This window comes from Salvia miltiorrhiza, chromosome 8 (genome assembly GCF_028751815.1).
Source record: "Salvia miltiorrhiza cultivar Shanhuang (shh) chromosome 8, IMPLAD_Smil_shh, whole genome shotgun sequence".
NCBI classification, from domain to species: Eukaryota; Viridiplantae; Streptophyta; class Magnoliopsida; order Lamiales; family Lamiaceae; genus Salvia; species Salvia miltiorrhiza.
Window position 1 is genome coordinate 27,454,822 of NC_080394.1, and position 70,921 is coordinate 27,525,742.

The following is a 70,921-nucleotide window of genomic DNA, read 5'->3' on the forward strand; positions in this document are numbered from 1 at the left end:
AAGCTAATTAAAGCTACAGATTTAATTTAGAATTATTTAGCACGCAAGAAATCAGATATTGAAGTACGAGATTTATTAGAGTAATTAGTATTCGACTATGAATGCGCAATATTACAGATACTAATAATTAGTTACAAAATGATCGAATTAGAGGGATTTTTGTATCATCACGTCAAAGCTTTTACACTTACAATCACCATATTTCCTACTCCTACAATAAGACTACCCTATTCCATCAAAAGGAGGAAAAAGGGGACGTGCGGAGGAGTGCAGAATAGCTGCAAATTTTGACCATGTCACTCAACCACCTACAGCCCATCACATCAGCCGCAACTCTACCTATTCTCTCTCAAGGCTTTCACATGGCATAGAGGATTAGATACTCAAGTATAACTACCAAACTCACGCCTTTAACAATTCAGCAGCAAACTTCTTTCTTGAATTTTCAACCTGCATTCAGAATGAAAGCAATCCACAGTTTATTTCAGTTCCTATCCTCTGGATTCAACAACAGCAGTAGCCAACCATGCACCAAACATTCACAAAGCATTCAAGGTATTCATTGAGCTCCATATACTACTTTTCCATCATACATACTCTACACTTAAGCATGATAAACAAACTACTATGGCTAGTTTTACCCACTGCATAATCGAATTATAGAAATGCTAGAACTCAATAGAAATATGAACTAGGTTTACAACAAACTTTGAGTTTCGTTCACAATAGAGAATTAAGAATGAACTTAGCTTTCATTAAGGAGGGAAGGCTGCCCTGTTTCGCTGAATCGAGGAGCAACGGCGGAGGAGACCCCGGCCACAGTGGCAGAGCTCTGTTGCTCGCCAGACGAGATCGGGAAAGAACCCTGTGACGACGGGAATTTGGGAGACCTTTGGGCGAAGAGCGGCGTCAACTTTGACCAAAGTTACGGAGGCGACTTGCCTGAACCAAGAAGAAGGGACAGAATGAGGTTGAGCCCGGTTCTTGAGCAGAGGACAGATTTCAGCGGCGCGGCGATCTCCGGCCAAGGAGGACGCGACGGCGTCGAACAAGGGCGGAGACCCGCGATTCGGACGGAGAAACCGGGGCTCGACTTTCCTCCCCAATTGTGTGTCTTCGTTGAGACTGAGAAAGCGAGGAGATTTTGGCCCTGATTTGAGTTCCACTTGATGTTACTAGAGGAAAGAGGGCAGAGCCGTTGAAGGCGGCGGCGTCGCCGGAATTTCAGAGCAGCGGCGGCGACGGTTTCACTCAATAGAGAGGAAGCTAAGGTCGACCGCGAATCTGTGCGTGAGGAAGATCGAGATAAGGGAATAGAGGCATCAACCTCGCCGGGGCCGTTCGCGGCGGAGCTGCGGAGGCGGCGGACGTCCAGACGCAGGGAGATCCGAAATTGTGAGGGAGAGAGAGAGGGAGATGAACGACGACCGGCGCCGATCAAGCCGCCGGATTCCAGACGGAGGTGCGACCGCGGCGATGATTTCCAGAGCTAGGGCTCGACCGAGCTCTGCACGAGGAGAGAGAGGACGTCGCCGGGATTAGACGCGTCGACTGTAGACGCCGCCGGAGCAGGCAGCAACTGAATGGCCGGAGAAGAAGACGTCGAGCGAGTTTGGGAAGGCCGATCGGCGTCGGATGTCGACTGAATCAAGAGAGATTTTGACTGATTTTTGAGGGATGATTCGAATGATTGCTGAGAAAAAGTGAGAGTCGAGCAACTGCTAAGAAAGAGAGAGAACCGAGAATTTGGAGAAAGAGAGATTGGGCCTTTATTTTTAATTCTTTGGGCTTTATTATTTTAGTGTTTGGGCTATGATTTGGGCCTTTTATTAATTCATTTGGGTCTTGTATTTTATTTTCTTTGGGCCAATTCATTTTAATTATGTGGGCTACATATCTAAATTGATAATGGGCTGTATTTAATTAGTTTGGGCTAGAATTTATTTTTATTTGGACTGCCATTATTATTTTTGGCTTAAAATCAGGCCCAATTTAAGGGTAGTCTAGATTAATCTATTAATTAAATTGAGCTAATTTTAATTATTGATTAATTTAGAATGAGGCTATTAATTAGTAAGTGAGTTAAAATACTCTAAGATGAGCGGATTAATTATTTATCCATCCTCATGAGACGATCCTCAATTAGTTAATTTATTTATTTAATCCGACAAGTATGATTTATAATAGAATCTTCCAAATTATTATCTCAGAATAATAATTATCGGAATACGAGTCATGCATAGTTAAATTACGCATTCTCATTAATTGAGGATTTTATTCGAGCAAATATCTTACTTTATATCATCGCAATAAAGGTCGAGCGCAAGAATAAGAGCTCGTCAAGGAGTCACTAATCTGTAGCAAAGCTTTGCTATCAGGTGGGTTTATTTTCATATATATCAAATGAGTTTAATGTTATGTTTGAACAGTTATTTCATTGCAAAATCATTGAACTGAAAATTATTTCAACTGTTGTCTTGCCATAAATGTTTCAATGTTTGGTATGATATCTATCTGATGTGGCTTTGCCAGTTATCATGTAATCGAATTCGGGTCCTGAGCAGTTGATAGCTATCCTGCTAGGACTAGTGTACACCAGTGACCGTGAGTCATCTAGCGGGTTGGCCGGTCAAGTGACCGTGAGAGGTGGCCACCTCTCCGGCACACAGTTCCAGATATGATAGATTACAAGAGAACTTAGACTGCAGTCGAACTTTAAGAATCACAACTGAATTTAGTAAGCTTGGGCCTTTTTAGCGAAAAACCCCTTGTTGTACTGTTTATGATGGCATGACAATTTAAATCTTTACGAAGCATGTTATATTTCATAATAGGCATATGTGCCCACTGAGTACCTTTGTACTCAGCCCTGCATGTATTTCTAAATGTGCAGGTTGAGCAGTAGACGATGGTGATGAAGTGACGAGTGGAATCCTCTTTTGTCGCAATATTATATGCTATGAAAAACTCTAGGGTTACATGTCTTCATACATGTAATCAGAACCTTATTCCGCTGCGTACTCAGAAGTTTTATGTTATTTTGGCTAAGACAGAGTTATCTGAACTTATTAGTTATTTGAGTCTATACGACTAAACCTCTGTTATATTATAAATATCCCTTTTGTTAAATGATGAAATGTGATCCTTCCTTGTTTGATTATCCCCTTTCTACCCCGCTTCTAATCTCCCTCCATTAGTCACGGTTTCCCTGGCTTAATTATCCTTAATTAGGGCCGGTCGTGACAGAGTGGTATCAGAGCAAGTTTATTTGCTCTGAACCCTAGAGTTAACCAATTTTTCTTGTATGATCACTAGTATATATGAGTCAGTCAACCAAAGCTCATCTCTTCATCACATCGTCATGCTCAGCAAGAAAGAAGGTGGTAATGATTTTAAAACATTGAGAAGTTCATGTTCTATATGAATGTACTGATGCTTACATTCAAGTTTTATGCTTTATTGATTGATTAGATATCTCAATGAACTTAGATGCGTTAAGAATGCATGATCACTGTTACGAGAAGAACAATAGAAACTAGAAACTCAGTTATATTTCACTATAGCCATGGTAAAGAGCTAAGAAAGAGGAAGAGAATCCAATGAAAACAGTGCAAGCGGAGTGCCACGCACGAATCACTGACGCAGACATAGTTCTTCATTCAGGTTGTTCACGCGAGACGGAGCACCTAATCGACTATTGCCTTATTCGATGATAGTTTAAGTATGATATTGCTTATAGCGATGAGTGTGACTTATGTAATCAGTTAGCTAATCCCTAATAAGTTGAGACTCACTTTTAGCCTCGATTATCACTAGCTATGGCTTGAGGATAACCTTCATGATTCATGTATGAACTTCAGAGTTAGACTTACGAGGGGTCAAAATGCTTTGTATATAATGTTATAATATTACGATTAAAGCTATCAGCTTATAGTTTCAGATATTCGGAACCATTCTACTTACAGTACCTATCGCAATAGATGAGGACATGACCGAGAATCCCTATTGATTACGATCACCTACCACGAATTGGAAAGAAGAGATGTGATATGGGAACTAACAATTACCAACCATTATGATTGATCATAAAAGTTTACGCAAGTGTGTAAGACGAGAGAAGTTCTCGAAGATGGTTTAGAGTTTAATAATAGCTAGAAGCGCCGACAGTGGATCAATGCTGAAACAAATGAATTAAGATTCTAATGAGACCCTAAGGATATACTCAAGATAAGTATACATACCTTAACCTATCGAGGACATCGCCTCAGTTAGAACGTCTTGGATTAGGTATTTAGTCTGGTAGCCGGAATGAGAGCATTGACTAAGGTCATTCCATGACTTAGCATTACATATGGTGACACATACCCTATAAAGGTGCTCAGATGAGCAAAAGCTATTTCCTTATTGAATGTGTGATGATTCAGAAGGTCTTTTGCAATAACACGGAAGAGTACTTCAAATTAGGAGGCAGACTCCAAGTTTGAGAAGCTATAGAATATTGTCAAGGACATGTTCAAGATGTTAAGAAGAAAGTGGTGATTTTAGACCAAGTATACCTTTTGCAGCCAATGAACAAGAGTTACCAAGTTCGGAAAAGTATTTCCGAGTGACTGAGAAGTAGTTGTGTCGGACCTGGCCAGTCCACATGGCCAAAATCTCAGTAGTCGTCATATATGGGTCTTTAAACCTATATATTTTAAACCTTCATCTGAAAAGCCAAACGGGTTCAGACTATTAGGTCATTTTGCTTCGACCTTTCAGTCAATTCATTTATACCCTATGGTTATTCATTTTCAATTGTTTGGCAAATTATTGAAACACTTTGCCTAATTGCCATTTGTGATTTGAATCATTGCGATCTACTAATTGTTGGTAGATTTTCTGTGACCCAAGGATAAATAGATACTCATCAGATTAAATCAGTCAAACACGTATGCTTCAACCCAATGGTCAAGCACGTAATGCATACAGACAATCTCTTGTGCATTTAGTAGGACGTTATTTGTGTATTTCGAAAATGACGATCATTTCGATGCTTTTGTATGCCCTATGTTGGCTTAGTTATTTTGACTAGTATTAGTACGGAAACGCTGGTTCATAGGGCATTTCGGAACTGAGCCTTTTCATGATGACCTTGCAAGATAGCCAGTTCATCATGTATAATGCTTGGATAGATCACCATATCTATATTCAAATGTTGATGAAATAGTCCTCATTGATACTAATTTTCCCATGTCTATATGGCGACCTTATCAGTCTTTTGCGGCAAGTCAATTCTGCCATGTTAATTATATGTTTGCGTGATAAAGAGTATGAGCAAGATTGAGGATCAAGAATCGCTGTGCAGAATTGATGACATGCATTAATACATTTTGTAATGCACTGATGACTATATGTCAACTCATCGGAATTCCACCAAAATAAGGGCGTCCGAGACGAGGAGGAAGAATTCCCTGAGATGGTAGAAGAGGCCCAGTACTAGGGCTAGAACAAAACATGACCCTACCACCCATACAACCAGAACGTAGAATAGAGGAACTATCTCTACGACAAAACCACTTGTCTTCAGTAGGATAAGAAATCCATCAGAAGTTGAGACTTGGGTACGAGCTATTGAGCGCATTTAAATTTCTTGCGTTGCACATATCAGGAACGTCTTACTTGCGTATCCTCTCAGTTGCCTGGGTCAGTTGAGTTCTGGTTGAAAGCAAGGAGGAAGACGATGACAACCAAGCAGTTAGGGAATTTAACGTGGGATCAGCTTAAGACCGAAATATATGACAAGTATATATACCTAAGAGCTATCACAAAAAGAAAGAAATTGAATTTTATAATCTGAAGCAAGAAGGAATGACACTTACTCAGTATGACAGAATATTTTGTGATATGTCGAGATACATGCTAAAACAAGTAGACACGGAAGAAGAGATGGCTGAAAAATTTGTGTGTCGGTCTATGGCACGAGATCAAGATGACTTTGGCAAGCCATTGGGAGTCAGCTTACACAGAATCGCATAGCAGAGCGATAGATATTGAGGCAACATTGTCGAGAGAAAAGACCAGTAACAACGCTTATACCAGCACCTCCACATGACTAAGATCTCAGTGATTGTCAATCAGGATTTTAATCTTGAAGAAGAGCGTCATCCCAATAAATAGACTTGTACTATATAGTTGTCACAATAAGATCTTCCCTTATCACGATGAGTATAGTGACGATTATAACGACTTAGTTTGTCATTAGCTTTTAACCACTAGAAAGTGGTGTTTTCACAATTAGAATGATGCATTAAGCATCAAACTGTCTTTTGACCTTCAAATCGGTAGTAATAAAGCTACTTCTGGAATCTCGAGCGGAGAGCTGGAACAATTACCAAGTATGATGAACTTTTCAATCGAATGTCAAGGCATGCTCCATGATGGTGGACACCAGTAAGAAACACGTAAAGAAATTTGGAAATGAATTGTGCCATGAGATATTGAATTTCCCTAGCAAGCCAGACAAATTTTACGCACAAGTAAGAAATGAGTGAGACTCTCATATTTAGTCATTACTACCAATGGGTAAAGGGAAGCTCACGCATAGTCAAGGTATACACTACCTTAAGTTGGTGAAAAAAAAAAAAAAATGTGATAGCAGTAACAATTGCCAAGCGAAAAAGAAGCCATGACAGGAGCAATCATCCCATCAACAGGGCTAAGAAAGCCAATGTACTCGTAAACAGATAGAGGATAACCAGTAGAGGGTCCTGCCCTGTCCAAAATGTAACAAGAACCATGAGAGGTTCTACAAGACTGGCAATGATAGCTGTTACATAGTAGCCAGAAGGGGCATTATGCAAAACTGTTGCCCGAATAAACAAACAGGGAACGGGCACCAGGCTGAACCCGCCTGCTCAAGCTTCGCATTTGTGACCAATCCAAGATTTTCCCCAACCACACTAAGAGCAGTAACCACGCCAGCAGCAACAACAACAACAACAACATCATGAACAGCCCCGTCATGCTAGGGCTTATGCTAAAACAGAAACAACCCGAGAATACTAAAAAAAAAAAAAAAAAAAAAAAAAAAACTAGCACTACTCTTGTGGTACTTCTGTTTGACGTGGGTGCTTCACATACTTTCATAGCAAGTATAGGTGTTGACACCCTAGGACTTAAAACGGAAAGAGCTAATCAAGATTTGAGTAAATCTTCATAAATATATGGGTGACGAGTTGGCTTCGAAGGCACCATACAGAAGGGCTCCAAAAGAATTGGAAGAACTCGAGATCCAACTTCAAGAACTTTAGAACTTGGATTTATCAGACCCAGTGTATCGCCTTGGGATACACCTGCACTTTTCATGAAGAAGAAAGGTGGCACACTGAGAACGTGTATAGACTACAAAGAATTGAACAAGGTGGCACTCAAGAACAAATATTCATTATCTAAGATAGTTGATTTTTTTTTATCAGCTCAGATGAGCGATTGTATTCTCATATATAAATTTGAAAATCTAGATACCATCAACTAAAGATTCGACCTAAAGATATATCTAAGACGACCTTTCGAACCGGATGTGGCCAATACGAGTTCGTGGTGCTGCCATTCGAATTGATCAACGCACCAGTCATGTTCATGAACCGAGCATTTCACCATTACTAAGACCAATTTGCCTTAGTTTTTATAGACAATGTATCGATCTACTCGAATAACGAGATCTTAATTTGAGATAAAAGAGATCACTCGAACTATGGAAGGATTATGGATGTAATATTAACTACCATCCCGAAAACGCTAATGTGGTAGCTGATGCCTTGAGTCGTAAGATTCAATCTATGTTGGGATCCTTCCTCACTTATCAGGGGGAAACTCATGAAAGATTTTTGTAGAATGAGTTTAATAGTGGTTAAACCACCAGAATTAGTAGGAGGAATTAATACCACGATGGTAGTAATACCCAATTCTAAAGGAAAGGTGCTAGATGCACAAAGAAATGGTGAGATCTTGGAGAGAATACGTTTAGCAACAAGAATAGGCAAGCTTGCACATTACCACGAGACGTCGGATGATGCGTTAATGTTTGAAGAAAGATAATGTATCCCACATGATGAGAAACGCAAAAATGAGGTAATGAGCGAGGCTCATTCCACGTTATATACTGCCCACCAGGGAAGCACAAAAAAGTACTAGGACTAGGAAGGAAAATTTTAGTGGATAGATATAAAGAAAGATATAGCTTCATTTGTTGAGAGATGCCTAACATGTTAACGAGTGAAGGCTTAACACCAAAGACCATATGATGAGTTACACCATTGGAATTTCCAGATTGGAAGTGGGAGCACATTACAATGGATTTCGTGGCTAGTTTACAAAGTCGAAAAGAGGAAACACCGCCATTTGCGTAATAGTGTAGTGACTCACGAAATGCGCTCATTGTATAACAATACCAATTAGATACTAATCGAACAAGCTAGCCTAGTTGTATACCGAGAAATTGTGCGTTACACGGTGTGCCCGTGACGATCACTTATGGATGTTTAAGAGAACAATTCAGGCTATCGGAGATTCGAAGTTTACATCCAGGTTTTGGATGAACTTGTAGAAGGAATTAGGCACGAAGTCAAATTTTAGTGTTGTCTTCCACTTACAAACGGATGGACAGTTTGAGAGAACGATTCAAACTCTCGAAGAAGTGTTAAGAGTAATAGTACTAGACAGAGGTTGAAGTGAGGAATCAGTGCTGTCATTGATTTAGTTTGCATATGATAATAATTATCAGGCAACCATCGATATGACGCCTTATGAGGCAGTATATGAAAGAAAATGCAGATCGTTACTTTACTGGGCAAAGTAGGTGAAGGAGAATCTTAGGACCAAACATGCTCAGCGAGATGATCGAGATAGTTCGATTGTCAGAGAAAGAATAAAAGAGGCGATAGACAAATTTTTTTTATACGCACCGACCTGAGTTACATCTTTAGTAGGAGACAAGGTCTTCCTAAAAGCCATCTCCCTCCAAATAAATAATTAGGTTTGGTGTCAGAGGTAAGCTTATGTCATGATTTCTGGAACCTTAGGAGATTCTAGATAAAATAGGCCTAGTGGCTTAGGATTGGCGTTACCGCCAATTTATGGGAATGCCCAATGTTTCCACATATCCCAACTCAGGAAGTCTCTTTTAAATCCAAAACACGTGTTTAGTCCAGATTTGTATAAAAAAAAAAAAAAAAAAACATCTTGGATTGATAAGTGCAACTGATTAGGAACTAGTCCATCACTCAGTGAAAATCTCATGGAGACACCATAAATAAGGGAAAACTACGTGGGAGCTTGAAAGCAAGATGAGAGAGAAATAGTGAAACTTTTGCAACGATATGCAAATTTCGGGACGAAATTTTTGTTAAGAGGGGTAGTATGTAATAGCCCACTCTTTTATTTTATGATTAAGATCACTAAAGTCATGTTATTATTTTACAAGTGATAGAAATATTATTCTATTATCTTCTTGAAGTCGTGGATTAATTTTGACTTATTAAGCTAATTAAAGCTACAGATTTAATTTAGAATTATTTAGCACGCAAGAAATCAGATATTGAAGTACGAGATTTATTAGAGTAATTAGTATTCGACTATGAATGCGCAATATTACAGATACTAATAATTAGTTACAAAATGATCGAATTAGAGGGATTTTTGTATCATCACGTCAAAGCTTTTACACTTACAATCACCATATTTCCTACTCCTACAATAAGACTACCCTATTCCATCAAAAGGAGGAAAAAGGGGACGTGCGGAGGAGTGCAGAATAGCTGCAAATTTTGACCATGTCACTCAACCACCTACAGCCCATCACATCAGCCGCAACTCTACCTATTCTCTCTCAAGGCTTTCACATGGCATAGAGGATTAGATACTCAAGTATAACTACCAAACTCACGCCTTTAACAATTCAGCAGCAAACTTCTTTCTTGAATTTTCAACCTGCATTCAGAATGAAAGCAATCCACAGTTTATTTCAGTTCCTATCCTCTGGATTCAACAACAGCAGTAGCCAACCATGCACCAAACATTCACAAAGCATTCAAGGTATTCATTGAGCTCCATATACTACTTTTCCATCATACATACTCTACACTTAAGCATGATAAACAAACTACTATGGCTAGTTTTACCCACTGCATAATCGAATTATAGAAATGCTAGAACTCAATAGAAATATGAACTAGGTTTACAACAAACTTTGAGTTTCGTTCACAATAGAGAATTAAGAATGAACTTAGCTTTCATTAAGGAGGGAAGGCTGCCCTGTTTCGCTGAATCGAGGAGCAACGGCGGAGGAGACCCCGGCCACAGTGGCAGAGCTCTGTTGCTCGCCAGACGAGATCGGGAAAGAACCCTGTGACGACGGGAATTTGGGAGACCTTTGGGCGAAGAGCGGCGTCAACTTTGACCAAAGTTACGGAGGCGACTTGCCTGAACCAAGAAGAAGGGACAGAATGAGGTTGAGCCCGGTTCTTGAGCAGAGGACAGATTTCAGCGGCGCGGCGATCTCCGGCCAAGGAGGACGCGACGGCGTCGAACAAGGGCGGAGACCCGCGATTCGGACGGAGAAACCGGGGCTCGACTTTCCTCCCCAATTGTGTGTCTTCGTTGAGACTGAGAAAGCGAGGAGATTTTGGCCCTGATTTGAGTTCCACTTGATGTTACTAGAGGAAAGAGGGCAGAGCCGTTGAAGGCGGCGGCGTCGCCGGAATTTCAGAGCAGCGGCGGCGACGGTTTCACTCAATAGAGAGGAAGCTAAGGTCGACCGCGAATCTGTGCGTGAGGAAGATCGAGATAAGGGAATAGAGGCATCAACCTCGCCGGGGCCGTTCGCGGCGGAGCTGCGGAGGCGGCGGACGTCCAGACGCAGGGAGATCCGAAATTGTGAGGGAGAGAGAGAGGGAGATGAACGACGACCGGCGCTGATCAAGCCGCCGGATTCCAGACGGAGGTGCGACCGCGGCGATGATTTCCAGAGCTAGGGCTCGACCGAGCTCTGCACGAGGAGAGAGAGGACGTCGCCGGGATTAGACGCGTCGACTGTAGACGCCGCCGGAGCAGGCAGCAACTGAATGGCCGGAGAAGAAGACGTCGAGCGAGTTTGGGAAGGCCGATCGGCGTCGGATGTCGACTGAATCAAGAGAGATTTTGACTGATTTTTGAGGGATGATTCGAATGATTGCTGAGAAAAAGTGAGAGTCGAGCAACTGCTAAGAAAGAGAGAGAACCGAGAATTTGGAGAAAGAGAGATTGGGCCTTTATTTTTAATTCTTTGGGCTTTATTATTTTAGTGTTTGGGCTATGATTTGGGCCTTTTATTAATTCATTTGGGTCTTGTATTTTATTTTCTTTGGGCCAATTCATTTTAATTATGTGGGCTACATATCTAAATTGATAATGGGCTGTATTTAATTAGTTTGGGCTAGAATTTATTTTTATTTGGACTGCCATTATTATTTTTGGCTTAAAATCAGGCCCAATTTAAGGGTAGTCTAGATTAATCTATTAATTAAATTGAGCTAATTTTAATTATTGATTAATTTAGAATGAGGCTATTAATTAGTAAGTGAGTTAAAATACTCTAAGATGAGCGGATTAATTATTTATCCATCCTCATGAGACGATCCTCAATTAGTTAATTTATTTATTTAATCCGACAAGTATGATTTATAATAGAATCTTCCAAATTATTATCTCAGAATAATAATTATCGGAATACGAGTCATGCATAGTTAAATTACGCATTCTCATTAATTGAGGATTTTATTCGAGCAAATATCTTACTTTATATCATCGCAATAAAGGTCGAGCGCAAGAATAAGAGCTCGTCAAGGAGTCACTAATCTGTAGCAAAGCTTTGCTATCAGGTGGGTTTATTTTCATATATATCAAATGAGTTTAATGTTATGTTTGAACAGTTATTTCATTGCAAAATCATTGAACTGAAAATTATTTCAACTGTTGTCTTGCCATAAATGTTTCAATGTTTGGTATGATATCTATCTGATGTGGCTTTGCCAGTTATCATGTAATCGAATTCGGGTCCTGAGCAGTTGATAGCTATCCTGCTAGGACTAGTGTACACCAGTGACCGTGAGTCATCTAGCGGGTTGGCCGGTCAAGTGACCGTGAGAGGTGGCCACCTCTCCGGCACACAGTTCCAGATATGATAGATTACAAGAGAACTTAGACTGCAGTCGAACTTTAAGAATCACAACTGAATTTAGTAAGCTTGGGCCTTTTTAGCGAAAAACCCCTTGTTGTACTGTTTATGATGGCATGACAATTTAAATCTTTACGAAGCATGTTATATTTCATAATAGGCATATGTGCCCACTGAGTACCTTTGTACTCAGCCCTGCATGTATTTCTAAATGTGCAGGTTGAGCAGTAGACGATGGTGATGAAGTGACGAGTGGAATCCTCTTTTGTCGCAATATTATATGCTATGAAAAACTCTAGGGTTACATGTCTTCATACATGTAATCAGAACCTTATTCCGCTGCGTACTCAGAAGTTTTATGTTATTTTGGCTAAGACAGAGTTATCTGAACTTATTAGTTATTTGAGTCTATACGACTAAACCTCTGTTATATTATAAATATCCCTTTTGTTAAATGATGAAATGTGATCCTTCCTTGTTTGATTATCCCCTTTCTACCCCGCTTCTAATCTCCCTCCATTAGTCACGGTTTCCCTGGCTTAATTATCCTTAATTAGGGCCGGTCGTGACAAATGTGGCCAAATACCAGAATCAATCCTATCAGGATCCTTAATTTTCTTTTAACTAATACTCCATTAAACAATAATTAAAGGGACTAATGCAACTGGATTCCTCTCAAACTCCAACTTTGAGGAATTATTAGAAGCTTTCTGATGATTGGCGCTTGTCTTTTTCAACAGCAGACATCACCTCGAGCTTTGCTCCCATTATGGTTATATCATCAACAAATTTGAAAGCGAGAAAGTGGTGCTCATATAAATTAACGCACATAATTGATACTCTTTTCATCCCTAAATTATCCAATATTCCAGTTTCATTATACAGATCTTTCGACTAAACTATAAAAACTTGAACCTTAACTTAATGATTAATCATAGTTTTTTCTTCGAACTTTGGAGTAAACCATATCTATAAGATCACCATCTAAGATATACTCTTTTTTCTTTGATTAATCATAGTTTTTTTTTCTTTGGTGTGACTCAAAACTTTAACTTAATGATTAAAGGAAAACGTTTTATTAAATAAATAACTTAAAACATGTTGAATTTGTTGGGAAATCAGTTCCCCATCCAAACTTGGTAGAAGCAAGAAATAAGAATAAAAATAGACACAATTTAACAACACAAGAATTTAACGTGGAAACTCCAAATCCGGAGAAAAAACCACGACACACTGAAAAATTACTATATGATAAATTTCTACAATCACACAGTATTTCTCACCCTCTCGACTCACAACCACTACACTCTTACAAGCCTTTGAAAACTTCTCACCCCTCTAATACAAAGAGTAAGGAATTTCAAACTAGAAGTAATCACAAGACTAAAGGTAGTGATTGGTGCTATTGTATCAAAGACCTTGGAACTCCTTAAATAGCCTAAGGGTCTCCACCTACTTTGATAGCAAAACCAATGTGGGACAAAAATCCCCACTTTCATTTTTAACACAATTCCAACAATCTCCACCTTGTTAAAAATGAAAGAAAAAACACCATTGTCTTCACCGACAATTATGATTCTTATCACAAAGAACCATCATCCTCAAAAGAGAATAAACCTACTCCACCAAATGAGTAGAACACTTAGAATAAACCATTCTAAGAATTTTACTTCGGCACATGTCGAAAAACCTTGCTGAAATTTTTGGTGCAACCTTCTAGCTTTTGGCCCTCCTAGAAGTCATCAGCCATCGACATACTTTTCACCACACACCTGCATCCATGCCAAAAACCATGCACATGTGGTCCAACTAACATCGTCACATCCTCTATCATGGCCATTGGACATGCCATAAGGATATTCATGTCCTCAAAGGACATCATCAAACACGATGTTAGCTGCTTGTTCGGAGCTTTCTGCCGAATCCGCTCCACCTCGACAAGCTCCACCTGGACAGTTTCGCTTCGTATGGCCGGGTTTTCCACACCTCCAACAAACAACGCCCTTGGAGTCTTTCTTTCTCCCTCTGCTAAAGGCCACCATTGCTGAATTTTCCGATGAAGTACGTCCTTCACTCATCAGCCTTCTTTCTTCCAAAAGAAGTTTGCCTGTGACTTCAGCAAAGACCAGAGTTTCCTTCCCATAAACTAATATTGGCTTCATGTGTTCATAGGAACGTGGAAGAGACAAGATGAGTCTCAACGCCTTATCCTCATCTTCAATTTTTGCTCCAATACTCTCCAGTTCAGAGATAATGCCATTGAGAATACTCAAGTGATCTGAAATCTTCACACCTTCATCCATCCGTAAGGTATGAAATTGTTCCTTCAAATACAACCGATTCGAGATGCCTTTCGCTTGGTACAAAGCTTCCAGCTTTTCCCAAAGCTCCTTCGCACTCGAAATCCCATGTACATTTGCAAGTACATTCTTGGCCAAGCAGAGACGAATTGTGCTTGCCGCCTTCAGATCCAGATCCTCCCAATCTTCATCACTCATACCGGACTTGTTGTTTGCGTCATCATCTGCACCAGGCTTTTTGACTGCACCCGGACGTCCTTTCAGGGCCTTGTGTAACCCAGATTGTATCAGCACATCCTTGACTTGCACTTGCCACAAGCCAAAATTTATTATTCCATCGAATTTCTCCACGTCGAACTTCATTTGGACTTGAAGTTGACTTGACGTACTGCTTCTCCACCAAAATGAACAGCCGTCTCGCAAGAGACACCCCGCCCGGATCTTTCTCAAGAAATCCTTTCTGATGTGGAAGATCAGACAATGCTGCAACCACAGAGCATACTTGGAATATCAAGAGACCTCAGCCAGGCTCTGATACCAATTGTTGGGAAATCAGTTCCCCATCCAAACTTGGTAGAAGCAAGAAATAAGAATAAAAATAGACACAATTTAACAACACAAGAATTTAACGTGGAAACTCCAAATCCGGAGAAAAAACCACGACACACTGAAAAATTACTATATGATAAATTTCTACAATCACACAGTATTTCTCACCCTCTCGACTCACAACCACTACACTCTTACAAGCCTTTGAAAACTTCTCACCCCTCTAATACAAAGAGTAAGGAATTTCAAACTAGAAGTAATCACAAGACTAAAGGTAGTGATTGGTGCTATTGTATCAAAGACCTTGGAACTCCTTAAATAGCCTAAGGGTCTCCACCTACTTTGATAGCAAAACCAATGTGGGACAAAAATCCCCACTTTCATTTTTAACACAATTCCAACAGAATTAACCTACAAATAATTGCCAATGAGGCCTTACTCTAGTGGTAAAGTTGAGGCACCCAAAGACTCTCCTTTGTGAGAGGTCTTGGTTCAATCCCGTCTACGTGCGGTGATGTTTTCCCACTTTAGGTGGTGTTGTATTCTCGCCTGCGTGCAGTGTTGTATTGTCTGGTATTGAGGTCCCACACGCAGGACGTTTTTCGCCTGCGTGCGATGATGTTTTCCCACCATTTGGATGGTGGTGAGGTCTCGCCTGCGTACGGGTTGCATAATTGATTATATTCAGATACCTCTTATAATTAAAAAAAAAAAAAAACCTACAAATAATTCCTCCCATTTCTTTTAACGAAATTTTCAATATAATTAAAAGTTATATCTAATTTTTCCAAAATAATTGTGAACATAAGTTTCTTCTATATAATTGTCAATAGTTATATATGGTCCGAACTTTGGAGTTAATTATTTGTAAAAAATATCAAACTTTAAAAAATACTACAAAAGAATATTTTACACTTTAAATATATGAAAAAATAACCTAAATATTGGAGTCATTTATAAATTTAACATGAACTTAATTTAAAAATACAAAAGAATGGTCTAAACTTTAAAATCATTTATATAAATAAATGTCACAAACTAAAGCTTCTTTGAAATGGAGAAAGACACAAATTTTAAGCCGCTAGCCTGATGATTATATCAAATTGTTAGTCTATAGTATTACTTTGTGTATGTAGTGTTGTTATTAGATTATTCATAAAAATACAAACATGAATTCTCTTATATATTCGCCCGCATGGTTTGAATGGATGGTATAAGTGTTCGATAAATTTTTATAACTATTAGTACGCCGTCTATCTCAGCTAACATGTGGCTTTTAACCACGTGGTCGTGGGTTCGATTCCTATACTCATCAATTCTCCAGCTTGGTGCGCGGTTCGATTCGTCAGGTCCATTTTTTTTTGTTATATTATCAACTCACACTTTTTTTTGGCCCATTTGAAAATGTCATTTGTATGCATTAACAATGTCATTTATATATATTGATTATTGAAAGTGTTATTTGTAATATACATCATTTATTTTTATGTTCTATCGTTTGGCCGAATTATCTATTATGTCCCAACTTTTCAATAATATCTAATTGATACCCAACCTACCAACATTTTTTTAATTGTGTCCCGTAAAAAAATTTCGGCGCCCGAAAGTTGACATGGAACGCCGGAAACTATTACGTGGAACTATAAAAAAAAAGCCAAAAAAAAAATGAAATACACGTAATTTAATTCAGAGTGTTTTTAAACGGTATTTATAATTCATCGTCTTTGTCTAGCATAATCTTGTAATCTTTAAACCCTAGTTTCAGAAATTGAAAATCACTTGGCAATTGTTCATGCGCAAACTGGAGAAGAAGAGGAAGAAGGACGTCGTTCATCTCGTTGCCAAGAATGGAGAATTCTTTCAGTGAGGAGTCCGTCAATTCATGTCATAAAAAATATTGCATTCATGGAGAATGTAACCTTATTAGGTCGTTTAGTGTAGCTAATCCTGGTAAAAGATTTTGGAGGTGTCCTCTTGCAAGCTCGGTGAGTTTCGTTCCTCCTGTAATTGAGGTTCAATTGGGTTTTTTTGTAAATTGTTTCTAAAATTCAGTTTTTTGGTAATTAGGTCGATGATTGCAAATATTTTCAATGGTATGAGAATCAATTTGATGGAAGAGCGAGATCGGCTCTTCTCCATTGCATACGAAAAAGTAATGTAATGGTAGAGAAAGAGCAAAAACTTGCTGCCCAAAAGCTTCAAGATTTGAAGGAAGATCTTGAGATGAAGATGCAAGCATACCGTGTTGAGAATAGGTCGTTGAAGAAATCTTTGAAGGAAACGAAGGGTAGACTTCAAGCGTTGTTCTTTATTCTCATTGTTACATATGTCGTATTGTTCTTTTGGATATTCGTAGGTCATGTAAGGTTTGTCTCGTCACCGAGACTTCGTCTTCATAAGTAAAACTATGTATCATCCGAATTGTGTTTATTGGTGTATCATGTATGAGACTCAATGTTGTGGTATCCCTTGATGGAGATCAAATTGTAGCAAATCTTGTCAAAAATGGTCCTCTTGCTGTATATGTTCTCACCTCCCTCCCTCTTAATCTAAGTACTTGTTTATGTTAAAAATTGAAGTAAAAATGGTCCCCTGATACAATAGGCAGTGTACATTTTGGTTCTGGAGTAAAAATGATTTTGGTTCTCGGCTCCCTCCTTAACTAGTTAACTTCAACGAGTGAGAACCATTGGGCATCATGACAACATTCGTGACAACATTGTAAAACATCATGACAACTAAGCTGAAAAGCAACATGAATCATTACACATAAAGATGAATGAACTGCTACCATTAAGAAGAATCGGTTAAAAATAGCTTACATTCATTGAGTTAAATCCACGGCAAATAATATCTTAAAACATACTCATAAATCATATCTAGTATTCCATGAGCATCACAAAAAGAGAGTTATCAAGACAAAAGATAGAGCTCGACAGAGTGCATTCTCAACAAACGAGCATTACAAAAACTAACTACACAAAAGACATAGCTATCGGTCTAGAGCTCTAATGGAGGGGTCGGATTCTCTACTTAGCTGCCGCCTTCTACCCCTTGCGATCCCAGAGTGCTCGTCGTCGTGTTTTTTTTTTCTTTTCGAAGGTCTAGCCGTTGATCGAGAACCGCTAACCATATACACATTTCGTGTTCCCGGATCCTAAAAAAAGACAACTTGCATCAATATTGAAAAAAAAAACAAATGAATATATCCTTACAATATTGAATTTTACACATACATGAACATAGATGTTGCCCGTCTCGGTCGAAACTAGCGCTCCATAACCCTTTCGTGCCTGTGAATAAAAGATTGTTAGACTATTGATATGATATGCATTTCGTTCCTACACATGCGCATCTCTCGTTTCAAAACCACGGTGGTAAGATTGGTAGATTTAGGTGGTCATCATCGATGCCGGAGGAGCTCTAGGCTGTCTTCATCGAGGAACAATCTCTTGGGCTGCATTTTTAGCTTCCTATCAAGGTAAAACAACAAGTTAGTGTGAATGAACACAAAACAATGGAGAAACCAACTTAAAACTATATGAAAACACTTACACTTGCGCTTGGTGCCTGAGGAGGCTGTTTACAAGTTCTCTTGTTGTGATCAAACTCACCATAATTCTTGCAACTCATTCTTAAGCCACGCATGATCCCTTTTGCCTTAGTCGTAGTTCGTTGATCATCAAGCCCTCTAATCCTACGTTTCTTAGGTCTTCCAACTGACCTTGAATACTTAGGGAGAAAGATGGGCACCTCATAGAACAAAACTCATTGAACAAAACTCGTAGAACAAAACTAAGTTTCTAAAGTCAAGCTGATTAGGAGCCCAAATCCTAAGTTTCTCGTAATGTCTCATCAAAATGGCAAGCAATCACATGGATTTAAGGAATTGATTTCACCAAAATCATGGCAAGACATTGGCTTTAGTTGAAAAATCAGAAGAAGAAAAAAATCAAAGAGCTAGGGTTCGAAATCAGCCTACCGATTTCAGCATTCGTCGTCGCTTGACCTTTGTTCTTTTGACTAAAATAGGGAATCAATTTTACCACTAAAGTGTAGGGAATATTTCTCTGTCGATCGACTCTTGCTATTTCTTCGAATTTCACAGAGGTTCTTCAATGCTTGCGACCCTTGTTCTTTTGATTGAGAAAGAATGCTGATTTTTGTTCTTTGATTCATGCGGTGTCGTTTAGAGTGCCACATAAGAATTCATATTTTTTTTAAGTTTAATAATGCTAGCAATTCCAAGTGGATTAATAAATCCACGTAATAAATTTCTGGCGTTCCATGTCAACTTTCGGGCGCCGAAAAATTTTTACGGGACACAATTAAAAAAATATTGGTAGGCTGTGTACCAATTAGATATTATCGAAAAGTTTGGACATAATCGATAATTCGGCCAAACGATAGGACATAAAGTGATATTTACCCTTTATTTTTATACAAAGTATCGTTTGATTTTATAAAAAATATCATTTGCACAGTATCATTTGCATACATGAAAAATATCATTTTCTATTATCACCAATGTCATTTGTAATGTATCATTTGCATTTGCTTTACTAAAAAGTATCATTTGCATTTAATAAAAGTGTCATTTGTTGTTAGTAAAAAAATATCATATGCATGCATTAAAAATGTCATTTGTAATATATCATTTATTTTTATACAAAGTATCATTTGATTTTATAAAAAATATCATTTGACGAAGTATCATTTGTATGCATTAAACGTATCACTTGTATGCATTAAAAGTATTGTTTTCTATTATTAAAAGTATTATTTGTAATGTATCATTTGCCTTAATAAAAGGTGTCATTTATTGTTAGTAAAAATATCATTTTCATTGGTAAAAAAAACTTTACCAATTTGACACAGGTCTTCGTCTGCAATTCTTCGATCCGTCAATGAAGCGCCCCTTCGCCGACGAAGAATCCAACTCTGCTGCTGTCAGTAGTAGAGAATCCGTTGCCATCATCGACAAAGATGTGAATAAGAAAATCAAATAAAACGACGAAGAAGATGAAGTATGTGAGATGTTGAAGAAAAAGGTTCTCCTAGACGAGAATCTGCTATACGAGGTGCTATGTCGCGTCGACGATGGGCCCACCCTGGCCAAGGCGGCCTTTGTCAGTCGGCAATGGCGGCAAATGACTCACGACGAGCAAATCTAGGAGATGATCTACACGGGACATTACCATCGCAATCCGGCGTAGCTGTGCGTTGTCGTCTTGGCGCTCGATGGATTCCGCCTCCTCTACTCGACGTGGGTTCCTTTGTTATTTTCTCCAAATATACTTTTTCGGTCATCTTCTCCATTCAAATATTGGTTAAGTAAACATTTTTAGTATTTCTCCACTAAAATACTTATTTTTCAAATTTCATAGTGATATTATGTTCAATAGTATTTTTGAATACTTATTTTTCAGTTGTATTTCAGATCTGGTACGAGCGGATATTATTATACCAATTATGTCACGCAGTGCTCTGGCATGCTATTCGATCATGCGCTTGACACGAATGGTACAAAAAAACTCACTTGCACCATTTGTGCCAAGTGTTACGCGCACAGATCTTGGAACGAATAGTGCGAATGAGTTCTTTCGTATCATTCGTGTCAAGTATTGGTGCTACTGATTTTGAAACAAATCGTACAGATGAGTTTTTTGTACCATTTATACCAAGTATTGTGCACCAACACTTGGCACGAATGGTATTTTATACCATTCGTGCCAAGTGTTGGTAAGACAGATCTTGAAACGAATGGTACGAAGATCTCGTTCATACCATTAGTCAGATCTTGAAACGAATGACATAACGAATCTTGAAACAATGGTATGAATGAGTTCTTTCGTACCATTCGTTTCAAGTAATGGTAAAAAAGTCTCTAGTCTTCAATTTGTTCCAACTATAATTATGAACAAAATTCGAATCAAATGATCAAAATAATATGAAATCTCATAGATCTCAATTAGATCTAACTAAGGGGTGTGTATTCGTTCAGGAATTCTGTAGATGTTTAAAATCTCTGGATTTCAAAAATCTACAGATTTCACAGAGATTCTTCATGTATTTTGGAATTCTAAATAGAATCTGTACAGTTTTTGAACGGATTTTAACAAGAATTTGACGTGATTTTTACGAATTTGAAATCTATCATCTCAGCGCTCGTTGGAGTTAATTGAGCGTTGGGACAGCTCCCAACAATCGCTGGGTTTCAGAAACTATGAACGCCCACACACACACAGAAGATAGTCACCCTGATTCTTAAATTCAGAAACTAGCGATCGCTGGGGCACTTTAAAATCTTAGTAATCAGGGTGGCTGCAGAAATTAAATGGGAGCACTTTAAATTCTTAATTAAATGGGGCACTTTAATTCTTAATTCAGAAACTATGATCGCTGGGGCACGAGAAGATAGTCAAAAATTTCTTAATTCTTAATAACAATAAATGCATGAAGAATCCTCAATCATTGCCCACTGAAATTAGATGTTAGTGTAGCAAAGAATTTAATTTAGTGCCCCAGCGATCGCTGGGTGCCAGCAGCCGCTGGCTTCTTCGAGCCACGGCCGCTGGAACCCAGCCGACGCTGAAATATGAAATCTTCCGAATTCTTGTGGTCGGAGGTCGGATTTGTTCATGAGTATTTTTTAAATGAAATCAATGAAAATCAGTCCAATTTTAAAATCCATAGATTTTTACATACCTCTAAATTTTCATAAATTTTTAAAAGTCTGAAACGAATACCTCTGGATTTTTATAGAATTTTAAAAGTCTTGAACGAATACCTCTAGATTTTCATAGACTTTTAAAAGTCTTGAACGAATACACCCAAATTTTAAAAGTCTCCAGAAATCTATTAAAATCCTGAACGAATACACCCCCCTAAATCTTCATTTTCTTCGTAGATCTAGAATTAAAATTTTATTTTCTTCGTAAACCTAGAACTAAATTTTCATTTTGTATGATTACTACAAATACAAGTACAAACTCGCAAAATAATACAAAATAAAATAAAATATACTCCCTCCGTGCCATAAGAAAATCCCATAATAAATTATCACTTTCATTTTGAGACATAGCCCCACTTTGTCTTTTCAACCACAGCCATTTATTTTCACTAAACACATTATCTACCAACTTTTTTCTTAAAACTCGTGTCATCCCCAAGTCTCTTAGAGCATCTCCACCGCATGCGTCGAATGGAGTCTCGATCCGGGGCTTAGGGAGGGCGGCTGCACTGGAGGCGCGGCCTGATGCGAGGCCATGTCTTGGCAGAGACCCGGGTCGAAGAGAAGAAATGGATGGCGCGTCCTTCGGATGCGCCCATTTAAAAAAAATTCGAAATTCGTTTTTTTTGAAATATTTCCGTTTGAATTTTTTTTTAAATTCGACCGTTGACTTCCAACGGTATTGTAGATTTTAATTTTTTTTTCACTTTATCTATATATATCCCAACTTAATTCCAATCATTTTATTACCTTCAAATCATCTCCACAACAAAAATTCTCTATAAGAAATGTCTTCCTCTTCATCAAGCCACGAGGATGAGCGACATGCTCAAGAATTTTCCAATCTTGTGCAAGAATTTAATCAAATTGTTCAAGATATTGGTGATCCGAATGCGCAACCTCGTCGGCGGCGACGAAGAGTGGCAAAGAAGGCCTACATTCATCGGGACCGTGAAGCCGGCGCTCTACGTTTGCACGTGGATTACTTTGCTGAAAATCTGGTCTACCCCGACAACGTCTTCCGCCGCCGATTTTGTATGCGTCGTGTGTTGTTTTTGCGTATCGTTAATGTCGTCGCATCCGATCCATACTTCCAACAACGCACAGATGCGCTTGGGAGACCCAGCTTCACACCGTTGCAGAACTGCACGGTTGCTGTTCGTATGCTAGCTAACGGTGGGGCAGCGGACCAGTACGACGAGTATCTCCGGATTGCAGAGTCAACCTCGTTGGAGTGCTTGCGCAGATTCTGTCGAGCCATTATTCACTTATTCGGTGCGGAATACTTGAGGAGGCCAACTTCCGTCGACTGCCAACGTCTTCTAGCAATGCACGAGGCGAAGCACGGCTTCCCGGGATGCTAGGGAGCCTCGATTGCATGCATCCAATGGCATGACAAGGTGCATACACTCGCGGCGATCAGGGGGAACCGACCATCATCCTCGAAGTCGTCGCATCGCAAGATCTATAGATCTGGCATGCTTTTTTTGGGACTCCTGGTTCGAACAACGACATCAACGTGCTCAACAACTCGACGTTGTTCAACGATCGACTGCAAGGAATGGGGGTGCCGATCACATATCAAGTCAACAACGCCTACTACACAAGTGGGTACTACTTGACTGACGGTATTTATCCTAATTGGCCAGTATTCATGAAGAGTCCTACACATCCGACGGATCCGAAGGAGAAGAGATTCAAAGTGATGAAGGAAGCGGCTCGCAAGGATATTGAACGAGCCTTCGGCGTCCTTCAAGCTCGTTGGGCAATCGTCAAAGGCCCATCGCGTCTTTGGAGCAAGGAGGAGATGAGCGACATCATGTTCACGTGCATCATTTTGCACAACATGATCATCGAAGACGAAGGCGAGCACGCAACATAGTGGGAAGAATACGCCGACGAAGCTTCGAGTAGCGCCGCATCTCAACCTCGTGCCGGTGCTCCGCTGGATTTTCGTGCATTTGTTGCACGACAAGCATCCATGCGAGACGCGGAGATGCATGCTCGCCTCACTTTGGACTTGAAGGAGCACATTTGGTCTCGTTTTAGTTCGATTGAGCCCTAGAAAATTATTGTAATTTTTATTTTTTTTATTGTATTTAAATTATGTCTTTAAATTATTGTAGTGTAGACTTTTAATTTTAATAAAATTTGAATTTTAAAAATAAAAGTGTAGAAATGTGAATTTTGTGGAAATGGAGACCTAAGCACCCATCTAAGACATAATGCATTGGAGAGGGGTGTGTCTTAGGTGGGGACCACCTTCTAAGACACCCCCTAAGCACCAATGCATTGGAGATGCTCTTATGCGATGCAAAGAGCAGTAAATATAACTATATGCCAAACTAAATCTACAATTACCTTAAATGATACCACTGGCTAGGCTGAATCCTAGTTCTGGGCACACATTATGGAGAAGACCGGAGATTAATTTTGGCATAACCCCAAAAAGTATATGTTGGTACATTTGGTACGAATAAGGCGAAATGACAATTTTTTTACCATTCATGCCACGCAAATGTCCGACGGATCTATATCGTTCGTTCATCTGGTTGACGTCTTAGATTTTGATACAGATGATACGAATTTGTCCCATTCGTTCCAGATTTAGATTTGCATATCATAACTCTCGTAGATCTGAAATTCCTAGAACTCATATTTCATCGGATTCTACAAAAGAGGATGTTGACGGGATGAAGAAAATCGGAGAAGTGGTCATCGAAGATAGTGACAACGAGAGCAATTCGTCGGAGAGAGAGAGAGAGAGAGAAATAAAGAAGGAAAAAACATCTCAGCAGCACGGCACGAGGATTAGGACTACAGAAAGGTCGAAGCGCGATGAAGAAACTAGGGTTTGAGAGAGGGAGTACGAAAGTAAGAAAAATAAAAGAGTCCGTATTTTTTTGTACATATAAGAGAGAAAGACGAGAATAATTTCGTTCAAAATAGTTAAAAATTAGTTATAATTTATTGAAATAATGTTGGATGAACAGCTAATAATTTTTAATATCCCCAATGATGAATATTTTATCTCATTAATGCATTAAAAAACCCATAAAAGGATGATAAAAAAAAAAACTAATAAAAGAGTATTAGAAGATTTTCCTTTGGAAAGCTCAGTGCATGTGAATAAAGAGAACAAAATTTTAGAAACTGAATACAAAAAATTATACTCTCTCCGTCTCAAAAAAAAATTGCCTATTTTCTTTTTGAGGTGTTCTCAAAAAGTTTGCCACAATCTCCTTATTTTCTATTTTTGTATATGACTTCATCATCAAATAATTTTTTACCCGCTTTTTTTATTATAATTTGTATTGTTTCTTTAGAATAATTTTTTAGGGACGGGTGAAGTACTCCCTCTGTCCCACAAAGCATGACACAGTTTTCTTTTTGGTCTGTCCCACGAAGCATGACACGTTTCTAAAAATGGTAAAAAAATTACCTTTTGTTCAGATTTTCACTTTTTCACCTACCACACTTAACACACAAATACCAATTTCTTAATTCCCGTGTCGAAAAGAACTGTGTCATGCTTCATGGGACGGAGAGAGTAGTATTTAATGCTAAAGAAAAGAAATTATTTTATAAAAGAGCATGTGAGGGGTGTGTGTATAAACATTTGGTATCTAAAAACAATTATTGAAGTAGGATCTTTGTAGATATGATTAAATTATAATCACAAGTAGCCGTTCAAATAGAAAAAGCAAAGATCTGCTAACATAATCTAGAAATGATTATCAATATGGAAAAATCCCAAAGGCCACAAGAAAAGCAAAAGGTACCACTAAATGTGTCTTTCCAAGATTTAATATTTTCTTTTAAACCATCATCTACACACTTTCTTAAGATAGTTCAACTTTACTTATTCTTTATGCTACCTACAATATTAACCAAGACAATTTTCTATAGTTCCAACATCCCCCCTCTCTTTCTTTTCTCTGGCGCTACTTGCGGTACACATTGAATAAATTCACAAAAAATCAAAACATACAAATCACACAAAATAGATAAATTATACTCCATTTAGCAAATTATATAACCTCATACAATGGCGGATCCAAGAGGGGCTTAAACTCTCACGAAATAAATGTTTATTTTATAATTATTTTACAATTACCAAATTATCCATATTTTGTGTGAATCATTGTACAATATTCACTATAACCAAATCGAAACATAAGAAAATGATCTTTTCGAAATCTCAAATTTCTTGGTGAAATTCAAATTTGAGATTTTTGGGTTTATTACTAGACCTCCGAAATGAAAGTGTGTGTGACAAAAGGGTTGGAGGTGGGGAAGGGAAGTAGCATTAGCATGGAGACAAAGTTTCCACACATTGATCTTTTGCAGTCTTTAATTAGGAAAAGAAAAGGGAGAAATGGGTCTCTTTTAAATATGGTCACCATCTAATGCTTTCATAAAGCTTTTCCTTTTCTTTCTATTGCAATTGCAATTGCAAGTGATTTTTGCATGAAAGTAAGGGTTGCCTCGGATCTCCAACCCTCCTTCCATCAATTACCCCATTATATACACTTGAATCTCTCTCTCTCCTCTCTCTATAAACACACAAACAATGATGAATTGAAATGCCTTGGATCCCACAAATCAAATCATCATGTTACCAATATTTGTGGATAAAAGCTTAAAGAAAAAATGATAAAGAAACAATCGATATATTCCTCATCAAGGTAGGGCTGATGACTCGCTGGTCAAAAAAGAGCATTTCAAACACATAAAAGGTATCAAGAATGTTTTTTTCCCCTTTTTCTTTTTTCTTTTTTTTTTGTTGGGATTTTGGATATCGTTTGATGATACTGTTCCCAATGATTGTTTGGTCATTCTATCCTGTCCCAGCAGGAGAGAGAGAGAGGCATGTGCATATAAGGAACTGATTCCATGCAAAAGGAAAACAAAAAAGAAAAAGAAAAACAATTTAAACACACACTTTTTACACTGTTTACAATAGTGAAATTGAGCAAAATAGAACAAAGAATTGCAATTTCATACAGAACACTTTTGATAGCCAGAATATTTCACAAGATTGCTTAAACATCATAAATTAATTGTAGCTAATTAAAGCCTCCTAGTTTGAGCATACAGTACAAGAGATGTATCGATTCAATGCAGCTAGCAGCATTGCTTAGAAACAGAGTAGAGTATATATCTAAAACTAAAGTGTGTGACTTAATTAAATAAAATTAGGTAGGTGGATCTTTCCCAAAGCTCATGAGAGCATGAGTTGCCAGCATGGACGCCCGTCGTGTCGCCTCGATGACGTGGCCCACGAGCGGCACCTTAACGGTCTCCCGGTCCCACAAGGGCTTCTTGTCCCACCTGTCACAACACACCAGTCAGGCAAGTTCTATACTTGAATTTGGACATGTCACAAACTATATGCACAAATCATATATACCGGTCTTGATGAGCAACAACTTTGCCATCCTCTGTGTCCAACTTGATGAGGGATATCATATTTATGTCTTTACCCATGAACTTGTAATATTGTTTGTTGTCGATTAGTATCTGAATGGACTCAGAAAATTATTCAACATCAACACACATATTAATATAATTACTATAATGTTAATTTGTATGTATATTACCTCTGTCTTTCCAGGTGAAGTCTCCTTCTCCGTGATACTGTAGTCCACGATTCTAGACTCGCTGAAGATCTGAAACGACACGAGGCATTAATTTCTAAGACTAATATAAAACATATGGCATTCAAATGAGAAAGATGTACCAAAAAATTGTTCCCATTTTATTGATTTGAGACATAGAATTTGCAGTGCAGTAGTAGTACCTTGGCAAGAGAGTAGAATGCTGATTTAATCTGCTTCACACTGCAACAAACAGAGAAGATGGATATGATTTCACATTAGATTAGCACCAATCTTTGTTGAAAGATTGATTATAAAGTATACAATACATGATGATTTGGATGGAGTACGCACCCGTGTGCACGCATAAGGGGGTCTTCGAAGGTTGCATTATGCGCATAAATTTCAAAATCTTTAGGAGTTGCACGCGACGCATATCTGAAATAATTGAGACCAAACTCAATCAACAACAACTTCATTCATCAAATCAAACTAAAACAAAACAAATTTAGATGCATAGTCTTTATATTTCAATGTGAAAACACAACATGAGAAGAAATGGCTTCAAGTTTTCAAGTAAGTGTTGCCTTCCAAACCATTATACCACTAGCTTATTTGGCTTCTTCTTCTTCATAGAAACCAAAGCCTCATCATACAAAAGGGTTCATTCTCGGAAATAACGCATCGTTTACCCAATTTTGCAATTTAATCATGACATTTTATTTTTCCTTTTCGCAATTACAGCAATATTCCCATTTTTCTTAGCAAACCTGAAAGCCCATCGTTTTACTGAAAAAAACTGGGGAAATGTAATGTTAAATGTTGCTTCCAGACTTCATATAATCGAGCTCAAGTCAAACTTGAAATTGTGAGCTTGTTTGTAATGTTATTTAACAATCTGAGAAAGGCTTATAGATAAAGACAAACAAAAATATCTTCAAATAAAAGACAAACGAAAAGATAAAAATAAAAAACTCACAAATTGAGAATATGAGGAAGTAAATAATCCGACACAAATTTTGATGGTTTCTGTTCCTCGTTAACTTCCTTCCTCACTTGATCCTTCACGCCCTCTTCAAGAGATGACTAAAAAACATACATAAAAATGGAACAAGAAACTTGAAACAAAAAAATGAAAACGACGTAGTTTACCTTGTGGATATTGGTCCATGTTGAATTGAGAATTGTAGGAGTTGAGACGATAAAGGATTTGGTTGAAAGGTTGATGATGATGATGAGCATGGAGGAACAACTGGGAAACCTTCTCTAGGCTTCTACCACTGCCACGTGGCAAGTTCCTGGCCATTTGGAGCCACCCTTTTTTCACAACTATAATTCCAACTTCGATCTTGTGTAATTTTTAATCTAAATACTTTCTTAAAAATTATACATATATCTTAAATTTTTTGACTAACTTAAGTTGACGTGGACCGGACTTTGTTGAGAATTTGTGTATGAAATTAAAAATTGATAATTCGAATCGAAAATCCTGCCACAAACTCTGATTCATGCCAACTCTAATTTGCCAAAAAAATTGACGCGTGTTATTAAGTTAACAATAGATAAATACTAGTATAAGCTAATTTTTAAAAATTCGAGCAAAAAATTAGTAGCGTTTAAAATTTAAGTTATAAATTGAGAATAACCCCATTTATAAATGAGTAAAATTTTGAAGTAGCCAAAATGAAGCATAAAACACAATTTATGGCCACACATTGAAAAAACACAAATTTTGGTCATTTTTATTGATTTGGACGTTTTTGCCTTTAATGAGGCGGACTAGGTAGGATCAGGCACGCGGGTCGCGTGCCGGGTCGGGTTAGGCACTTATGGCACTATTAGTGCCATAAGTGTCAAGATGGCACTTATGGCACTAATAGTACCATAAGTGCCATCGGAAATTCAAAATAAAACCAAGTAAAATAGTCATTTTGGCACTTATGACACTAATAGTGCCATAAGTGCCAACGAAAATTCAAAATAAAACTAAGTAAAATGGTCATTTGGGCACTTATGGCACTAATAGTGCAATAAGTGCCATACGTGCAGCACAAATACAGAAACAACAACATCATTTAAACCCTAAATGGAACATCTAAACCCTAAATGGAACATCTAAACCCTAGGGGGAAGTGTGCACTTATGGCACTTATGGCACTAATAGTGCCATACGTGCAGCACAGATCAGATCAGCACAGATTAGATCAGATCTGATCTGATCTGCCGCCGCCGCCGCCTCATCATCCGCCACCTGACCAATCCCTCCTCCACGCGTTTCAGAGGATCGGATCTCCTCCACCGCCGCCGCCTCATCCTCTACTCCGACGAATTCTGCCGCTGACTTCTGCTCGGCGCCGCTGCGATCAGATCAGCTCCGCCGCTGCGATCAGATCAGCTGCGATCAGATCTGCTTGGCACCGCCGCTGCGATCAGATCTGCTCCGGTGACTTCTGCTCGGCGCCGCTGCCGCGTAGCCGCTGGAGAAAGAGAGAGGGAGATGAGAAGGAGAGAGGAGATAGCGCAGCCGCTGGAGAGAGAGAGAGGGAGATGAGAAGGAGAGAGGAGATAGCGCAGCCGCTGGAGAGAGAGAGAGAGGGAGATGAGAAAGAGAGAGGAAAGAGAGAGAAGGGTAGAATAGTCATGACATACAAAAAATGGCTAAAATTTATGTTTTTTCAAATGGTGGACAAAATTTGATGTTGTATGTTGAATAGGGCCATTCGGCCCTATTGTTTCTTTATAAATACTGCTGAAATAGAAATATTATTGAAACCCCATTTATAATACCTCATATCTGAATCAGAACATTTCATGTTTATTTACTTTCCCAGTTCAAGAGGAATGAATATACGGATTTGCTAAATTTCGAAGTTCAAATTATGTAGGATTTATAAAAGTTTATTCTCGTAGGAAGCCACATTTGGTGATGAATGCCTGCCACTTTGTTCTTCAATATTGCTATATTGATCAGTAAATTTTGGTTGCTATTAGTTAGAATACATGTAGACATGAAGCTTCAAGTTGATTATCAAAGGCAATTACAAAATAGCAAAATACATTGGAAAAGGCATACATACACCTTACAAGAAAATTCTCCACCAAACAACAAATGATCTATCACACTAGTTGGCTATACAATATTACAACACAAACAGTCTGGTTATGCAGGATGTACAATAATACATATTATTGACACTTTACAAAACAAATGCTTTCAAATCGCCCATGAATTTACTCTTTTATTTTCTCATAACAGCTTGTACCAAAATGATCATCCTACATCAGCAACAATACGCCTCATCTGAAGGTGGGTAGCATCAATCACTCAACAAAGCCTATTGTGGAAGAGTGGAGCTCAAATACGATCTAACGCTTAGGCTCGTTCAAGGTCTTGCCCTCGAAGAATTCACCGAGCATGTGTTCAAGATCCTCGGGCGTGTATCTGATGTATTTCTGGGGATTCTTACCATTCTCAACCAAAGGCCTGTTCAATGTCAAAAGGGCATTCTCAGTAAAACAAGAATCGTTTGTTCAAGAAAGGAACAATTTTGATATTAGCTCTAGTTTTGATCCTGAGGTCATTATAGATTAATTAGAGAAGAAAATTGTGTTTGTAATTATATTGAAAGAAAGCCAAGCACCCACCCAAATCGTTTAATGAAAGATCTGTAAGCTGGAAGCAACACTTCAGCAACGGCAAGCCTCAAAGATTCTCGAAGCTCAGTGTCTGGAACTGTCCATTGAGATTGTCTTTGATGAAGCTCTTCAAATTGCATGTTGAATGTCTTCAATCTAGAGGGAACGCACAGTAATAATTAGAAATGACTAAATAACAAGTATTTCTAGAAATAACTATGAGCACCTGTCCTTGACAATTGCTCTAGAGACTCCACTACTGTTTCCTCCATCGGCACCGACCGAACTACCACCTCCTGATGATGTCAAGCCTTGAACAGAGAGACACTGCAGAATCTGCGGAAGATGAGGCACAAAAAGTTGTAAATAGTAGTTCGTCAAGTACTTAATAGTGCAGGATACTCCCATAAAAAATATTTGTTGTGCTACTTTTCGTTATAATGACAAGCAAACTTTTAGTAACACATCCCAGCACATATTCTGTTTACAAATATGTGAAAAACTTTGAGCAATTTCACATTACGAGTCAACTTAAAACAGTACCAGCAGATACAAGTAGCACAGCACTATTACAACAAGGATAATTTCACATTAGACCACACATGAAGCTCTGGAGAGTGAGGAAACGTATGTGGTACATGTAGGGTAAAGATGCAAGTGCATACATGCCAGCTATGAGAGGGTGTGAAGACTGGAATGTGAATGCAAGAGTAACACCAGACAAATGTTTATGAATTCAAAAGTAAATAAAGGTAAATTGAAATCAAAGTTCTTTACACCCAATATGTTCTATTTTGGAGAACTTTTCTGCCCTGCACCAACCACACCTACTATACCAAATTACCAATCAAAACCAACCCATACCATCAACCTGAACCACCCCACTGCAATCCATACCACTAACCCTGACAAGGGTATACTTGTCCAAAAAGTTTTAAAAAATGGTGAAGAGTACTTTCAAAAATGTTGATACAAAAACAAAGTACTTCTTTTAAGAAATGGATCTATTTCAAGGTTACCACAAGATTTCTATAGGTTATTTGGTCCAGATAAGTTAATTAACCACATCTCAGATAACATATCAGCTAAATGTGATATCCAATTTTATGATCACTATCAACAAGAATAGGATTGCACAGAGACACAGTTGAATTGGGCTACAGACAAAGGCTAAAGTGGGGGGGGGGGGAATACAAAAAGAAAGAGCATAACCTTTGCCCAAGCAATCCTCTTATATTGGTTTGCATGTTGTTGCACAACTCTCCTATGTCTCTGAACCCAATCATCCCCTAACAAATCTTTGGCTTCAGACCTACAAGCAACATATTTTTACAAATCACAAGCACCAGATAATAACATGGTTATATCTAAATACAATCAGATATTTACAAACCTGCGTACAGATCTGACCATATAGTGGATATTGTTCATCAGAAACAAATGAGTCAGTGAGGTATCTCTATATTGTTTAGATTTCCCATCCAAATTGGTTTGGAGAGCCTGCATGATTCGCATTGTGACAGCAGCAAGCTGCGAATTTGAGTCATCTTTATTTTCAAATTCTTGGAAAAGTTGCTTCAGTGTTGATTGGTAGCTGAAAAATGGTAAAAATAAGTTAAATCAGTTTTTGGCATGAGAAAAAATAAAAAAATAAAAATAAAAAAATAAAAAAAATCTAAAGTTGCTATACAGGATGAGTTTGCAAACAGATCAGTTATATCATAGGATATAATGAAGTAGCCAACTCAATGTCAAAAGCAACAGACAAAAATCATGAAAAAATTGATCTCAGAACACGAGCTCCATTTTCTAAACTATAAATTTGTCTAGATAGATAAAGAATTAAAAATAAATACTCAATCCCATAAGATATTTGGACCCACTTTGGAAAAATGTGCTCATTCTTGAGGAAAGTTTTGTAATTTGACTTACTCAAACAAGAACTTCACATAGTTTATCACATAGCTTGTCAAAGGATGGACAGTCCCATCAGCAACAGCAGTTTTAGTAGCATCCTTTTCCACTGCTTCTTCAAAGTCACCAAAGGTCTCTTGTGCTGTTTGAGCAAGCCTTTTTGTCAATCCCAAGGCAGAGTCCCTAATTTCAGTGCAAGCTTTACCTCTAAAAAGTGCTTCAATCTGCCAAAACATATCATCATTTGCCAAAATCAGTGCAAAGATGTTTTACAACAGTTGTTCTAAACTTCTAATGAAATTTCTCCTTACCTCTGAGTGAAGCTCTCTCATGATTTCATACATATCTAAGAGAACAAATAACTTTTCAGGGGATCGCTTGCTTTTGGCAATTGCATCTCCAAAGCTAAGTAGCACAGCAACACTCCCAGTAGTAACTTCCGCAAAGCACTGATCCATGAGAGGATCAAATCCCTCAAAAATTTGATCGCAAACTTTACGCTCTCCAGCAAACAGCAACTTAACCTGTATGAGGATGATTGTATCCAATGATATACAAATGAGCACTATTCACAAGAAAATAAGCATCATTAACAAAATGGCTTACAGCTATCCGCATAAAATGTATCCAATTCCCAATCTTAGCTTCTAACACTTCCCATTGCATCTTTTGCACATCGTCTTTGCTGAGCTTTTCCACTCCCAATTTGCGAAGGCTTTCTTCTAAAACTACAGAACGGATATCCCTGCATAGCATATAATGCAAATTTATCAGCTGGAGGCAAATTTATGCAGACTGGGTTGATGGTGAAACCTACATGAGAAAAAACTTATTGCCAAATACCAATATAAAGTTGTGTTATATCCAACAACATCAAATTTGTGACCTTAGCTATCTCTAAAGTTCACTCTACGGAAAAAATTATCTTCAACAAAAACTTAAAAAGAAAAAAGAAAACAAAACGAAACGAAACAAATTACCACCACCCCAGCTACCAAGAAGAAAATGAGATACTTACCTATATATTTTCTGTAACTGTTGTTGATTCCCAGCTTGTACCATCTGCAATGCTAAATCATGCAACAGAGGTAAAATTCGAGGTGGTATTAATGCTGGTGTAGTGTATACAGAATTTTCGGATGTATTATTTTGATGATCATGGTGGCTATTTGATGATGGAATCTTGCCACTAGAATGTCCAGGTGATTCTGATGGTCGCATAGAATTAGGAAGACACTCAAAAAGTCTTTCAGGTTCAACAGGTTTGCTGCAAAATATAAAACTTCTTAGAATGAGCACATATATATAACATGCCAATGAATAGTAATATATTAGTGTAAAATATAATAGTGCTTATAAAAGAGATGAAAGGGTCCACCTATTGAGCTATAAGTGCCAAGTGGAGTACATAATCTCAATCGTGGAAAAAAAAAAGTAGTACACATGTTAGTAATAAGGATTGTCCTCAATGATGTGCACATACAGAAAATGGAACGGTTATGGTATGATTCTTCTAGATGATCAACTTATTTGTCTACTTTGGGATTATATCGTGCCTGTCCATTTCTCTTTAAGAAATCAATGTTGGGTATAACATAACTAATTTAGATTAATGATATCAATTCTAATACAGATTTCTAATAAATGTGGACTGCACAAATATTTATATCACATATTGATCCTTTCACATAGATTCGGTACCACAGTAAAATTTCTGTAATTTTGTGGTTTGTGCCAACCCAAAGTACGAATCAAGCAAAGAAAAATAACATTAAAACATTGATACTAAATGTTTAGTGACATAAAAGGAAGAGCTAACCTGTAAGACAATAAAAGCTGTTTGAACTCCTCTTCCAGCTTTGATATAGCCTTGGCAAGTAAATTATTTGTGTGGCTGAGAACCCCATCACTACTCTTAAAACTTTTGTTGTTGCTGAAAAATTGGATGTTGTTCCTTAACTGCTCAATTGCTTGAAGATAACTCTCTAGGTCCTCATGTGGTCCCTTCAATATTTTAGCCTCAGCCTGTAGAAAGAGGCTCACAGAAAATATAGATTTAACAAAAGCATAAAAAAGACAGTGTCTGCAAATAATAACTGAGGTTGAAAATAGCAGAAATGATATATCCAAAGTTTAAAAGGGTATACTGTAAACCCTGTTGGATGTTCAAAGCAATAAGCTCCCCTATTGGATCTTCTAAAGACATTGGTGCAACTATATGTTTTTATCAGATGCTGCTGACTCAAAACAATGTTGCTATAAAAAGCACATACTCAGTTCACACTTCAATATCGAGCAAGCAATCCATTTGCAATAATTTAGTCTAAGAATATGTTCTTCTATAGTGTTCACCCTTAGTCAGTCGGGGAATTTAAGGGTATGTATGACCATTGATTTTTTAAAATATTTTCCTTTCATCTTCCTATAGATACTGAGGTAATATATTCTCAACCATCGGACTGCTGTATTGTATCCATTCCATATGATATCAACTTGTTTTGCTGCTCAACTTTCAATTCAGTAAGTGATATGTAATAATAATCAAAATGTGCATCAAAGAGAGATTGTATCAAAATCATAGCAAGTGCAAGAAATTAATGGACTTTATCCTCATATCCTTAACATCAATAATATAGAGCTCAGTAATAAATAATAATGGAAACGTTTGTTGTGAAAGCATATAAAGCTATTCCAAAGATGATTAATATGCCTCCTCAAAATACAGATTCTTACCTGGCGAGAAAGATCAAACTGTGACAAGATGACCTCAGCAGCCTTCAAGGTTTTATCAATATTCTCATGAGCTCTACGAATAGCATGTGTTCTAAGCTACAAAAAAGGTAGTGAAAAGAAACTAGTCAATAACAGAGATCTATTACATACAATTCACTTAAACGTTCCAAATATTTCTAGGGAAAGAAATAAAGTTGCCCCTAAATATGATTTTTGAGAACTGAAAAACAATAAAAGAGCCGACAACAAACAAAAGTAAACATTATAACTCCAAGTATCCTTTTGCACTATTAAGAAAGTCAAGACAAAGCAAACTGTAATCTGAAAGTAATTTGGAAACAGCATTGAAATAAAATGTTGTATAAAAAGTTGAGGAAAATTTATGAACGAGTGCACTGCGAAGTCCTTATAATTTCTGTTGCCAAGTCATCCACAAGATAACAAACGTTCATTGTTTTTCAAGTAAATCTATTTACTCATTAATTTTGAAAGTAAATCAAAAAAATATAGGCAAATACTAAATCTGCATGGTGTTCCCACTCAATGATATTCTTGAAATTATTTTTAGGTTAATTAGTTATAAGCATAGCTGTAAATGTACTCCTTTGCACTCCATCATTTTTTCTTATTAGCAGTAAATGACATTCCCAGGTCCTAATTTGAATGATTCATTTTCAAATGAGTTAAGGTTTCATATAATATCAGTAACTTAATCTGTATTGCTGGTTATGAAGTTGTTGTTACAAAACATAGCAAAGTATTTAAACATCCCAATTGGCTAGTAGAAACATTCAATTTCTAATGCAAGAGAAAACATGATAACACTGAATAATAAGAAACCAAGTTTAAGATAGTTAAACCTTCATGAAGGTGAAGATTCTACAGTTTCCTAAAAAAACCTTGGTTCAAAACAATTACGACATAAAATTAATATGGAAAATAACTGATCTTAGCCTGCAAAAAACAAAAAAAAAAACTGAGTGCACATTGACATTGCTAGACCCGGCGGCATAGATCTAAAGCTTCAGCTGTTAAAATCCGTGAAAAACTTAAATTACCACAGGTAAGTATGTTTAAATTTCGAATATGTAACTTCAATAGAAGAGCAAATTTGCTAAAGATCTCGTATTAATTAATCCGTTCAATTATTATTGCAAAAATATTTGAGAAACGAGAAACTAGATCTTCTTTCAAGTTCATTTCGCATTTCACGACGCATCATTCTCAACCTAACAAGAAATGGCGCTTTGTCACCGAACTGAAACGCGTGGGGAGTAACAGAAACAGAACAGACCAATAGAGGTATAGAATACTACTTCTCCAACCAATTGAAAGGATCAAAACTTCCATTCACAAATTAACTTGCCGAATCACGAACGCAACGCATTACCAATCATTAATAGCACAAAATATCAGACGAATCCGAGAAAAATGAGTTGTACTTGAGTTGGACGCATGGCGGTTTCGAGAGCGGATAGGCGGTGGTCAAAGGATCCCAAAATAGAGACCATATTATCTGTGATGGACTGGCTCTTGACCAGAGCCTCCCTCATCTGTGCTGCTCTGTCGCTCAGTGTATCCGGCCCCACTGCCACAGCTCTGCCGCCTCCTGCCCCGCTTCTTCTCGCCGGAATCCCCATTCCTTTTTCTGTCAACCGGAATTCCTGTTCGGTTGTGAGAGAAGTCTAGAGAGAGAAAGACTAGAGAGAGAAACACGCATAAGCGAGTCAAAACTCAGTGGGCAAAAGGGAGAGATTTTAGTGTCCGTGGAAAATTATTTTGACAAATTGCATACAAGACCCCATATTTATGTGTATTTATATTTATGGTCACTTTTATTTATGGATCAAGCACAATACATATACCCTAATTAAATTTTAATTGTAATTAAAATAAATAATTAAAAATTCAAAATATTTATTTGGGATTGATAAATCCTAATTAGAAATTGATGAACTCTTTTTTAGTTGGAATTGATGCACTCTAAGAGGGCGCTTGATTTGGTAGATGTATAGATAAAATTTATAGAACATAGTAAGATTGGAGGATAATTAAATAAATAATCAACCCAATTTTTGGATGATACATTATTCAATTGAATGATTTAGAGTTCCTTAAATTATTTATCACACATCAAATCATGCAAATTAAATATTTGATATAATTAAATTATTTTATCAATCTCTCTATCTCACTTCAAATGTCTCAAAACTAAATGTCCTATAATTTTGAGATATTTGAAATGAGACGGAGGAATATATCTTATTATTTAAACCAAGATACCTCCTAAATATAGTAGATGCACCGTATATTCTAATGTACACACATTGTTTGCATGGACAAAAAAGAAATAGATGTTAATTTGATTATTACAAAATTATATTCGACTTTTAAATTTTAAGAAAATATTTAATTTAATTAAATTATTTTATCAATCATGTCTTATCATTCAAATGAAAAATGCCTCCTGAATAAGGTGGATGCACCATGTATTCAAATGTTCACATATTTTTTGCATGGACAAAAAATTAAAAATAAGAAATAGTTGCTGTTTAGGTTATTATAAATTGTTTCTTTTTTTTAATTTTAAGGGGGGTGTATATAAAACAAATATTGGTCTCAGCCTCCTGAATAAGGTGGATGCACCATGTATTCAAATGTTCACATATTTTTTGCATGGACAAAAAATTTAAAATAAGAAATAGTTGCTGTTTAGGTTATTATAAATTGTTTTTTTTTTTTAATTTTAAGGGGGGTGTATATAAAACAAATATTGGTGTGAGACCATGCATTCATTTAGAATCCATTAATCATCAATTAAAACTTAATTAGAATGAAAAAAAAAATAACAAAAACAAAAACAAAACTTAATTTGAATGCATACATCGTGCATTCGTGTGAATTAGAGTGGGCCTCTATACATAATAGTCCATAATTTTATTTAATTGTAATAAAATTCATCAAAAAATATCATTTTGAGTAACAGTCACTTTTAATCATAAATGAATATTTTTTTATTTGAAACACATCGTCACTTTTTTCTTAAATAACTATCATTTAATTTAAAATAACTAGTACGTCCCTCCGTGCGGTGCACGATAAAATCGAAATTAAATGACATTTTAAATAAATAAATATAAATATTAAACATAATCAAAATATAAATAAATGCAAAATATGATTTAAAAATAAAATATCAATAACTCAATAAAATTCTAAATTTAAAAACGTAATTTTCAACTATGTATAAAGTGTAATGATAATTATAGTCACTAAATAATTTTAAATTATTTGATAACAAAATTAATATACACATTATTATTATATAGTATTCCACAAAATAATAAATAACTAAATAAAATAAATAAAAAAGTTGTAAAATTTTAACAAAGAGAAATAATATAACATATTTTAAAATTTTAATAACATATTCGTTTTGAATTCATTTTTGATGATTTTCATACCATATTAAAGATCTTGTTACGAACTTAAACTTAAAATGCACATTGAATATTTATTCATAAATTAAATTTGATTATATTTAGAAAATAATTAAAATTATATAAAAAAGAGAAAATAAATAGTGAAAAAATTGATGGAAGAAGAGAGAAAAAAAAAATGAAGGGAGAAAACTCATCTTTTATATATTATATAGATATTCATTTATATATACAACAAGTCTTGGGTTCAGAGACGGATGCAGAGCCCGGGCACCCTCGGCGGTCGCCCGGTCAGATTTTTTATTTTTTTTACCTATATATATATATATTGATGAATTAGTTATATATATATATATTATATATAAATATGTAATTTTTAAATTGGGAACTCTATTCACTCCCCCCAATCCAAGTACCATATGATATGGCCCAACTCTCAAATACACGGCCCACTCACTCCACCCCACGGTCCCACCACTTTCATTTGACTTTCCTTTAATTAAATCTATCAATACTAAAAATTAGCACTATTCACAATTCACACTACAGAAGAAAGAAACGAAAAGTTCATCTGAAAAGTAAAAAGGAGAAGAAGCAAAAAATTGAAAGGCGCGAGACAGCGAAAGCATAATTCTGGGTTTTCATTAATCATTCTTCTTCACAAAATCCAACATTGAATTTGAGATTATCCATCATCATCTTTCATTTTATTGGTAAGTTTTTAACTATTTATCTTATTCTCTACTTCTCTTTTTACCATTGATTATTACTTTAAATTTTCGATTTACAGTTGGTTCTTTAGTTAGTATTTTGATTGTATTATACTGTAATATTTTATATTTGTTGTAATAATAATAGAATTGAAGAATAACTTGAGTAACTTTTGCATTTCTTTAGTTATTAAGAATTTAGGATAAGGATTCATTCGTTTGCTTATGTATTATGTTTCTGAATTTTGATTGAATTAATGTTATTGTTATAGATTTCTAATGGATAAGAGAAAGAGAGGAATTGAATCGTACTTCCAAAAACAAAGTGCCCGAATAGATGTTGGTGGTTCCCGTTCATCTAATCCCGAGGTTCCAGTTCCAACTGTAGATGCAATTGAAAAAAGTCCACAACAAGCAGAAGTCCCTTGTCCAGAACTTCCCCCGCTTAAAATCACAAAGATTGGCAATGAATCTGATGATATTCATGTAGAACGTGATCCAGGTAAACGAAAAATGATTTGGGAATATCCTGTGAATAAAAGAGATGAAATTCGTCGAGAATATTTGATGCACGGTCCTTATCAAGTTATGGTGCCCAGCTCTCAAAGGCCGATTGATAAGTGTAGTAGAAGGTTTTTGCTTTCTTGGTATGATCTATTTCGGGATTGGTTGGAATATTCACCTTCAGAAAATGCCGTATTTTGCTTTCCTTGTTTTCTTTTTGCCAAGATAGATTCAAAGTATGGAGGCAATGCTTTTGTTGTTGGTGGGTTTCGAACTTGGAAAAGAGTTAACAATGGGAAAAAATGTGCTTTTCTAATCCATGTAGGAAGTGCTCCCAATTCTGCACATAAAGTAGCTGTCAAAAGTTGTCTTGATTTGATGAACTCATTGCAGCACATTGGCAGAGTTGTTGACAAACAAACATCCGAGTTAGTTAGAAAGAATAGATTACGAGTAAGAGCTTCAATTGATGTTGCTAAATTATGTGCTCTTCTAGGTATTGCATTCAGGGGACGTGATGAGAGTCCTGACTCTCGTAATCGTGGAAATTTTTTAGAGATTTTAAAGTACACAGCTTCTTATAATGAAGAGGTAGCTTCAGTGGTATTAGAAAATGCTCCTAAAAATGCTTCATATACTTCTCATTCAATTCAGAAAGAGATCTTATCTGTCTATGCAAGCAAAATTCAGAAGTTCATTCGAGCTGAGATTGGTGATGAAAAGTTCTGCATCATAGTAGATGAATCTCGAGATGAATCCAAAAGAGAACAGATGGCTATTATTTTGAGATTTGTGGATAAGGATGGGTTTGTTCGTGAAAGATTTTTCGACATAGTTCATGTGGAAGACACCAAGGCAGCAACTCTGAAAAACAAAATAAGTGAAGTTCTTTCTTATCATAATCTCAGCATTCAAAGCATTCGAGGACAAGGATACGATGGTGCTAGTAACATGAGAGGAGAATGGAATGGTTTGCAGGCTCTATTTTTGAATGAGTGCCCGTATGCATATTACATTCATTGTTTCGCTCATCGACTACAGCTGATATTAGTTGCTACATCTCAAAAAGTTATTCCTATTGAGCACTTTTTTTCCCAGCTTCTTATTATTATTAATGTAGTTGATTCTTCTGCGAAGCGCCATGATCAACTGCAAATTGCGCAGGCTATTCGAATTGAAGAGTTGACTTCAACCAATCAGCTTGAAACTGGCAGAGGAAAAAATCAGATTGGAAGTTTACAACGTCCAGGTGATACACGATGGAGCTCTCATTTGAACTCTATGCACAGCTTACTTAAGATGTTTGATTCTGTTCTTGTGGTACTTGGTGAGATCATAAATGATAAAAGTGCTGCTTCTAGGGCTGCAGCTGATAAAGCTTATGATGTGATGATGTCCTTTGAATTTGTATTTGTCTTGCATTTTCTTATTGATTTGTTGGGAAGAGCAAATGATCTTTGTAGAATGTTGCAGTGCATATCCCAAGATATTGTTAATGCAATCGATGCAGTATCGAATACAAAAGAGATCATCCAAAAATTCCGAGAAAACGGTTGGAGTGGGTTACTAGAAAAGGTGAAGAGGTTTTGTGAGCAGCGAGATATTGAAATTCCTGACATGAATGGTGTGCGTCGATCAAGTAGAGGTCGTGCTCCGAACAATCCTGTCACGTGGGAGCACCATTATCGAGTCGACATCTTCTATGGAACAATAGATTGCATATTGCAAGAATTGGGATTTAGATTCAATGAAGATGCAATTGAGTTGTTAAAGTTGAGTTCATCTTTGGATCCACGACGTGGGTATGAATTGTTTAGTATTGATGATATTTGCAAGCTAGTTGAGAAGTACTATCCGGCTGATTTTTCAAGTCAAGATAAGCTACATCTTAAGTATCAACTCGAACTTTATGAGCTTGACATTCGAAAAAGTGCACATTTTCAACATGTTGAGACACTTCCTGAATTATGTCAACTATTATCAAAGACAGGTAAGTCAGCCATTTACTATCTTGTTGACAGGTTGATTAGACTTATTTTGACTCTTCCGGTTTCAACGGCAACATCAGAACGTGCATTCTCCGCCATGAAAATTGTGAAGACAAGGTTGCGAAATAAAATGGAAGATGACTTCTTGTCTAGTTCTCTGATAATGTTTATCGAGAGAGAAATTGCTCAGAGCTTTGATGTTGACTCAATTATAGATGAGTTTGATCTCATGAAAACTCGTAGATCGCAACTTAAAATTGGTTGCAAGTGAATCTGTAGTTTTATTATTAATTTTGTATAGTTATATAGCTTTTAAGATACTTTTATAAATGAAGTTATATATCTTTTTATATTTGATTGTGTAATTTCAAATAATTATTTCAAGACTCTCTATTTTCTTTACTAAAAATTCATTAGAATCATCCGATGAAATCTCGCCCGGTCCTAATTAAATTCCTAGATCCGTCCCTGCTTGGGTTGATACCGAGTCTAGTATATGACTTGCGTGTATAGTAAGGATACGCTTACTTTGAATGATTAGTCTTGATAGATAAAAATAAAAGTTAATTTCTTGTTTATTTTAATAGATTGAAACTTTGGGATATTCCGAGGCATATGATTATTTCTACATTCAAGCTACTTTTACTTGATTCTTATCATATGAAAATGAAGAGATTGGAGCAATCTTACATTGATGATAAAAATACTCAATCATGCATCTTATCAATCATGCGAAGTAAACGATGGGTGCACATAAAAGTGTTTCTCTTAAATAAATAAATAAATAAATAAAAAGAGTGGAAATAAATAAATATAAAGCTGAAGGAGCAGGGTGGGAATACAAAAGAGAGTGGTGAATGATGAGATGGCGTTGTCACGTGAATTGGTTTGGACAGGTAACAAGTCATTTCCCGGCCAGGGTGGCCTAATTTAATTATTATATTTTATTTTATTCCAAGTCTCATTTTTCCATAACAAGGAAATGCAAACAAAAATGTTTAACAAAGCATTTTATCAATTTTAGAGGAGAGAGAAGGAGTATCGTATAAGATTTTATAAAAATAATTATTCTATTATACATTTTAATAGGATAGTATATTATTAAAATCTACATGTGATCATTATTGTACGAACATTCGCATAAAATAAATACAAACTTGTATGTTAGAACAGAACAACGAATTTGTATACGTAGAATTCAAGATTGTATTAAAAAAAAAAAAAAACAATTGCGTAAAATCCCTAGCTATTGCGTAAAATCCCTAGCTATTTAAATAGTGTAAAACTTGACAACAAAGGAAAGAAAAGACAATGTCAACGACCAAATTGAATTTACTATCTACTAGGAAACTCAATTGCCAAATAAGAAAGGTAATCAAATAACTACGAAGATAATAAGAAAGTAGTTCTCAAGTCTTTAACACCTTATTATTGTTTCCCTCAAAAAAAAAAAAAAAAAAACACATTGTTTTGTCAAAAAAAATACCTTATTATTGTTCGATTATTTGACATTAATTTATTGTATGCCCTTCAACTTTAAAATTAATCGTGATTATCTGTAATAAATTCCACCTTTATTAGCAAGAATAATTGAATTAGTTGGTAGCTTTCAATGTGAATCGTTCGTAAGTTTGCTTTGTCAGAATGAATTACTACGTATTATAAAGAAGATTTTTTTATGTAGGGATAGTTGCTTCAAAATTATTACTTCCTCCATCCACGAAAGAACATCCTAGGAGGAAGTGACACGGATCTTAAGAAAAATATTATTGAGTGTATCGAAAATAATGAAAAACTATTTTAATTAGTATTGAGAGTTGTGAAAATGTGAAAAGTAAGAGTAATGAGATATTTATAAGTGGTATGGTATAGTCCAAAAATAGGTAGAAAGTTATTTTATGGACGTTTCAAAAAAGAAAAATAAGAAGTTCTTTTGTGGACGGTAGAGTATATAGTAATACAATTTGAGATTCATCTTATCTCCTTAATTCATGATCTTACGTAGATAAATGAAAAAAATTTATTTTATTTTTCTGCAATTCTATATATTTTTTTAATACTGGTATATTATTTCATTTCTATATTTTCAATAATAATTCTCTCTTCCAACATGGAAATTTTATATAAATGATAGAACTTTCTTTCATTGTTCTCTTCTCTTTTTTATTATTATTTTTGCTCATTCATTTTTAAATGATAGTCCTATTTAAGTAAAAGAATATTATTATACAGATTTGATATGCAAAGTACTAATTACCGAGTATCTATTATTACTGTTTATCCAGTAATATTCGAATTTTGTTAACACAATTAGATATATTATAAATGGCTTGAGTAATTAGTGGGTATTACTATACAGGTTTGGATGGGAACAAAATGTAAAGTTATTTTTTAACTCGGATTTGAAGTAGGTACGAGCATATAAATTATAAAACGAGCTCTAACATTAACCGATATGCATACATAAAATTTTCTCTATTTTTTAATATTTTGTTATTTAGTCTATTGTTTCAACTTAAAACACTTAAGTTGACTCGCAAGAGAACGAGATCAATTATAACGTAGTAAGCTAACCCAAGTCGATTCTTAAGGAAAGCTAAACAGGGAGACAACTTGTATTATACACAAAGAAAAAAGAAAACTGTTACAGATCTCTCACATATCACAAACTCAAAACTAAATCTACTGCTAAATGAAAGGTAAATACATAAACATCCTAAGCTTTAATCCTAACATTAAGCAGAGAACAATAAGGAAATAAGAATTAAAACATAAATATGTTCACACTAATTATAATACCTAAATTTAGAATTAAAAGAACCCTAAGTAATTCATTCACAGGAAATGCAGAAAGTAAATGCATAATTATATAAAATCATAATTATGTTAATGACAAGCATAATGAAATACTTTACTAAAGGAGAAATCACAATTCCAACAGAGAATTCACGGAGCTCACAGAAATAGGGAAAAGCACTTACAACGTCTTGAAAATAAAATACATGACAATAAGAATTCAAAAGCAATGATCTTCAATTTCAATCCAATAAAGTCTTCTCCAAGTTCAATGACACAATAAAATTCATATTCTTCAAAATGTGAATTGTCCCCTTTTTTCAGTCACTTCTCTTTTAATTAAAACCGAGTAACTGCAATACGAGGGGCGTCGACTGCGGCCGCAGGCGAAGGAAGGCCGCAATTTCTAGAGTTATGCGGCACTTTTAAGATGAATGGAGTTCCTAATGACACCATCCGCCTTCGTCTCTTCCCATTCTCTATTCGGGACTAGATGGAATTGTGGTATCATACTCTGCAGCTGGGAGCTACTCCAACATGGGAGGATGTGGCACATCAATTCCTACACAAGTTTCATCCTTTCGTTCTCACTCTAAAGCTTAAGATGAAGATTCTCCAGTTCCAGCAATATGATGGAGAAACACTAGCAGAGACGTGGGAGCGATTTTAAGATAAGCTCAAGAAATGCCCTAGTCGTGATTTTGATGAAGGTACACAAGCAGTAATATTCTACAATGCTTGTGGAAAGCGCACCAAGATGTTCATGGATACAGCTGCAGTTGTAGGTGGTTCGTTGCTGAAAAATAGAAGTTTAGAGGCCATGAAGATCATTGATAGTATAGCTACCACAAGTTATCAATGGCCAGCATAGAGTCATGTTGAAAAAGGTGGCTGCTACATCAAGCTCAGATCCTATGGCTATGTTTGCTACTAAAATGGTAATGTTGATCTCTAAGATTGACGCCTTAACTACTATGAAGTCGGATCTGGCTGTGGAGAACCCGACTGTTATGAAGTACGTCAATTTTGTTAACAACATGAACTTTGGGAATTTCCAACAGGATCAGCAAGGTGGGTTTCAATAAGAAAACCAAGGGAATTATGAAGGTGGATAGCAATTCTATCATGGAAATCATCCACACCCAAATATGTCCTATAGGAATCCCAACAATGCACTCTAGGCTCCACCAGGCTTCTCTGTTACCAATAGAGTTATCAATGAGGAGAATAAGCCAAATTTGGAGGAGTTGTTGTTGAAGTACATCTCCAACTTAGATGAACAAATAAAGAAGCTTGAGTCTACTACTGCTGCTTTGAGGATTCCGATGAAGATGTTTGAGTCCTAATTGGACCAAACGACCAATGCTATGAACAATCTACATCAGTAGGGGCAAATTCCCAAGCAACACTGTGGTGAACCCGAATGAATAGTGTATGACCATTGAGTTGAGAAGTGGGGTTGCATATGCAGGACTGAGGATGCCAAAAGTTGAGCATGGCAACATCAATAAAGAAGGCATCCAAGAATCTCACAAAATGGAGCAATGAGCTCAAAAGAAAAAAATAAGGAGGTTCGACGAGTTCCACCTCCATAGTGTCTTCCTATGTCATTCCCTCAAAGTCACAAGAAGGAGAGGGTGAAAGAGCGTTATCGAAATATTTGGAGATATTTCGAAAGGTGCAGATAAATATTCCTTTGGTGGAGGCTTTACGGGAGATATCTAAGTATGCTAAGTTCCTTGATAATATTATCTCACGCAAGAAGAAATTGGGGGATTTTGAGACTATCAACCTCAACGAAGAGTGTAGTGTCATTCTACAACGGAAGATTCATGTGAAGATCAAGGATCCTGGTAGCTTTAATTTAGCTTGCGTGTTTGGAGGCCAACACTCTGGGTGTGCACTGTGTGATCTTGGTGTCAGCATCAACCTGATGCCATTGTCGATTTTTAAGAAGTTGACGATTGGGGAGATGAAGCCTATATTTATTGTGTTGCAGATGGCGAATAGATCGATCACTTAACCACTCGGAGTTGTGGAAGATGTGCTCATGAAAGTGGGTAATTTTATCTTCCTAGTTGACTTTGTAGTGTTGGATATAAAGAATGACAAGAACATTCTGTTAATTTTGGGACGCCCATTCTTGGTTTATAACATGATCTTATAATTTGACCAGAAAATAGTCCAATTTGCAATTTAATCGCAATTATAACATGACCTTATAATTTAGTATAATAATATCAAAATTTAATATTAAATATTTTTAATTTTCTTTTCATCTCACAATATACTATATATATACATCTATATTTATGACATATATAGTTCAAAAAATTTACGTTTCACATTTATTTCATATATGTAAATAATATATAATATTACTTACTTTTTAACATAGTTCCTATTATATATGTATCTAAATTATTTATTGGTTCTAATATTTTTATAATTTCATAATTTAAATAGATAAATACTTATTATATATGTAATATATTAATAGAATATACAAATCAAATATATATATATATATATATATATATGTGTGTGTGTGTGTGTGTGTGTGTGTTTGTGATGAAGATAGAATCGTATATTATATATTTAATTATTGATTTGTCTTGTTGGTCAAGTTATTTTGTTTCCATTTAGATGTTTAGGGTTTTATTATAAATAAGAGTTTTATTTATGTTTTATGGGAGTCGAATTGAGAGTTAAAATGTAGAGGGTGAGATTGTTCCCTTTTCGCGGTGTTCTTCCGGTATTCATGAGTGAATCAACAGATTAACCCTTATGGTACGTATTCCGGTATACAATGATTATCAACGGAGTTCGTATATTTATCAGTATCAAATATATTTCACATTTCTACCTGCATCAATTTGTATGTTGAAAATGTTGATATATATATGTATATATATATATATATATGGTGTGGTTCTAGAGAGAACTACATTATTTGTGAGAACGTGAGAACCATCAAATCTAATGCATCCACTGTAAAAATTAATGCAATCGCTATTAAAATTAAGGGTTAATTGCCCATAAAATACTGAACTTTCATCTAATTCTGGTTTTGCACACAAACTTTGAACTGTGGCGTGATAATTACTAAACTTTTGATTTTATCTGATTTTGCTACTAATACAAATTCCGGCCAAATACCAAGCTAATATAATATGGTGTGTCAGTTTTGACGTGGCGTATTTATTCTTGTGTGACAATTAGTTGGCATGATAATATTTTTTTATTTAATTTCTTATCAATAAAAAAAGAACACAAAGCAAATAACTCAAATTGTCAATAATTTAATATATCAAATCAAATAATAGTATTTTTTAATTGAATTAATTAATTAAATTAATTCAATAATAGTAAGGGGATTCTTCGAATTTAGGTGTGTCAGCCAAAGAACATTTTAATTATCAATAATTTAATATATAAAAAAATTATTTAGCAAAGTAATAAAGTTTATTAAATTTTCATTAACTAAAGAATTTTTTTATATAAACTATACATATTTATACTATTTGAATGACTTCTATTTTATATATTGGAGTAATCAGTTGTGTAATAGTGAACTAGAAAAAAATTGATTTAAACTTGAGAATTAAAAAAATACTATTATTTGATTTGATATATTAAGTTATTGACAATTTGGGTTATTTGCATTGTGTTCTTTTTTTATATTAATAAGAAATTAACAATAGATATGTCGAGTCAAATATTGACATGTCATATTAGCCTGATATTTGACTGGAATTTGGATTAGTAGCAAAATCAGATAAAATCTAAAGTTCAGTAATTTTCACGCTACAGTTCAAAGTTTGTGTGCAAAACCAGAATTGGACGAAAGTTTAGTATTTTATGGGCAATAAACCCTAAAATTAATGCACTCAAAAAAATAAAAAAAAATTGCTCCCTTCAAGATTCGAACTCAGGATCTGCATTCATCCAACAAGATGATGCATCCACTGTAGATCTTGATGATCGAATGACTGAAAATGGTTTTCCGTTCTTTTTTTATTTAGTGGTTCTTTCTTGGACCTCTTCCTATATATATATATATATATATATATATATATATATATATATCTATTATGAAACTTTAATATAAAATAATTAAACATTTAACTTAATCTTTATAAAAATAAATCAATCAATTAACAATAATTTATACATATCAATTTAATATGACATTACAATAAATATCAATACATCTATGATGAACAATGATCTAAATAAGATCATGTTACAATTGAGATTAAATTGAAACTTTGTGTATTTTCTTAGCAAATTATAAGGCCATGTTTATAAATCAGAAAAGTGATAAATTATGAGTATTTTTCGTTAATAATTCCATTAATTTAATCCAATAAAACTTTAATATAATAAATAAAAAATATGCTTGCATTTTTGTATCAAAATTTAATTGCAAATATAAAGTGTATAAATCGTTGGGACTTCATTTATATCTACATTCTACAAGTAAATTACTCTTAATAAAATAAATAATTAAAATAGAAATTAGGAAATACTACGTTTCTGAGTTCTCTTTCTTGCCACCGTTCTCTCTCTCTCTCTCTCTCTCTCTCTGCCCTCTTCCGTTTCACTCTCTCTCGGTCTCTCTGCAGCTGCCGGTCGCCCCCGCCTCCTCCGGCACCGCCTCGGACATCTCCGTCAAGCGCTGCGATTTGCAAGCGCCAAGCAGTCAGCACAGCAGCAGTCCGCCGCCCAGCCCTCGCCGGCTCGCCCAGCCCCCACAAATGGCAGAAAACGGAGTGAAATTCGAGCAGCGCCACGGAAAATCTAGGGTTAGAGTCGGCAGAGTCTGGAGAGAACCGAGCGGCCGCCACCAATTCGTCGAATGGAACGTCAGCGTCAGCCTCCTCTCCGACTGCTTTCCCGCCTACACTCGCGCCGACAATTCTCACGTAGTCGCCACGGATACCATGAAAAACACGGTAATAACTAGAGGATCCTTAGGTTTTCTTGTGATTGAGTTCAATTTTATGCTATCTGAAGAGATGAAATTGGAAATTACGTGGATGGTCAATTGATTGATTGTACCCTGACATTTTTTGCTTACAAAAGTAGTTGGAATAGATTAGTCATGGTAATTATGCGAGTATAACTTGATCCATAGTCATGTTCACTTGCCCTTGCCCCTGAAAATGGAAATCTCGCATCGTGTTTGTAGTTGTTTGATAGTGAATGGGCTGTGGTGCAGGTATATGTGAAAAACACGGTAATGAGAGGATCTTTAGGTGTCGTTGTTATTTAGTAGTATTCTAAGCTATCTGAAGAGATGAAATTGGAAATTACGTGGATGATCAATTGATTGATTGCACACTGACATTTTTGGCTTACAAAAGTAGTTGGAATAGATTAGATCTGAGTTGCATCACCGTGGTAAATATGCAAGTATTGCTTGGAAATCTTGCATTGTGTATGTAGTTGTTTGATAGTGAATGGGCTGTGGTGCAGGTATATGTGAAAGCTAAAGAATGTCGGCAGCAGCTTTCAGTGGAGGACTTCGCCATACTACTTGGCAAGCACTTTACGTCTTTCTACCCTCAGGTAATGGTCTACGAATTGGGCTGCTTATGTAAGTTGGTGCAAATGAGTCTGTAAGAGCTTGTGATCTCTGCGATTCAGTTGAAATCAAGGGTTATTTCAGACTATATAATAGATATCCAATGAAAAACTCAGTTGAAACGTTGAAAACATTTGTGGCATATTATTTTGTCATGTTGGATGATTTGGTTGATATCCAGTAATTTGTTGAACATTAGATAATCTCCACCGAATATATGAGAAATATGAATTCATTTTCATAGAAAATATTCCGCAAAGTCAAGACTTCTCTAATTTAATATGGCTTGTTTAATGTTGTTTTGATGCTGAAAACATCCGGTTTTACTGCTTTGGAGTAACCTCGCCCTTATGTATTTGTCCCGCCTTGTTTATGGATGATAGCATGCTAAACTAGTTTTAGATATATGACATAAGTTTCAAAGAATTGTATGGCTTATCACTGGGAATATCTTTTGGTAGGTCTCTGCTGCAATTATCAACATAATTGAGAAGCCCTGGGAACGTATCGACATTGATGGCCAGCCACACGATCATGGTAAGTTCACATAGTAGGTTATTGTACATACAGATTTATTCCAAATATGGAATGTAGTAAGTAGAACTGCTCAACTAATGTTGATCAAATGTTAGTCATGACCATGGCTTGATATCCCAATCAATCAGCCTGAGCACGGGTGCTCTGAAACGATAATCTTTAATTTTCTTTCGAGACTCAATTCTTTTGGCTCAATGGGCATGGAAGAATATTGCCTTGATGGTGACTGTGTGTAAGCATTGTGTGTGTGGGGGGGGGGGGGGGGGGGGGGGTAATAATTCTATGATTAATTGATTTATGTTTAATGGCTCCTCAAGGTTTCAAGCTTGGATCTGAGAAGCACACAGCTGAAGTCGTTGTAAAAAAGTCCGGTGGACTACAGGTTATTTCTGGTATTGAAGGATTGGCAGTGCTAAAGACCACCCAAGTGAGTAATGCTAAATCAAAAAATTGTTTGCTGACCCAGGCCGGGTTTGCTTGGTTTATATTATATTATTATTATTACGTGTCACATATGCTGGATAAATCGTATAAAATCCTCTATCCACCAGCCATATATACTGATTTTGAATTAAAGATGTTCTGGGTTATGCATTTGATTGTATTAATCATTGACTGAATCAGATAGACAATGGAAGACTTGAATTAGTGCGTTCTATGGGTGAGGAATTAATTTTTACTAAAAAATATGATGTGTTAAATTTTCATTATAGAACCTTGACCTATGCAACTTGAATCCTCAGCAACTGTTTTTCCATCTGTATCTAATACTAGATTCAACATTATGATAGTCAGGTTTTGAAGGCTTTGTTAGGGACAAGTATACAGTTTTGCCTGAAACACAAGAAAGGATGTTTGCAACGGAGGTTACCGCATCTTGGAAGTAAACTTTCCTATCTTGATTTCATAACGACTAAATTGAGGAATCTTTTAGCCGTTAAATCATAATATCTTCCTTAATATGCCTATCAGATTTTTGTCACTTGGAAGTTACAGATATAATCCCCCCCTTCACAGCTGTTCTATTTTCTTCTGTAGGTACCCTTATGAGACTCTTGCAAGTATCCCTGCAAAACAATTATATTTCATGGAGAAATACATGGATGTAAAAAAGGTTTTAATCGAGACATTCTTTGGTCCTACGAAAGGAGGAGTATACAGCCCATCTGTTCAAAGTACTCTCTACGATATGGCAAATGCTGTGCTTGCCAGGTTACCCATTTTTTTGTAGATTTGATCCAGCCATGCACTTCAGCAACTTATTGTTAAATAAAATCTAACGTCTTGTTAATTTCAAACATCTTATTAGTTCAAAAAACATCTCATAAGGTTTAGGATCTTATACACTTAAAGCCAAAAAGATCCTCTTATTATTTTATTTATTTTTTGATAAATTACACAAGTTAATAAAGAAATTTACAGTCCGCACGATGGTGGAAAAAGACCCTCATATTGACTATGTGCTTGTTGCATTTCAGGGTTCCTGATGTTTCATCAATTCAGTTGAAGATGCCGAATATTCACTTTTTGCCTGTCAACTTATCAAGCAAAGATAACCCCATAGTCAAGGTATGTTTCCTACCTTACTATAATCGCAATAGCCGAAAGAATAATTTCGACATGAACCATTAACAAAAATGAAGATCACCAACCTCTTACTGAAACGCTCGCATTCAGCAGTTCCCTGCTACACCATTCTCTTCTGAAAGCTTAAAATTTCCAACGTTTTCTGATAATTTTTGTAGTTTGAGGATGATGTTTTTTTACCTACGGACGAACCACATGGATCGATCCAAGCTAGCCTGAGCCGCCTTCAGTCAAAGATGTGAAGGAAGCTGGCACCATAAAATTAACAAGCTTTGCATCCTTGTCAATATGAAGTAATAAGAAATTGATTTGTATCCTGTTTGTTAAAGTTGACGTGTGTTGAATCTTACTCATTTCCAGGGACCAGGGTTTTCATCTAATTTAAGTTTACCTTCATGAAGCAGAAGCAGAACTATTTATGTCTAGATTTTGTTATGTTGTTTTGATTTTCTTTCCCGAAAACCAAAAAAAATGGAATTTTTAACATGAATATTTGACTTCGAGAAATAAATTTTGTTCTAACTAAAGTTCATTGCGAACAATTTTTTTTTTTTTAAATTGTAAATCTTATTTTTCAGAATAACTGTCGTTCATTTTTCTTGAGTCTGTCAATCAATTGAAATGTGTTACTTGATCTTTTAATGTAATTATATTAGGTAGCGTGTATTTTGAAGGATTTTCCGTGATAGATAAAATTAATAAGGTTAATCCTTTGTTTGCTTAGATAGATTGAACCTTTTGAATATTTCAAGGCTCTTGATTATTTCTATCATTTAAGTTAATTTTGTTTGATTATTATCCAATTGAATGGGTGAGATTAGAGAATCTTATTCTTGAGGATAAAAATACTCAATGTATCTTATAAATCATGCAAAATAAATGCTCTCTTAGAAAATAACTATTGATTTCAATTCCGTTTCAACAAAAAAAAAGTATTGATTTCAATTTTTAAAGGGTAAATGAATGTGAGGAAATTTAAAATGCTCACATTGTTATAGTCAAAATTAAAAATGTTGTCTCACAAAAAAAAGCCTACTATGATAAAAAAAAAACTTAATTCTATACTCAAATTAATCTTTCTTGTTTACATCATTTTTTGTACTTACAAGACAAATGTCTTGCACATTAGTACATTTTGAACAAATTTTGATGCAATTAATCGAAATGATTGGTAAAAAAACATATTTTTTAAATTTAATGCACAACTCCCAAATAATTACATGCATACAGTGCATAAATTGAGCTTGCCGATCCTAATGCATGAGGTATCACTCTTGGCAATATTGTTTTAACTTTGTTTTTTTTTTTTTTTTAATTATTATTATTTAAAGTATGCACGGCAAGCTTTCTCATGTACGGATACGCAGTTGTACGCATACCCTATTCTATAGAGTATAGGAATCATGTTAATAAGCAAAATGTCATGCTCCTTAAGTTGTGTGTTAAAAAATGTCTTGCTTTATAAACTTAAACATTTTATATCCAAGTTCAAGCGAAGAACTTATTTACCATTTTATGTTGATGTGGTTGCACTGATTTCAGTGAAAGTTATGACACATTTATGACAAATGTTGTTAAATGTAAGAAAAAAATATTGAATCATTGCTTTTGCAGACTGATTTTCGGCCAAGTCAGGCTTCGAAAAAACAAAAAATGGTCTACTAACACATGATTAAATTAATTTTTAATTAAATCAAATTTTCAGACATGAACTAAGAACACGCCTTAATCAATGGAATATAAATATAAAAAATTAATATATTTTTTATTGGCACTTGAAACACACTTCGGGAAAAAAAAATGGTCGGCCATAATTTTATTTTTTTTGTCAGTGATTATAAACGATAAATATGATGTGAAATAGTATTCTCTGTAAAGTATTCACGTGAAGTGCAATTAATTTCATTGAAATTGACATGAAATCGCTAGCCGATCACATTTTCTCGGCCACTTTTCCGGCCGGTCAGAATATCTTTCCCCATTAAATTACCTTTTACACACATATTCATATTTAAAAATATGAAAAACACCTTGTATTTAATATACACAAACTGAATATCAACAACACAAACTAATACTCCCTCCGTCCACGAAATGAGTACCCATATTTCCTTTTTCGTCTGTCCACGAAATGAGTACCCATTTCCCTTTTTGGCAAGTGTACCACACACATCTCTTTAATTAATACACTCAAAAAATGGGACCCTTAAACTATTCACACTACACTCCATACATTTCTTAAAACCTGTGCCGTCCACAAATGGGTACTCATTTTGTGGACGAAGGGAGTATCAATTATTTCTATTTGAAAATGCATAATTCGAAAACTTCATGATACACACTACATTTAAAATATCATTTTAAGGGGATATATATCATTTGACCAACCTAGAAAATGCCCAGGAAAATGTGATCGATCGGAGAAGTATTCGGCTGACCGATCATATTTTCTCATGCACTTTCTCAATTGGTCAAATGGTATATCTCCTAAAAATGATGTTTTATACAGGGTTAAATATCTAATTTCATAACAACCACATATAATTTCACACCAATCAATATCTAAATCACCTTATATTCACAACTAAATGACATACAAAATTAGAAAATGTCATAACAATTCGAAAATTTTAAACTTAATTCTAACAATAAAAATTTCATATCAATTCAAAAATCCAAGCAAAATTTCATGGTACTAATTCAAACTTAAGTTCGAAGAAGAGGCCATAGATAATCATCTAAATGAACTTCAATATTGTCTCTCTTTTCTCGCTGTGAATGAACTCTAAATAGACTCTTCATTTCTCTCTAGAATAATCTTTCTCTCCCTTACTCTATCTCTCACTGTTGAAATGAACTTCCAAAATTTAAAGTCTGTCTATCCCTAGAGCTTGTTTAATATACGTGAACTCCACATAGATACTTTCTCTCTAGAATAATCTTTCTTTCCCTCACTTTATCTCTCGCCATCAAAATGAACCTTCAAAATTGAATGTCTCTCTATCCCTAGAAATTGTGTAATTTACGTGAATTATAAGAGTAAGATGGAGAGATTGTTGGGTTCCTTAGTATAACTGAACTGGTATATGAGAGGGGGGGGAGGAATACACCAGTAGGCTATTTTTGAGAAATAAAACTTGAAACTCCTTTTCTAAATTGATGTGAGTATCGAAACTGATACTGATGTGAGTTGACTGAAGTGAACAATGAGTTAAGGATCAGTTAAAAAGGATGTAGACTGATATTGATATTGGTTCAGTATAATAACTTCAGTGCGAAGAACTAGTCGACACATTGATAGTTCAAGTAGGGTTTCAGTCTATTTAATTTTATGAAATCAGATGAGTGTTAGTAATCTTACTAACTATCCGAAGATTTGTTAGTTAGACTGATAACACTTTCAGTGAAAATGATTTTACGAAATAGCCTTTAAGTGAAACATTTTGTAAGTTCTTAGGGTTTCTCTTTTCACATTAACAATTTCAGTAAGAACAAAAGGTTGTGCACAGATAAGAACAAGTAGATACAGAAAGCAGTAAGAATACAAAGAATTTTACGTGCTTCGAAAAAGAATTTCCTACGTCCACGGTCAGTCGATCACACTGACAAATCACTGGGCTTGTGCTTACGGGTGCACAACAAACCTTGCTTCTGAAACTCAAGTTTTAGAGCCAACACACTGGGTTGGACTTCTAGCTCTTTCTTAACTCGCAGTGCTGAGACAACTCACGTCTAGCTTGTAGTGGTTAAGATTCTCCGAGTTCATAACGACGTTTCGAACTCTCTCTATCTCAATCACTCTTCTAACTCTGGTAGAAAAGGGTTGAACTCTTCGACAGTGGATTACTGAGAACAGGCTCTCGAGTAATCAAGATCTAGGCTTATGATGAAGAATATGTGCCTAGAGATTTCTAAGAGAATATTTGTATATCAGGTGGTCTGATATTTGGCGATAGGAATTCGCTTCTTCGATTAAAGGATTTTAGGCTAAGTATGGGCTGAGTCTTGAGTTCGGCAGAGCTTCAGCATAAGTTCTTGAATTGGTGAGGTCGAAGGTTGAATCTTGAGCTCTATTTATAGGCGAATGAGAGGGAATAGATCCGTTGGAGGGAATCCTTCAATCTTATTTGTCGTTTGACTTGTCAATTCAAATTCTGCTCAAGTCTTCGTCCTCTATCTCCTTTACGCCGAGGCATGGCCTTTCTGAGCTAGGAAATGGTGTTACAGTGCATGGTAACATAGAAAGGGAAACTCTGTAGGTTGAAGGACGATTCACCATATCCTTGCATTAAATGCCATGTCCTTAGCATTAAATATGGCGTGTACTGGAAGCATTGAAGTTGTCATTTGATAACATTGAGTGTGTTATGCTTAACTCCTTCTTCAGTCCGCATATTGCATTATCAGTCTGAGGTTTCTAATCAGAATCTCAGTTGCATTGAATGCTCTTCGACTGATCAGGTGTACTGAAGTGTTTCCCTAACACTTGTACTTCAGTGCAGATGCTTTAATAAATTAAACATTTAATTTAGGTGCACTTCAGTCCTTCATACTTCAGTCTACAAGACTTCAGTTCTTTGGTCTTCAGTCCTTCGAATTTCAATTGTTGGCCTTCAGTCCTTCAAACATCAGTGCTTTGGTCTTCAGTACTCTTGTTTTCAGTCCTTGCGACTTCAGTGCTTTGGTCTTCGGTCTATACTAGCGAAAAATGAACTCCAATAGTTGAGTTCAAAAGAAGTTCTAGTCTACTACTATAACGTCTAAGGATTTTGGAATCATCAAAACAAAGGGTAGAATATTTCTTCTTATTTCCCAACAGAGATCGATCAGTTATGTAATAATATACGTAATAAGACTTAATTTGTCTTTAATGCTTTTAAAGTCAAAAAATGAAGGAATTTAATGATATCTTTATTTTTATGCAAGCAAATATTTTGAAAGAGTTAAAACTGAGAGCTTTAAGTCTAGAGATGGCCAAAAAAATCGGAACCGGGAACCGAACTGGAAAATCGGACCGTCCGGGTTCTGGAACCGGAACCGTGATACACGGTTTCGAACCGGAACTGAAACCGTGCTTGACCGGTTCGATTACGGTTCAAATTTCTCAAACCGCCGGTTTTCGGTTCCGAACCGAAACCGAACCGTGGAACCGGGAACCGGGATGGAACCGTGCCCAGAACCACCTTGGAACCGTGAACCGAAGGTTCCACGGTTAGAACCGTGGAACCGTGCCCAGAACCGCCTTGTAATTTTAATGATTTGGTCAAGTACTTATAGTCGTAAGAAAAAATAATCATTGATATGAATAAAGGTAATATTTTTTAAAAATAAAAAAAATACAAAAAGAGTATTTATTGACTTAATAAAAATTAATTATTCATATGAAGAAATGTAATATTTCAAAATTATTAGTATTTTTTTCACGATAATTATTATTTTTACCCATGAAAACTTGTAATTTTAGTTATTTGGTCAAATAATTATTGTCGTAAGAAAAAAATAACAATTGATATGAATAAATGTAATATTTTTAGAAAAGATGAAATAATTGGAAAAAAAGAAAAAAATATAAAAAATGTGAAAATAAAAAATTAACGAAAAAATAAAAGAAAATAAAGAAAATCCTTTACTAAAATAAAATAAAGAAAATATTTGGCCAAATAATTATTGTCGTAAGAAAATCCTTTAATATTAATATGATGAAAGGTAATCTATAAAAAATATTACTACATTTTTTCATATTGATAGTTATTTTTTATCATAATAATAATTGCTTTGAAATAAATAAAATAAAATAAATATTGTAAGAAAAGGAGAATAGAAATAAAAAAAATGAAATAGAAAAAGATGAAAAAGAAACAGCAAAAAATGAAAACAAAAAAGAAAAAAAAAGGAAAATTTTTGAAAAACGAAACAGCAAAACATAGACAAAAAAATTGAAAACAACTTAAAAGTGCTCCTAAATTTCTAACGGGATACGTAGGCAATTCAATTATAATTTAAATGTTATAATTAAGCTCAAGTTCTATTCCCTTTATTTCTTTTTTTCCCCAATTAAAAGTTGTAAACTAAATTGCCTTAATTTTATTTTAGCATTCAAATATTGTAATTTGTAAATTTTATTTACAAGAGTTGTAAGGTGTAACTTTGAATTATAAGTTCAATTTAGAAAATAATGTATATGAACTTTATATTTTCTTGTGTCATTTATTTTATTAAAGCAAATTTCATTAAATTTTACACAAACAATACATAAAATAATACAAATTACATTAAAAAAAAAGGACGGTTCTAACGGTTCGAACCGGAACCGGAACCGCCGGTTCACAGTTCGGAACCGAAACCGTGAGGGTTATTTTTCGATTCGATTCCGATTCTAATTTTTAGAACCGGGAACCCAACCGTGGCCACCTCTATTTATGTCTCTCACATTTATGTCTATCTTGAGATGGAGAAGATCGGCTTTATGTCAATCCGTGAGAGAATATTAATTTTTTAATTAGAGAATATATTGCTTTATGTATACCCGTGAAGCATGGAATGAGAATGCATGGAAAATTAAAAAATAGTGGGAATGTGTTGTAACTCATTAAAAAATATGTTGGAGAAGCCGATATTATTGTTTAATTAGAAGAAGTAGTCAGCCTTTTGAAGGCATAAATTTCACCAATTATCTAAAAATATATATGACCGTTATGTAAAATATAAAAAAATATTATGTATAACGAAACAAAGTATATAAGAAATACATTTTATAACGAAAAGAATAAGTTTTATAACGGTAAAAAATTGTTATGTTTGCTATCATAAGAAAACGGTAATTAATCATTATGTAAAAAATAAAAAATCGTTATGTATAGTTACAATACATAACGGAAAAAATACATTTTATAACAAATTTTACCGTTGCATATTACAATCATACAAAACGATAATCAATGTGTTATGTATACCCCATATTACCGTTATGTATACATAGTATAGGTAACGATATATTACCGTTATGTATGAGTGTCCTCATGCATAATATCACTATATATTCGTTTTTTTTGGTACATAGATAACGGAAAATTATCGTTATGTATGAGCACTTTTTTTAGTAGCGATGACATACTAGTTATGCTATATATAGATGTTGGTCTTGAAAATATATGGTCTATTTCTGAAATTGTACTTCATGCGTATATGTTTTAGTTTAGTACTATGATTTATTAACGTACGATATCTCAAAGTTGAATAAAACAAAGGCATACATGTCATTAATTTAGATATGTATGTAGCTGGTGTACATACCCATTTACCAGAGAGAAAGAAAGGATAATGACGAATTTAGTGTCAATTAATAAGTAGTAACCAAATATACATAAAATGTTGGGTTTTGTATTTGTATATCAACACATTTTCATTCCAAGCTGGACTTAGTATATCTTGAAATTTTCTTTTATCCGCATTTTCACTCCATAACCATAACCAACTATTTCTTCACCCTTTTATCTCAACATCACTATCGTCCTTCAAGGCTGATATGCATCTTAATTAATACTCCCTCCGTCCGCCAAAAGTATTCCACAATTAGTATATTTGGCGTCCGTAAAAAGTATTCCACTTTTCTTTTTAAGTCATGGTCCCACCATCCATCTTTATATTTTATCCTTACAAACACTCTTTATTTACAAAAAAACCCACCCTAAATTCAATCTCAACCACACATCTCATAAAGTGGTGGGCCCTTTCTCCACTACATCAACATCATCACACATTTTATTAAACTCCGTGCCCGGCCAAAGTGGAATACTTTTGGTGGACGAAGGGAGTACAATGATAGTTTTTTCGTGCCAATCAATTAAAATCTTATTTCTGTATATATGCGTGAAAAAGGGGTCGATGTTGACCGATGAACAATTTTATATGAATTTGAAGGGATTATGACGCGGAGAACCAAACAAGAGATATAGTTGAAGAACTCTATCGCCTCAGCCACATCAACCAAACATATGACTTTGTAAGAATATTAAAAAAGAAAAAAGAAAAAGAAAAATGTGCAGTGTATATCCTTCCTCACAACAGCATCTGTGTTGATCAGGCTAAGCGCACGAGAGAGGAGTATGGCTCGTTGAGCGATCCTGATTTGGATGAGCCTCAGATTCAGCATTTGCTCCAATCTGCAGAGGCCATTAGGAAAGAAAGACTGGCTGCATCTCACTGCTCTCATTCATGCTTATTATCTTCTTAATCCCCATTTCTTCCCACCATATAAGTCAGTAACAAATATGTATTGTTGTAAATCTTGGGAAGATTCTTCTTCTACCTAGCTTTGGAGGTCTCCCACAATGGGCTGTTGTTGGTGAGACTAGTCATCATAGCTCTTCTCCGTGTTGCTGTTGTTGTTGTTTATCGTGGATGTGCTTGATTGCAGGCGACACGTTCCCTCTTGGCTGTACCTTTGATCCATCAGTCGTTCACTATGAGGTCTGTCTGCCTCCCATCTCCTCTAAAACCTGCAATTCTCCATGCCGTGCTAACGAGTAGGTGAGAAAGTTTACACAAAATATCAGAATCTTTGCAGCATTTTGAGAGCAGCCCTGATTACAAGAATCCAGCTTTTAACACCAAGCTTGGAGTTTATACAGAGGGCTGTGGACTGGACAATGTTGTGATGTCGTGGGGGCACAACGACTACATGTACCTCGTACGACTCCATAACCTCTCTCGTCTTCTTGGAAACCATGGCATGGATTCTTGAAATCGACTCCATATGATCTCTGCAGGTGGCTAAGGAAAACAAGCACTCTTCATCATCCGATATCACCCATTTTATGGTGAGTGTGTGTGTGTGGAAGATGCTGAGAATCTCAAATGGCTTCAAATATTCAAGTTGAGAGAGGATTGATTCATCATTTAATTTATTTTTCCACCCTTTTTGAGCTACAATTTATTTACACTGATTAATTCTGCAGCAAATATGATCTCTACAGCAAAAGCAAGTCTGTGGTTGATGTGGACAAGGTGAAGCCATACTACATCTCCCTTATTGAGAAGGTGAAACTAAAAAACATCCCCTGTTACTTTTTATTTTTCATTTTTGTCTCATTTTATTAATCTTTTCTTATGTTGTGATTCAATGAAACGCAGTACTTCCCACCAAAGCTCAAATGGTGAAGAACTGATGCTGTCTGTTTATCTCATGTTTCTTTTCATTTTCTTGTAATGAAGTATTACTATGTGCATCTGCACTGATGAGAATTTTCTTCAATAAAGTTTTTCTTCCAAAACAGAGCAAATCAAGACAGAATGTAGAAGAATTTCATAAAACAAGTGACAGCAATGTATGTTGAAGAACCCAAAACTTTTTTTGCAATTTCAGAAGAATCTAATGTGTTCTCTCCAATGATGTTGTTATTGCTGGAAGCAGTAGCATCTTACAGAGTGGGTTTTGGAAAATGACATGAACTCGATAGTCTACTCAAGATACGGAGAGAAGGCTTTCATGACTTGTTCATACACAGGCTTCTTGAAATCCACCGCCTGCAGAGAAAGATACAATGATGATGTTGGGTTGCAAAAAAATGATTAGGTCATGAAAATGCGGTTTTGGATGAGAAAGAGAGCTTACATGGTCGACTACCTCCTGCGGGGACATCCACGACCATTGTCCAAACTCAGCCTTTTCCGTTCCATCGCCCAAGAGGTTGACCTCCTCGTCCTTTCCGTTGAATTTTAACAGAAACCTCAAGTTACGAGCATAATGTAAGACAAACGATTGGTTAACATAGAACAGAAAGGATTAAATTCAACTTTCACAAATATATAACATAGAACAGAAAGGACTCAATTAAACTAAAAAAACCTTATTCAATAGCATCATACAGACATGTTCCTGAATACACAATAACTGCTGTGCATATCATACAATCTTGTACGTTAATAAAAGAAATCATCAATGTGTCACCAATGCTAATGAGCATTAGACTGGGGATCTACGAGAACCATATAAATAGATTATGCATTGCCCTCGAACCCTGGCACAGAACTTAGTATACTTTTCTGGAATATCGAAAAAGACAGCTGAAGCCTACAAGCATTATGATAGAAAATATTACAAAGAAATGAGGAACAAGAATAGCTACCATTTTTGTGCTTGACCTTTCCAGTCTGAACCCCATTGCTGCATGAGCTTTCGCCTCACCTCTGGTGGGAAATCATACGTCAACCAATATGGTGCCTACGGTAGATTACTTGTTAGACATGACGAATAATACAAATATTAAAAGCCCGTTGAAGTGCAAATTTCCTGTACAAGATAATTGAGCCAGAAACATAGATGCTACAGTAATACATGCAGAAGAAGAGCCAATTTTTCTCCCCTTTGCATATAAAGCCAAATACTCAAAACGGCAATTAAGAGTTAAGTTTTAACACATACCTCGGCGACAATATCAGCTGAAGTCACTCCAGTTTCTTCTCGCAATTCCCTAATGGCAGCATTTTTAGGATCCTCACTTTCATCAATTCCACCCTACGAGAAAACACCACCTCACTTTTAGGCTATTTGCTCCCTAATATTATGCAAAAACACAAAATATGTGTTTTGATCCAGAAATAGATGCCCGTGCCTATCAAGCTAACTCATACCATGTTAAGATTCTCAAAAACTTACACATTATATCACCAACTAAATTCAACATCACATTCCCATTCCCATTCCCAATATGAGCACATAATCTCTTGATTGGTACGGATTTAAGCTTCAGGTGAGATATGAATACCTTAAGGGTGCGTTCTCTTTGATGGAAAATAGTTGCTATTTTTCTACTATTTTCACATGTTGTGTAAAGTGGATATTTTTCCTCAGATAGGATGGAATATGCATAAAATTCGGGCAGCTCCTTTTCCCTTATTTTCATTACAATTCATGATAATTTTAACATGGGGTATTGGTATGATAACATTTTATTTGGGGTATTGATGTGATAAACTATGTTATCCAACTTAGAGAACATGGGATGAAAAAAGTGAGAATGATAAAATTTTCCCACGTTTTCTTATCCCTCATTTTCTAATGATAAATTTGCAGCAAAAAAGAACGCACCCTAAGGGAACCTAAATAGATAAAAATAGCGTAAGCTAGTCCATTGTTTACTAAGACGAATTGGAACTTTAGGAAATCAGAAGACCCTTAATAATTTCTATAGATGCTAATTTGCTTGATTCTTATCAAATTCAATTGAGAAGGGTACGATTGGAGAATTCCTATTCCTAATAATGAAGATTAAAAAAAATACTCAATCATGTGTATTATCAATCACGATAGTAAACGCATCCTAGGACAACCGCCATGAATACTCAAACTTATAGTTTTTTATCTACAAAACGAATTTCATCCCTATGCATTGCAGAAAATAACAATAACTTGTACATCAGAGTTAAAAATTCACCAAAAGCAAATGCAAATATGTAAACTCGGATGTTAAAGTCTATATTTTCCGTTCCTAGAATAAGCAGAAATAAGAATAGCAACCAATAACAAACTCAATTTTAACAGTGCAATTTCTGAAGTTCACGTTTTTCATGACAACACTGGAATTTAGAGAAATTCCTTTCTCCGCGCCATACATCAAAATTTAATCTTTTGAGTAAGGAGATTGATCAGTAAAATTAACCTGAGGCATTTGCCAAGCATCTGGAATATCGAGTCTTGAAGCAGCAAAAATCTAACAAAACAAAAAAATAATAATCATCAAAAACCCTAAACGAACGAAAATCCTAATAAACAAATACTATGAAATTGCAAAAGAGTCTACCTTTTTGGAGGGGTTGATAAGACAAATCCCCACATTTCTTCTGTAACCTTGGGGTGGGGTGTCCATGGATGATGATGAGAGAGAAGAAAGTGGAGATGGATGTGTAAATATGGGGAGCTTTGAGGGGCAGTTATGGAAGAGAGGTGTAGGTGTGTTTATACGCTGAAATGGGGATCGGCATAAAGCCATCATGGCGGTGGCGCTTCGGAGTTTTGCTTCGGCCTCCAAAATCTGCCAAGACTCCCACCCGACCCATCTTTACACCCTAACATCGGGTCTGGACTGCCCCGAATGCTCCAACTCTCTCAAATTCAATTCAAAAGCAATCAAACAAACATTTTTAAAGTGAAGTAAACTTGAAGAAATAGCAACCATAACTATTCCACATTTCTTCGATTTCACAACTCACACATAGGCCAACGGCTTAATTCAAGAAATATTTATAAAGTTTAACGGTAATAGCCTGGATGGGACGGAGACAGGGGCGACGGCGGCCGGACTGAAGAGTGTTGTGCGTGACGGTATAACAATTAACAAAGGTAAAACTAAAAACTGTATAAATCAAAATAAAGTAAGAGTGGAATTTAAAAATGTCTAAAATGATAATTAAAAGTTAATTACACTTATTATTTTATTTTTAAGATAAAAAATTTAAAAATTATTAAAAGTTCATAACACAATTAAAAAATTAATAGATAATTTTTCAAATTAGAATTGAAAACACCACACATACACGTTGAACGTGTATGTGTGGTGTTTTCAATTCTAATTTAATGGGATTGTGTTTCTTGATTTTGCAGAATGATGGAAAACCCAACTTGATTTAATTATTACGAATTAGTTGTTGAACTTAATTATATTATAATTGTTAAGTTAATTCCTTATTTATGGTAATGAGATTAAAAATAAAAAATTTCCATATAATGAAAACGTGGGGTTAAGTATATTTAATTCTCTTTTTTATGTGGCATTGCCACGTCATCTGTGGGCACATTAATGCGTGCCCACGATGAACGGAACTGCTATCAAGCATAGTTCAAATGGTATTTTGCGTTTTGTACAAAGTTCAGCTATAGTTTGGTATCAAACTACCTTGAGACTAATTTGCCTTCCTATTTTTAAGATTTTATGAGTTTGTATATTCACATCTTTTAAAATTGAGGCAAGCAGATTTGAAACTTGTTTATACGTGTCATAACACGATTCAATTCATAATATGACTGCATAAAAAAGCAGTACAAGAGAAGTGACTTAAAACTTTTTAAGAAACATATATCCAAAACTTTCGATTAGTCCAAAAATTATCACCACCTTTCCAAAATTACAGAAAATATGACTCAACATGGAAAATGATTAAACGATTATGAATCTTCAACAATGCATCAATTAATAGATTGATTTGTCAAAATATTTTTGTGAAAGATTCAAATGTTTGGTTGTAAACTCTTGTAATTATTGGTTGCTTAATCTCTCATAAATTTCACAAACTGTAAAAAGAATTAGAAAAAGACGAGATTGGAGCATATGCAACAGATTCTCAGTTAAAGCAGTAGTATTGCTTTTGGGGGCAAAGGGTTACGCTGGTATTTTCGGAAATTATGAAGGGACAATTATGTCCATTTTTAAGTTTATCTAACTTAGATAAGTGGATATCAAACGAAAAACTTGCTTAATTAAACATAATAGCAAACAACTAACCAATATTATTAATCAGTACTAAACCACGTTAATTTACAAACTACACGCCCTAATTAAATTGCGCTCTTGTGCAATACCCAACAAACTGCATAACATGTTAAACCACACTATGAAAATCAGTTGTTGGTGGAATTATAACTTTTCTATTTTATTTTATGCTGCCTTTGAAGTGTCCTTTAATATTAATAATTAATGGATCACTTGATCTAAACTGAGACTTTGACCGATTCAGAGCACAAGCCTAAAACTATATTTTAAACAACATTCTGAAGTTGGCACTTTGATCTGATGCCATTTTTGAATTCTGTTATAAAGTCATCAGGTTCATTATTACTTATTCAAATTTATCTGAGGTCAGATCATTTTTCATTAACAAGCCAAACGTCATCCCATAAAATTATTATTATTATTATTATGTCAACCCGGAAACCTTATATAAAAAAATATTCTGTAATGCTATGTGACTTCAAATCAGATTTGCCCGATTTGTATAAACTTTTAATGGAATTTTACCCTAAAATATTATCCTCATTTACTTCTTCAAATAAAATAAGCACTTTTCGAATAAATTTGCTGGCTTTACATGTGGACCCATTGGGCTTATAGTCGGTAGGCTTCACAGTGGGCTTAAATTATGTTCTCAGTTTTAATATTGGATGATTCTATATATACGTTACCGCCAAATTCACAAATAAATAAATAACTGAATATTTAAATCTACATACAATTTCATTTAACTATTTTTTGTTTTATCAAGTTAGCTGCTTATAATAAGTTTCTTACGTCTTTTGGATAGGATTAGCGCGGGAAAGATAAAATGTGTTATTAGAGCATTGGCATCATTCTACTCGATCGCCCCTACTTGAGTAGGGGCGAGATCGAGTAGTGCGATGCGTCGATGCAGGCCTTGGTTACTTGAGGGCTACTCAAGATGTCGAGTATCACCCGTTCGCCTCTATTTCAGGCGCGTGTTTTACACGCGCTTAATTAAAGAAAAAATTGATTTTAATTCAAACGGTTAGTAGCCGATTTTCAATTTTTTTTAATAGCCAACGGCTATTTTAGTCGTTTGAAAATTTATTGTTTTTTTTTTCATATCTATAAATACCCCTAACTCCTTCATTCACACAACAACAATTCTACTTCTTCAAGCTCCCCAAATTTCTCTTTCAATATTTCCTTCTTATTTCTTCAAAAAATGGCGGAACCCGAGCACGATTCTTCATCTGATTCATCCGACGGTGTAGCTCAAGCGATCATAGAGGAGATAGAGTTATAGAAACAATTGCTTGCTCAAATCTACACCCAACCGGCGCCGGAGCCGGGGCGCGTTAAACGTCTCCAGTCTTACCTACGTCCACCGTGATCGTGAGGAGGCTCATTTACGTCTTATGGAAGACTACTTCAATGACAATCCGACGTACGGGCCTACAATTTTTCGATGTCATTTTCGAATGCAGAAGGAGCTGTTCTTGCGCATCGTCGAGGCTGTTCAAGGTGAAGATACTTACTTCCCGATGACCACTGATGCAATAGGTCGGGACTCTCTCCCCTTTGTAGAAATGCACAGCGGCTATCCGCCAATTAGCCACCGATGTCAGTGCGGATACTTTCGATGAGTATCTCAAAGACGCCTACTCGACCAGGAGTCTATGCCTCAAGAAGTTTTGCAAGGCTATCATCCGGGCTTTCGGAGCCCATTATTTGCGCCATCCAACGTCGGAGGACATCACATGCCTTACTCAGATGCACGAGGCGCGACAAGGATTTCCTTGGATGCTCGGAAATTCTTGATTGTATGCATTAGGGGTGGAAGAATTGTCCAAAGGCGTGGCACGACGCATATACACGCGGTGATCAAGGGGAGTCAACCTTGATCTTGGAGGCCGTTGCATCCCACGATCTGTGAATTTGGCATGCCTTCTTCGGTGTCGCTGGTTCGAACAATGACATCAACGTTCTTAACCAGTCGCCTCTCTTCGCCGACGTGTTGGATGGAACGGCGACACCTGTGATCTTTGAGGTCAACCGGCGCTACTACCAGATGGGCTACTACTTGTGCGACAGCATATATCCGGAGTGGCGTTGCTTCGTCAAGAGTCCACCAATGGCGACCAATCCGAAAGAGACGAGGTTCAAGAAGATACAAGAATCGGCACGGAAGGATGTCGAACGTGCCTTTGGAGTCCTTCAAGCTCGATGGTGAATCATTCGAAGTCCGACACGTAATTGGTACGTGGAGCACCTCAAAGACATCATGTTGTGTTGCATCATTCTCCACAACATGATTGTGGAGCACGAAGGTTAAGGAGCTACCAATTGGAGAGATGACGACGTAGGAGTTGAGGACGAACGGTGAAGAGAAATGGAGTGCAGCAATTTGGAAGTCGTCGGCCCCCCAAAAAGCGATTGTCACAGCATGGAGATTGATGCGAAATAGGCTCCCAACTTGAGGAAGAGAAGTATTGATTTGGGAGAAAAAGAATCTAAGTGCAGCGAATGCAAACTCCTTCCAGAATAGACAAATCATCTTTTTCTTAGGTGTCCGAAGATGGAGGAAGTGTGGAACGAGCTCCAAAAGTGGCTAGGAGTGGAAATGGTGCGTCCCCAAACGGTTGAAAGTCACTTTGGTATGTTTACTTGCTTCGGGAAAGAAAAAAAGATTACAAAGCTCTTGTCTGCTATTTGGGTATGTTGCGTTTGGATTCTTTGGAAGAAAAAGAATGAGAAACGATTTGAACGTAAGGAATGGGAGTCAAAGAACATCGTCACGGAGATCAAAATTAGGACGTGGTGTTGGAATAAGATCTTCGGGATAGTTGGAATGGAGATGGATCTTTCTTCCTAGTGCTCAAATGAGCTGCTCAAAACTGTACTGTAAGATGTTTTTTGGGTACCTCTGGTACCTCTACTAATGAAATGAATCTTTTTTCTTGATAAAAAAAAGAAAGACGCGGGGCGTCTAGCAGTGACTCGACGGAGAGTGGTCGAGCAACCCCGGTTTCCTTCGAGGAATATGTGCAAAGAGATACTGTTCTCTGAGATAGGCAGATGCATGTTATACTCCAACATGATTTGATGGAGCATGTTTGGGCACGTTTCGGACCTCTAAGGTCGGAATAGTTATTTTTAGGATTTGTTTTTATTTTATTAAGTTTTATGTAATTTTTAGAATTTCAAAATTAATGCAATTTAAATTTGAAGTAAATTGTGTGATTTAAATTTATGAAATTAAACTTAAATGGAAAATGGAAAAATCAAAACTAAAAAAATCATGTAGGCTATCATGTAACTCCAATGCAGCCTCTTTACACCATGTGGTCCCCCCTCATAAAGTAAGCTATCATGTAACACCAATGCGGATGCTCTAAGTAATTTATATGTATTTTACAATAAAAATAACAAGAGAAAAAAAGCAAAAGGCCAAAAGATACTCATAATTGCGCCCAAAAAGTTAAGGCGCAACAAGTACATCACTTCCAGCAGAAATCCTCAAATTATGCTCCTATATTCCTCCCTAAAGCTTCCCTATTTAATTTTAGGATCTCAATTTTATAAATGCATACACCAGATCTCCTATTTTCTACATATAAAACAATAATTATATGTGAGCCCTACTAATTATAAGCTTAAAATAAATTTAGGGTGGGTATAAATTTAAGATTGAATTTAGGTAGGTGTAAATTGTTTTGTAGGCCTCATCCAATTTAGGGGATCTGCTGGATGCATTTGAGGACGATAATAATAATAATAATAATAATAATAATAATAATAATAATAATAATAATATAATAATAATAATAATAATAATAATAATAATAATAATAATAATAATAATAAAATTCAATTCAATGAGCTCTCGAAACTACTTCCATCATCCATGCACCTTATTGTTATGACTTATGTGGGACTTTAACCATAACTTAATGCTGAACTGAATAATATTCAAAGTATTATAGTTGGTGAAATCAAATATTCAAAGCATTTAATAGATTTTTTCTGTAAATTTATGATTGGTTATAAGATTATTAAAAAAATAATTGGGATTCAAGAGAAAAAGCTTATAAATTACTAAAGCTATTTTAACAGCTTATAAGTTGGTTACAAAATTTATTTTATCAAATAATTTTTAAGAATTTACATGCTCCTTAATATAGCGTATAAATTATATTAAGAAGCTTATGAGCAAATTCAAACAGCCTCTTGAAAGTGTGGACTGCAGATTCATTCTTGATTGTGTTGGATTAATTTAATGGCTAGTTTCAAGTTTCAACAACAATCCTCGGTAGTGGGAAAGGATCTAATCTAAGCAAGTAGCAACTACGGAAAATACGCAAAAACAAAAATATTAATGACGTAGCGCATGATGTCATAATTGGTGAAGTTTGAATATTTGCCAAGAAAAGTGTTGCCGTTAGATGCAAGTCACAGAAATTTGCTATTTCCAGCTAGTAGCTGAATTAATAAAAGGCAATAGCGTGTTTGGCCACTGCGACGATTCTTCTTTGTGGAATCAGATGGCTTCTAGACGATGAGTGGGACCTACACTTTTATCATATTCTTATGGTCAAACCCATGACCAATTTTAAATTTCTTCTCTCCGTTTTGACCT

General features: G+C 35.8%; 7 protein-coding genes and 1 non-coding gene across 14 annotated transcripts; 4 read left to right on the forward strand and 4 right to left on the reverse strand.

Annotated features, from left to right (window-relative positions):
- Positions 1-22,563: 22,563 nt before the first annotated feature.
- LOC130998265 (uncharacterized) lies at positions 22,564-23,139 on the forward strand. Its single transcript, XM_057923697.1, has one exon. The coding sequence runs from the start codon at positions 22,564-22,566 to the stop codon at positions 23,137-23,139; it is 576 nt and encodes a 191-aa protein (XP_057779680.1).
- A 3,617-nt stretch (positions 23,140-26,756) lies between these two features.
- Positions 26,757-28,847, reverse strand: LOC130997400 (uncharacterized). Of its 2 annotated transcripts, none has more exons than XM_057922689.1 (7): positions 28,528-28,847; positions 28,355-28,448; positions 27,730-27,813; positions 27,579-27,618; positions 27,379-27,447; positions 27,189-27,298; positions 26,757-27,109 (listed from the first exon to the last, which is right to left on the reverse strand). In XM_057922689.1, exons 1-7 carry the CDS (start codon positions 28,679-28,681, stop codon positions 26,974-26,976), a joined length of 687 nt encoding a protein of 228 aa, XP_057778672.1. In that variant the 5' UTR covers positions 28,682-28,847; the 3' UTR covers positions 26,757-26,973. The 2 variants fall into 2 exon arrangements, with proteins under 2 accessions (XP_057778672.1, XP_057778673.1); XM_057922690.1 differs by having other exon boundaries at positions 28,355-28,461; positions 28,528-28,715.
- Positions 28,848-30,378: 1,531 nt separating this feature from the next.
- On the reverse strand, positions 30,379-37,448 carry LOC130997401 (exocyst complex component EXO70A1-like). The gene is made up of 12 exons (XM_057922691.1): positions 37,101-37,448; positions 35,659-35,754; positions 34,745-34,950; positions 33,944-34,192; positions 33,532-33,670; positions 33,237-33,449; positions 32,944-33,149; positions 32,405-32,605; positions 32,224-32,323; positions 31,238-31,347; positions 31,021-31,167; positions 30,379-30,859 (listed from the first exon to the last, which is right to left on the reverse strand). The coding sequence occupies exons 1-12, from the start codon at positions 37,296-37,298 to the stop codon at positions 30,742-30,744; spliced, it is 1,983 nt and encodes a 660-aa protein (XP_057778674.1). The 5' UTR covers positions 37,299-37,448; the 3' UTR covers positions 30,379-30,741.
- A 1,940-nt stretch (positions 37,449-39,388) lies between these two features.
- Positions 39,389-42,571, forward strand: LOC130998266 (uncharacterized). The gene is made up of 2 exons (XM_057923698.1): positions 39,389-39,811; positions 40,081-42,571. The coding sequence occupies exon 2, from the start codon at positions 40,088-40,090 to the stop codon at positions 42,569-42,571; it is 2,484 nt and encodes an 827-aa protein (XP_057779681.1). The 5' UTR covers positions 39,389-39,811; positions 40,081-40,087.
- Positions 42,572-45,691: 3,120 nt separating this feature from the next.
- LOC131002053 (small nucleolar RNA R71) lies at positions 45,692-45,798 on the reverse strand. Its single transcript, XR_009094134.1, has one exon. It is a non-coding gene; the product is annotated as a small nucleolar RNA R71 (small nucleolar RNA).
- Positions 45,799-49,571: 3,773 nt separating this feature from the next.
- Positions 49,572-53,210, forward strand: LOC130997402 (uricase-2 isozyme 1). The gene is made up of 8 exons (XM_057922692.1): positions 49,572-50,054; positions 50,578-50,670; positions 51,148-51,223; positions 51,541-51,650; positions 52,015-52,106; positions 52,262-52,435; positions 52,702-52,792; positions 52,969-53,210. The coding sequence occupies exons 1-8, from the start codon at positions 49,857-49,859 to the stop codon at positions 53,050-53,052; spliced, it is 918 nt and encodes a 305-aa protein (XP_057778675.1). The 5' UTR covers positions 49,572-49,856; the 3' UTR covers positions 53,053-53,210.
- A 7,479-nt stretch (positions 53,211-60,689) lies between these two features.
- On the forward strand, positions 60,690-62,091 carry LOC130997404 (inositol oxygenase 1-like). Of its 5 annotated transcripts, none has more exons than XR_009093076.1 (5): positions 60,690-61,339; positions 61,441-61,499; positions 61,579-61,629; positions 61,768-61,849; positions 61,943-62,091. XR_009093076.1 is itself a non-coding variant. In XM_057922697.1 (5 exons), the coding sequence occupies exons 1-4, from the start codon at positions 61,211-61,213 to the stop codon at positions 61,774-61,776; spliced, it is 252 nt and encodes an 83-aa protein (XP_057778680.1). In that variant the 5' UTR covers positions 60,690-61,210; the 3' UTR covers positions 61,777-61,849; positions 61,943-62,091. The 5 variants fall into 5 exon arrangements, 2 of the variants coding, with proteins under 2 accessions (XP_057778680.1, XP_057778679.1); XR_009093075.1 differs by having other exon boundaries at positions 60,690-61,154; positions 61,227-61,339; positions 61,441-61,629; XM_057922697.1 differs by having other exon boundaries at positions 60,690-61,279; positions 61,377-61,499.
- On the reverse strand, positions 62,054-65,163 carry LOC130997403 (nudix hydrolase 26, chloroplastic-like). 2 transcript variants are annotated; one of them, XM_057922694.1, is made up of 6 exons: positions 64,612-65,163; positions 64,471-64,521; positions 63,234-63,326; positions 62,938-63,032; positions 62,424-62,538; positions 62,054-62,335 (listed from the first exon to the last, which is right to left on the reverse strand). In XM_057922694.1, exons 1-6 carry the CDS (start codon positions 64,801-64,803, stop codon positions 62,270-62,272), a joined length of 612 nt encoding a protein of 203 aa, XP_057778677.1. In that variant the 5' UTR covers positions 64,804-65,163; the 3' UTR covers positions 62,054-62,269. The 2 variants fall into 2 exon arrangements, with proteins under 2 accessions (XP_057778677.1, XP_057778676.1); XM_057922693.1 differs by lacking the exon at positions 62,054-62,335 and having other exon boundaries at positions 62,423-62,513; positions 64,612-65,075.
- Between the last annotated feature and the right edge of the window lie 5,758 nt (positions 65,164-70,921).

Excerpts from the sequence above, each read along its gene's own strand:
- LOC130998265 (XM_057923697.1), top strand. The coding sequence starts at position 22,564 with ATGTCTTCCTCTTCATCAAGCCACGAGGATGAGCGACATGCTCAAGAA.
- LOC130997400 (XM_057922689.1), bottom strand. The coding sequence starts at position 28,681 with ATGGCCAGGAACTTGCCACGTGGCAGTGGTAGAAGCCTAGAGAAGGTT. Across the intron at positions 27,814-28,354 it reads CTTCCTCATATTCTCAATTT|ATATGCGTCGCGTGCAACTC; the intron begins GTGAGTTTTTTA and ends CAATTATTTCAG. Across the intron at positions 27,110-27,188 it reads GTTGTTGCTCATCAAGACCG|GTGGGACAAGAAGCCCTTGT; the intron begins GTATATATGATT and ends GTGTTGTGACAG.
- LOC130997401 (XM_057922691.1), bottom strand. The coding sequence starts at position 37,298 with ATGGGGATTCCGGCGAGAAGAAGCGGGGCAGGAGGCGGCAGAGCTGTG. Across the intron at positions 34,951-35,658 it reads AGTTTGATCTTTCTCGCCAG|GCTGAGGCTAAAATATTGAA; the intron begins GTAAGAATCTGT and ends CTCTTTCTACAG. Across the intron at positions 32,324-32,404 it reads ATGGTCAGATCTGTACGCAG|GTCTGAAGCCAAAGATTTGT; the intron begins GTTTGTAAATAT and ends TGTTGCTTGTAG.
- LOC130998266 (XM_057923698.1), top strand. The coding sequence starts at position 40,088 with ATGGATAAGAGAAAGAGAGGAATTGAATCGTACTTCCAAAAACAAAGT.
- LOC130997402 (XM_057922692.1), top strand. The coding sequence starts at position 49,857 with ATGGCAGAAAACGGAGTGAAATTCGAGCAGCGCCACGGAAAATCTAGG. Across the intron at positions 52,436-52,701 it reads GCAAATGCTGTGCTTGCCAG|GGTTCCTGATGTTTCATCAA; the intron begins GTTACCCATTTT and ends GTTGCATTTCAG. Across the intron at positions 52,793-52,968 it reads AAGATAACCCCATAGTCAAG|TTTGAGGATGATGTTTTTTT; the intron begins GTATGTTTCCTA and ends TAATTTTTGTAG.
- LOC130997404 (XM_057922696.1), top strand. The coding sequence starts at position 61,211 with ATGTGCTTGATTGCAGGCGACACGTTCCCTCTTGGCTGTACCTTTGAT. Across the intron at positions 61,280-61,376 it reads CATCAGTCGTTCACTATGAG|CATTTTGAGAGCAGCCCTGA; the intron begins GTCTGTCTGCCT and ends GAATCTTTGCAG. Across the intron at positions 61,500-61,578 it reads ACAACGACTACATGTACCTC|GTGGCTAAGGAAAACAAGCA; the intron begins GTACGACTCCAT and ends TGATCTCTGCAG.
- LOC130997403 (XM_057922694.1), bottom strand. The coding sequence starts at position 64,803 with ATGATGGCTTTATGCCGATCCCCATTTCAGCGTATAAACACACCTACA. Across the intron at positions 64,522-64,611 it reads TTATCAACCCCTCCAAAAAG|ATTTTTGCTGCTTCAAGACT; the intron begins GTAGACTCTTTT and ends TTGTTTTGTTAG. Across the intron at positions 62,336-62,423 it reads CGCAGGAGGTAGTCGACCAT|GCGGTGGATTTCAAGAAGCC; the intron begins GTAAGCTCTCTT and ends CTTTCTCTGCAG.